We start from the raw sequence: 72,089 nt of genomic DNA on the forward strand, positions 1-72,089 counted from the left end.
TGGCCATTTCATAGGATTCAACTTCATACGTGTAAAAGGTTGATAAACGTTAGCTCTTATTGGAAAGTTCGGCTTTCTCTTTCCAAAAGGTTTATAAATAACTTTCCCTAAAACCACAAGATGCCTTCCTCTTCTGTTTCAGCTTCTCCATTCTTTTCCGAGCGCCTGAAGGAGGCCCATGTCAGGTTGTACCCATCCAGCCGCTGCACTTCCCAGTATTTGTTTAACAGGACTGTCACCAAAAACATGCTGTGTGCCGGAGACACACGAAGCGGTGGGGACCAAGCAAACCTGCATGACGCCTGCCAGGTAAACACGAGCGTCTCTCCTCCCCTGAGCCTCCCCCTCCAAGGGCAGAAGTGCTCCTTGGCCGACAGGTTCTTAACCAAGAAAGAAAGTGATAGCCGGAAGGCAGTGATTCATCTCAGTGAGGTGCTGGGGATCTAGATGAGGACCTCAGAGAATAAAGCAACTGGAGCAAGATCAAAGTCACCCAAACTCGGGGCTTCCCTGGTGGCACAGTGGTTGAGAGTCCGCCTGCCGATGCAGGGGACACGGGTTCGTGCCCCGGTCCGGGAAGATCCCACATGCCGCGGAGCGGCTGGGCCCGTGAGCCATGGCCGCTGAGCCTGCGCGTCCGGAGCCTGTGCTCCGCAACGGGAGAGGCCACAACAGTGAGAGGCCCGCGCACTGCAAAAAAAAAAAAAAAAAAAAAAAAGTCTCCCAAACTCAAGAAATTCTAAGCTGCAGGAAATTTCCCCAGTGTCCGCACCGGAACCACCACCTGGTACAGGATTTCCTGTAAGCCCAGGCAATTAAATGACTATCAAAGTGATGGATAAAGCAACACAAATTAAGACATCTTTGACTTCTGTGGGTGCTGGGGAACTGGAGTCCATTGTGTGGAGGGGGAAAGAGGAATGGCAGCTTCCTGGGAAGGAGGACACAGATCATTTGTGAGATAAGTTTTAGGAACTCAAGTTCAGCCCTCAGGTGAGGGGTTTCCCCTGGGAAAGCACACTCTTTTGGGGTCTCTGTGTTAGCATCCCTGTCAGAGCTAGTATGTACTTGTATTTCCTGATAACTGGGTGTAAGACACAGACCAACCTGTGTACTTAGGACCTAAATAGAGCCAGGGAGCCATCCATGCTGGGCTGTTTTCGTGCCCACAGTGTGCCGGGCTCCCCACTGAGGCTGGGGAGCAGGGGATAGAGACAGCAAGGCCGGGCTCTTGCACTAAGGACTGTAGGCTTAGTTCTCATGCGGAGACCACACCAGCTTCTCCCCCTCTTAGCTCCTTGACAGCCTCTGGTCCCTCTTTGAGAGGTTTTTTCAGACACCTCCACCACCTAGCTCGACAGTCACAAAAGGTTGTATGCAAGGTGAAACCGTGATCTATCAGCTAGTGTTACCCACCGGGTGCTTGGCCTCCTTAATCAATGGAAATTGATCAGAGGCCTGACAAGAAATTCAGGCAAGGCTTCACTGGGGACCCTGCAGCTGCAGGGGGGAGCGAGAACCAACAACAGGTTCCCTTGCTCGCTTGCTCGCTGAGGGGGGGAGAGCTGGTCCCTTATAGGAGGAGAGGGTAGCGTCGGGTCCAGGGGTTGGGCAGGAGGGGGCACTTAGGTGGTCTGCCCACCCCTTAGGTGGTGTTTTGTGCAGGGGGGCATGTGTAGTACCCTGCTTTTGCTCCCGGCTCTTCAGAAGTGGCAATTGAGTTTTTTGGTCTTTTGTATCTTTTTGTCTATAATTTGCCCCAACTGTGCATGCACACAGCTATTTTTAGTCCCATACAGTTTCTTTGTATTTTGTTGCTCCAGCAGAGGTGTATCCAGATGCAGGCATTGCAGCAAAAGGTCCCAGGTCCCAGCCTGTCTCACTAGTAGCAAGTTAAAAACGAAACCAGAAATCATTTCGATTCAATAGGACAACAGCTAACAATTACCAGGAGTTTTACTAATGCCACACGTTGTTCTCAGAGCTTTTCAAACTTTCTTTCAATTAATTCCCACAACCTTACAAGGGAGGCAGTATGATTTCTATTTTAGATTATTATTATCCAGTATCATTCAGGTAAGAATACTGAAGCCCAGTTAGCCTGGGGCTGCACAGCTAGTAAGTGGTGGAGTTACAGCCTGGGTGGGGACCTGAAATGTACAAGCAATGATCTCAATTCCGCTTTACCATGTAGCTACAACCTGATTCTGTAAAGGCCCAAGGTCATGGAGATAAAATTTCCCTCCCCGAACTGAGCACTTTGAAGAATACATAGGAGGGGTTAAGAATCCGCCTGCCAATGCAGGAAACACGGGGTCGAGCCCTGGTCCGGGAAGATCCCACATGCCGCGGAGCAGCTAAGCCCATGCGCCACAACTACTGAGCCTGCGCTCTAGAACCCGCGAGGCACAACTACTGAGCCCACGTGCCACAACTATTGAAGCCCGCGCGTCTAGAGCCCGTGCTCTGCAACAAGAGAAGCTACTGCAGTGAGAGGCCCGCGCACCGCAACGAAGAGTAGCCCCCGTTCGCCGCAGCTAGAGAAAGCCCGCGCGCGTGCATCAACAAAGACCCAACGCAGCCAAAATAAGTAAAAATAAAATAAATAAATTTATTTTTAAAAAAAAAGAATACATAGGAACACTACAAACATTCACCCTAACCTCCCCCCAAGGAGTCTGCATTTTTGCAAAGACCTGACCTGTTCTCCCTTCTGCAGGGTGACTCGGGCGGCCCCCTGGTGTGTATGAAGGACAACCACATGACCTTGGTCGGCATCATCAGCTGGGGCCTTGGCTGTGGCCAGAAGGGCATTCCGGGCGTGTACACCAAGGTTACTAATTACCTGGACTGGGTTCGGGACAACACACGACCATGACCAGGGGCACCGGTTCCCTGCATCACGGAGACCCTGCTTCCTTCACCTCCCAGGATGCACTGCGGCGGGGGCGAGTTCTTCACGCAGCACAAGCCGGGGAGGATGGATTTCCATAGGTACTTTCCGTTTTGGAAGTTTTCAGGGCTTCAGGTCTGAAACGTACTCTGTCAGACGGGAAGAGGGGTACACGCCAGCCCCTCCTGGAATCCCAGTCCCCGGGGCAGAAGCCCACCTCCTCTGTCCACACGAGCAGCTTTAGAAACGGGACTGCAAAGGTGAAAGCGTGTCTCAGTAGGCAAAGATAACTCGATCCTTCAAGAAGGAAGGGTTAGAAATATTCTATTAGGAATAGAATGTCTATTTCTAGTCACAAGGAAGCCCAGCAGGAGCCTCCTAATAAGGGATGGGCTGGCTGGCCACATCATGTTCCTCAAATCCAGCCTTCAAATCAAGGGTCGGGTTTTCCCTTTCTCCGGCTGTAGTTCTTGGAAGGAATCCTGTTGTGTAGGGTGTAATTTTTCTTCTTTATAAATTTCATCATAGGACAGGAGACATGTATCATTTTAATAACTAATAAACTAGGCTCTAGCATATTTATATCAGTTCATTTTTGTTTACACTCTGTTGGCACACCTGTATGATACTGTACTGGAATAATAAATTGATATATTTTTCACATATTTTCTCCGAATCAGAGTGGAATCGTCCTGTTACATGCAGTATCCGACAGCTTTTATTCATGTTACTTGTGTCCACGTTCTTTGACTCGTTGGAAATATTTCCTTTCATTCATTCAGAATAGCTGCGGCATACAAGGCCCTGTGCCGGGTGATGTAATGGTACAAAGGGGGAAGAAAGGAGCTCTTGGTTTGACAGGAAGATAGGGATTTAGAGAAATAAGAAGGCTGAATGGAGATGGACCACAAAATAGCAGACAGAAAGTTTTACTGAAATTCATTTGCAGGAAGGATTCAAGAACCTTTGAATTCTTGAGACGCAAGAGGGAGGAGATTATATGTATATGTACAGCTGATTCACTTTGTTATAAAGTAAAAAAAGAAAAAATTTTAAAAAAATCTTAAGGAAAAAATAGAATTAGGTAGGCTTTTCAAAAACTAGGCAAGATTTGGGCTGGTGGAGAGGGGTGGGAAAGGCATTCTTTTTAAAATTTTTTTTGAAATTCTATTTTATTGAAGTACAGTTGATTTACAATGTTGTTAATTTCTACTGCACAGCAAAGGGATTCAGTTATACATATATACACATTCTTTTTCATACTCTTTTCCATTGTGGTTTGTCATAGGATATTGAATATAGTTCCCGAGGCAAGGAATATCACTGCATGAAAATCTAAAGATCTGGAGGGCAAAACAGGCAGGGGGAGTCTGGGGAGGAATTGAGTTATAGTTTATCCAAAGTGAAGTTCATGAGGAAGCATGTAGGCTGGAATTTAATTACGGCGCTTTGAATGCCAAGCCGAGCTTTGGACTGAATTCTGTTGGCAACAGGGAACCACAGAGGCTTGGGCTAGGGGAGTGATGGACCAAGCGAGGCTCGGGGAAGTTAGCCCTGCGAGCAGACTAGATAGGGAGACGCCCTGGGTGGGATCCAAGTATAAAGGAGGAATGAGGGGTAAGAAGATGCTAAGCATGACCTTGTGGACACAGCGACATCCCAATTGTTAGTCCAGACTAGGAGCTAGTATTAGGGCCATTTTTTCCCAGTCCATTTTGCTTTTCTGCTCATTAGAAAGAATTCACTCCCAGACCAGTCCACACAAGTATGTTACTTAAGTAATGCTGCTTTCTGCCTCTCTTAGACTTTCTTAACTACATTAGAAAGAATTCACTCCCAGACCAGTCCACACAAGTATGTTACCTAAGTAATGATGCTTTCTGCCTTAGACTTTAACTACTCTTGAGATGCAACCCATACTCCTGGCTGCTGCCTGACAGTTTTTGTTATCACTGACACCCCAGATACAAGCATAAATATGATGCCATTCTTGCTGTTGGGTAAGTGCCGACTGTTCCTTGGAGCAAACGTGGTCATAGCTGTCTCAAGATCTTGAGAGGCTGTCAAAACTGCTCAGCTTAGAGGTTCTTAGAAGAAAAGTAGTTTCAACTCACAAAGGAAAGAGACTCTCTAAAGCCCAAGAGCTTGGTTCAGGGGGGAAAAACACCAATTTCCCTGAAATGCTAAAGTCCCTGGACCAGTTCCATAAACGTGGGTCACAGGAATGTAAGTCACAGATTTCCTGACTTCAGCCTGATGGCTTACAAGTTCCCCTGTGAAAGTGGCAGGTTTTGTCTTAGACAGATGTGCATCTTAGCCATTTCGGAAAAACACTGCTGGAGGACAGCAGGAAGGAAGACCCCGAGCATCTCTGGCCAGAGTTGAGCTGGTTTCACCCCCTCCCTCCTTGCAGGACAAGCTTTTCTTTGGGTAGTTGGGTTAATGAAATGAACTGAAGCAGTGAGGGCCCCTTTGATAGAAATGCAAAGTTAAAAGGCCCCAACATTCCTCTGAGTGAAGTCCTGGAAACCAAAGGCTGCATAAAGACAGGTGCTCAGCAGAGGCCAGTGACTGAGCTCCAGGCAGAGTCCCAGCCCTGCAGGACTGATTCATGTGGATGAGGCTAAAACACACTCAAAGCGCAACACATCATTACCCGGTGTGGGTGAGAAAAGTCAGGGTAAACTGTCTGGGACTTGTCGGGGGAAGGAAATGGGTATAAGGGGAAATTAAGTAGTATTTCTTTACTATCCCCAGCTGGTTCATACTGATAAAACAGATAGATGCTAATAGACCCAAAGAACAAAAAAGATTCTCAGATAATTGTGCAAATTGTTTTAATGGGTAAAGGCCTAGAGGAACTCAAATGATTGAAACTCTGACCCCCCTGGAGCCCCAATCTTAAGTCAGGTTGTCAAAAGAGTGTCACAAACTTTGGTTCCACATTTAACTCTGAAAGCCAAAGACCCAAAGTCCCCAGTACTTGGGGTCTTGGGGGAAAGTTTAAGCTTTTCAAATTCAATTCCCTTTTAAAAATTCTAACCATTAGAAAAATTAATGTCATCGCTGGCACTGAGTCACCACCTACTGGCCACAGAGGAGAGTACAAACGTTATAAAATGTCCCCGGTCACGCGACAAGGTTAGGGAAGCAGCCCGACCAAAGGAAGAGACGCGAACGACTGAAACAGATAGGTTGGGGTAGTAATAAACACTCAACAACACTTGTGGTTAGAAAACAGAAAGAAGTCTTAGTCTCCCCCAGGCCACGAGGGACCTAGAGAAGGAAATCAGGACAGACGTAGGAGAAGGACCCTTGTCTACACTTCACAGGAGCCTCCGGGAAATCTCCACTACAATTAGGATGACTGGGACCTCAGAGCCCTGTTTCACGCCCTAATTAATCAACCCAGGAAGATCGAGAGAAAGGGAAAAGCACTAGAATAGACGCCAGCAGTTTGGATGGTTTTGTCTTTCACACGCTAGGCGGGACATAACTTGATGGCTCTGGACCTTTGTTCTCACAACCTTCAAAATGACATATGGCTTCAGGTCTGCTGGTTGGAAAGTGCAGAAGCAGTGAGATCACCATGAACTGGTTTCTTTCTTCCTGCTTCCACTGGGGTGTGTGTGCACGGCATCACCGCTGGTCCTAGTAACAAGACCCTCAGGACATGAAGGACTGTTAACACTCAACTTTATTAAACATTTAAACACAGCAGATGCTTCTGCACGTTAAACACATATGGAACCGTATGGAACCGAGCGGCTCAGCAGAGGCGCCCGGCCCCGCCTATGCTAACACACCACCGGCTGGAGGGGGTGGCCAGGGGTCTGCAGCCCAGGGGTGCCTCCCATGCAAAGGCCTGTGGGTCCCACAGCCCCGGTGCTTTATTTCTCCTTAAGTTCTTCCCTTGAAATTAGGATGAGCTGCCCTGGAGGGACAGCTGGACTTATAAACCTAAGAATATTCAGGGACCAATATTGGTTGTTTCCTATGACCGAGGAAACCCTGAAATCCACCAGAGCCCTCGGGAGAAGCAGCTCCGGTATTCTGGAATCCACAGGCAGAGGCGTCTCCCTTCCATGGCAGGTGTGTATGGGACCTGGGAATCCAGGACAAATTCTGGAGTGATGGTGTATGAGACACATGTGCTGGTTGTCCACAGCACAACTGACCCCAGAGGAAAACCATAAAGCAACGGTATTCTGCAGCAAAAACAAGTCCAGGAAGTAGGAAGAGAAGAAAACTAGAACAGAAAAATTGCTGAAGTATCTGGAAACAAGGTTTTAGAGAAAAATTGTAGGGTTTGGAGAGTACAAGGTCTTCATTTTCCTCCCTGCACGAAGCCGGGTGCAGTATCGCTCCTAAAGGGATAATCTTAAAAACCTGTCTTTTCTATAAATATTTCAATGGGTAATGGGCATATTAAACTAGAGTAAAAATTCCCTGCTGGGAACACCTGAGGTCTGCCTTCAGTTGCCCGTGTTTCTTAAACCAGGCTACACAGGATCAACACAGCCCATCTTCCTACAACATCAGTTTTATTCAACGATTCAGGAGATTTTTTTGTCTTAAAACAAAAACCGACTGGTCGATATACATTGTTAATACATATATAGTGGAGACTCCGAGGAAATCACCTTCCTGGGCAGCTCCCAGGACTGGCCGTGCCCTCAGCGGTCAGCATCCTTTTCACTTAGGGTCACCACTGGAAAAGCTGCAGATGGGAAGGTTGGACTGCAGCACCAGGGCGGCGCTGACAGACATGAACAAGGAACCACTGGGTCACAGAGGTGGCACGAGGGGGCCATCTACACTCTGATACCATGACACACAACCTGCTGCCCTGGGGGTGATGGGATTGGCTTCTCTGGAGCGCTCCTCAGGGAGCAGGAATTCTGTAGAGTGAAGTGAGTGGAGCCGTTGGGGGGTTAGGGAAAGAGGCATTTCAGGCAACACCCCCTGGAAGAGGGCAGCTCATCCTCGCTGAAGATGCCAGGCCACGTGCTGGAGGCATGCAGTGGTCAGTATTGGAAAACTGGTCGGAGAGCACCGTAGTCTTTAAGGGAAAATCGGATTCTCCTGGGGCTTCCGAGTCAACAGTGCACTCGAATTTAAGAAGTTTCCAGTGCATTTCCAGAAGTACGAATTTTTATGTTTGTATGAAAGCAGATGGGTCAAAAAGAAAGTCACTCAACTCTGTTCCTCCCAGCCGCCCTGCAGGTGGAGCTGGACAGCTCCTCCCGCCTTCCTCACTTCAGTGTGCGGTGCGCACGTGTGCTTCATGCTGCCCCGAGAACAGAGCCTTCCCTGGCCCTTCCTTGGCTAACGGTCCTTTTCTTCCAAGCTTGCTCTTTCTAATCTTTCTTCCCAGCTTGAAATACAAAAACAGGACTTCCCTGGTGATGCGGTGGTTAAGAGTCCGCCTGCCAATGCAGGGGACACGGGTTCAAGTGCTGGTCCCGGAAGATCCCACATGACACGGAGCAACTAAGCCCGTGCGCCACAACTACTGAGCCTGCGCTCTAGAGCCCGCGAGCCACAACTACTGAAGCCCGCGTGCCACAACTACTGAAGCCTGCGTGTGCCTAGAGCTCGTGCACCACAAGAGAAGCGCTGCAGTGAGAAGCCAGTGCACTGTAATGAAGAGTAGCCCCTGCTCGCCTCAACTAGAGAAAGCCCGTGCGCAGCAACAAAGACCCAACGCAGCCAAAAATAACTAAAAATAAATAAATTTAAAAAAAAAAAACTAAAGACGTCTTTCCTTGGCTTAAGATAATTAAAGCCAAGCGAGTTAACAAATGCTGGTCTCTTCCTGTGGTAACCATGTCACAAGTAGTTACATACGGCATCAAGTACCTCCCCCTGCGTCGCACGCCTCTGCTTTGAGAACTGACTTGGTGCTGCTGGTGTGTGGGTTCTGCGCAGGCCTCCCTGGCGGCCTGGCCTCCCTTCGTTAGCTCCGGGGCACTGAAGCTACGGGAATAGAGGAGCAGGTGGTCCAGAGTGGGCAGTGACCTAGGAGAGGGCTGACAGTTTTTACTTTTAGACAAGTAAGCAATGAAAAAGTGTTTGTGGCTGTTCCCTTTGCAGAACTCTCCCTTCAGGTTCGAACTTGGAACTTGCCAGCTTTGGTCATGTATTTTATGCCCTTAAAGGGTTTGTACTTCTCTCCATACATATCCAGACGATTCACTTTGAGTCCTGGAAGGAAGGAAGAACAAGACATAAGCATTATTCAAAAGAAGCAGGTAGAAGAACTGTTTAGGTTCGTTTCAACTCAAAGAGATCTGTGGGCTAGAAAAAGCTGCAACAGTGAACTGGAAAATACCTGCCCTTACTTATATCACTTAAACGCAGCCGACAGATACTTCACTCTTGGTATACAGGCTGAAAATAAAACCCTGCCCCAATGAAAAGCTAGCCTATTCGGAGACCTATTCCTGAAGTGGAAAGGGCAGAAAGTTACACGCAGGCTGAAATGAGGGTAAGGGAAAATGAAGACCGCTCCAGATTTTTCTCAAGTTATGGGGTTGAACATATGAATTAATAATAACAAAATTAACAAATTCATAATCAAATAAAGGTATAACTAAATGAATAAATTAATGATGAAAAGTGATGAATTAATACATGGTGCTTGCTAAATATTCTCACTATACTAAGAAAGGAACATTTTATACTGTGTAGAGCTTTAAAGTTTATTAAGTATTTTAAGATGAAAGAGCTTATCATTTAAATGAATTCTAATCACTTAAACTAGACAAGGCCCGTTGGTAAAAAAAAAACAGGAACTTCATATAAAGCTGAAGTCATCTCCTATCCATCTGAAAGGGTTGGTCTAAGGACTAAATCAGAAAATAGATGAAAAGAGCTTAAACGAGTGCCTGGCACATAGTAAACGTCCGCTAAGGGGTAACCTGCGGGGTGTAGACTATAGTCAATGACTCGGATTGGCCCGAGGGTTCCCAATGATAACAGCACCTGTGAAATCTTCTGAAACTGGGGGAAAGGAATTCTTCTTTCAGTCACCAGCTGAGAATGCGGACACATCCCTCTACTGAAAGCCCTGGGACCCCAATCAGCAGGCCCAGGGTGACTCAGCCTCGTCCTGTGAACGCTTCTGTCTCCGATACCGTTTCCTTCTCACATGTGTCTCAGACGCTTTTATTCACGTCACTTAAGCCAACTTTGAGGTGAGGATTACAGACTTTCTCCAGAAATGTGCTAGGAAAGATCTGCCTAAAGATCACGTATCTGGTAACGAAACACAACTCTGCAGACAGGGAGGCTTTGTGATGTCGCTCGCTGCCTTGGCCACTTGCCCGCCCCACAACCTTGGGCTGGGTGTCACTCACCAGAAATGGCCAGCTGCTGGATCTTAAACTGCAGGTTAATCGTGGGGTTCTCATCGGGTTTGGAAGCTCCAGCCTGAAGACTCATGGTCCCCTTCAAACTGGGGAGCTTTTGGGGATTTATTTTTCCTACATCCCAAGACAGCATCTCCAAAGAAACAGGAAAGAAGTTAACAGTGGAACCTTCATCTGAGGCGCCGGAGCTCAGGGTGTCTGTTCACAGTTTTCCTAGCGGCCTCCAGGGTGTTTCCCAGCAGAGAATACTATTTGTTACCATAAATTATCTCAGTGTCCTAAACCACGTCCCTCTGATCCATCTCCCCTTGCCACAAGATATAAAGGGATCCTGCAGAGTTCCTGCTATTTATAACAAGGGCAGCTCAAGCCTCCCGCTTACTCTCCTACCTTGGTGACCGGATCAAACGTGTGCGTGCCCTGAGACGGCGTGAGGCTCATGTTCAGGACGCCTCTGGGCATCTGGCTGCTGACCGTCACCCCCTCGATGGTCTTCCCCATAGTCTGTTTAGGGCCCACCGTTATTTCAAAGCGGCCGAGAGAACTACTGTCCCGGAAGCTGATGTTATGTTTGACATAAACTGGAATCGCCACCAGGCTGGAAAAGAGAGAGACAAAAAGCCCGTGTCGTTAATGTACCGGAAAAATGGCCACACTTCCCTTTTTTTTGCCCCGCTGGCAGCCTTTCCTCCCTCACCTTACAAAGTAAGCACAGAAAAACCCTCTAGACATCTTTAATTATTTTCTTTTTGTAAAGCTAAGATGCTGACTAGTAAGTAAACTAATCCTTCTAATGACTCTTTTTTTTTTTTGCGGTACGTGGGCCCCTCACTCTTGTGGCCTCTCCCGTTGCGGAACACAGGCTCCGGACGCGCAGGCTCAGCGGCCATGGCTCACGGGCCCAGCCGCTCCGCGGCATGTGGGATCTTCCCGGACCGGGGCACGAACCCGTGTCCCCTGCATCGGCAGGCGGACCCTCAACCACTGCGCCACCAGGGAAGCCCTCTAATGACTCTTTGAATGATATCAACAAAACCAAGGCGCAGACCCTGCAGACTATGAGAAAAAGGCGGGGCAAACAAAAACCACGTTTCTGTGTTTTACTTTGTGACATGTGACCAATAATTATTTGTACTTGGGAGGGTAATATTCATACCTCACGGAGCTTTTACAATTTCTAGAGAGTGCTTTTACCTGACTTTGATCCTTAAAAAACCCTAAGGGGTAGGGTTGTCATCTGACAGAAGAGGAAACACAGAAGCTACAGGATGATACTAAAGTTGTAGCCATCCTTAGCATCTGTGGAGCGCCTCCTAGGGCCAGCGCTACTCTAAAGGTTTTCTCTCTATTAGTTCATTTAATCCTCCCTGTAAGTATGAAGCAGGCACTGCCTCTGTCCCGATGTCATGAATACTGACATCCTCATACGTAAGTGAGGTTAACTAACTTGCCATGGTCATATATCATAAGCACTACGGGTGGGGCTTAAGTGTGGGCAGTCTGATTCCAGAGCCTCTGCCCTCAGGCGCTCAGACATTTCCCTAAATTATTCATTCCGAATCCCACAGGAAGGCTTCAGTGGCTGTGAGGTCCCACAGCTCTCTTCAGTCTGCATACCTTCTACTATACACCTTCCCCTAAAAGCCCTCAGACTCCATAGTAAAGAGAATGTGCAAGACCAAAAAATCACTGGATTTTATGGTTTTTCATAGCACCATTCATGGCTTTTTTGAGTGGAGGGGATTGAATACAGGTGTTCTCAGATTCCAATCTGAGAAAAGAAAAAGTTCCCATATATATATGTAATATATATAATATATATATATATAATATATATAATAACAACAATATAATATAATATATATTATATATATAATAACAACAATAAAAGTTACAACAGTAAACCTAACGAGCACTTACTTTGTGTGAAGCACTATTTAGAGTCTCTTCTTTAACCCACATAACAAGGTACTTTTATGATTTTCAACTTACTTATCACTGCATTACTTATTACTTCAACTTTCTTAGGTAAGAAAACAGACACGGAAAGGATAAGCAAGTCGCCTGAGGTTACCCAATTAGTTACCCGGAGCCCAGGGAACTCCAGAGCCTGAGTTCTTCATCACCATGGACACTGTTTCCAAATACACACGCACACGCACGCACACGCACGCACACGCACACTCCACCCTGTGGTTTGATGGCTGCTTACTTCTGTGCACTGACGTGGTACGAGAGCAGGCGGAAGTTGCCGTCGGGCGGGATGAAGGAGAGGATGCGCTCGGACTCCCAGCGCTTGAAGCGGACGCAGGGGTGGAAGCTGACGTCATCCAGCAGCCTGGGGTTCTGGGTGACAGGCAAGGGAAAGCAACAAGCGGGAATTAAACACCGCACTTCTTTCAGGAAAGTAACTCAGATGCTGTTCTCACTGAAACACACACACACAGATTCTGTCATTACTTTTAGGAAATTCAAGCCCAACATGAGCTTTGTGGTTGTCCTTGATCACTTCTTCGGGTCCCATCCCCTTCCCACCACTCTGTCATTCCAGAAGCATCTCATTTCCCAAAAACTAAATCTCTGGCCCAGGATTTTACCATGAAGGAAAGTGTAAGGTCGGGCATCCCGGTCAGCTTGACGCAGGCATCGATAACCCCCTGGATCTCGGCAGTGATTGTGGACCCTGAGACAGAATAAGACAGAAAGAAGGTAAAACCCTCTCTGTCCCTCCCAACCAACATCCCTCCTCCCTCCTCCTTCTTTAACTTTCTCTTTTTTCTCCCATCCTATTTCCTCCCTTCCTTCTTCCTCCCCTCCCCCACTCTTTCTTCTTTCCTTCCGTCCATCCGTCCATCCATCCATCCATCCATCCATCCATCCATCCAAATCATCTACCCAGTCCATCTGTCCTCCTTCTAAACCTTCATCGACTGCATAACAAGCGCAAGACACTAATGAAGCAGTGGGGATAAAAGATTGGTGAGACAGTTACTAGCCTAACAGAGTCTTCAATCTAGTGCCAGAATCAAACAGAACACCGCTACCTTAACCAATGGCTCAGAACACTAAATTCATACCAGAAACTGCTCTCCCTAAGGGCACCAAGGAGCTTTGCCACCAGATGGAATGGATACTTTTGGTCTTCACCCTGCAGGCTCTCCCCGCTGCAGGGCCCTGTGCCCACTTCCTTCTTTCAAGTGTTCCTTTCTCCTAACCGCTCCTATTTCCTGTTTTTCTAGCTCTTCTCTCTCGTGCCTTCCGCAGGTTTCTTTGGACATCCTTTACATGTCCACATCTTATCACAGTTCTGAACTTCTCTTTTCTTGAACTTGACACGGTCTCCTTGGGTTACTTTACCTCCTTCCTAAGGCTTCGATTTCCACTGATGGCCAATTATTTCCTAATCCTTTTTCCAGTTCAGCCTCACTCCTGCCAACGGGACTGCTCCACCTGCACAGGACTGAGGCACTTCAAGCTCCACGTGTCAAAAAGTGAGTCCCTTATCTTCAGTCCTGGATCTGCAACTTCGCTTTTCCTTTAGCTTCATGATAAAACCATCTATCCTGTTGCCTAAGCCAGAAACACGGATGCGTCCTTGATGACTTCCGCCCCCTTGGCGTCCATATCCCGCCAACGCTCCATCCCCTCTTTCCGTGACTTCTCCACTCCTCTCCATCCTCACTACTATCACGGAATCTGTACCTTGGCCTGGACTCCACCACAGCCTCCCGCCTCCCTGCCCCCAGACTCCCCCCAACTCCACGCCACACTGCACGCAGCAGCCTGTTGGACAGTTCTCAACGACAAACCTTGCCAAATTATTCCCAGCTTAAAACTCTTCAATTGCTCCAAATGGTCCTCCTTAAAATGGCATACAAGATTCTTCACCATCTGGCCACCTAGAGCTTTTTGGGTTTGGTTTTTTTACTTTTTTATTGAGAGTAAACTTGGAGTAAAATGCAAACATCTTAAATGTCCAGCCCAGGGCTTCCCTGGTGGTTCAGGGGTTAAGAATCCGCCTGCTGATACAGGGGACACGGGTTCGAGCCCTGGTCCTGGAAGATCCCACATGCTGTGGAGCAACTAAACCCGTGCGCCACAACTACCGAGCCTGTGCTCTAGAGCCTGCGAGCCACAACTACTGACCCCACGTGCCATAACTACTGAAGCCCACGTGCCTAGAGCCCATGCTCCGCAACAAGAGAAGCCACTGCAATGAGAAGCCCGCGCACCGCAACAAAGAGTAGCCCTGCTCACTGCAACCAGAGAAAGCCCGCACACAGCAACGAAGACCCAACACAGCCAAAAATTAAAAAAAAAAAAATGTCCAGCCCAGTGAATTTTTAAATATGTTCACACCTATGCAGATACCACCCGCGTCAATTTGTGGACCCTCACGGCATCCCTGCACACTCCTGTTGCCCATCCCAGTTCACCCAAGTCCCTAAAATCCTGACTTTTATTACCTTAGATTAAGCTGCACGTTTTCAAACGTCATATAAATGTATACGATCTTACGCATCTGACTTTGCTGCTCAATACCGTTGAGATTCATTCATGCTGTCAGGTGTACCTGCCGTTCTTTTTCTTTACTGTAGAGTATTCCATGGTGTGGTCATATCGAAATTTCTTTATCTTTTGTATTACTGATGGACATTTGGGTCCTTTCCAGCTTGGGGCTAATATGAAAAGCTGCTGTGCCTACTTCGTTTTAAAGCCCCATCACTTACTTTTCTTTTTTGAACACCTCTCAATCCAATCACACTACTTTATTTCCCCACAATATTTTACTCATCTTATAGTGTTTGCACTGCTTTGCTCCCAAATCCACGTAGGTGTTACTAACTCCTACTCATTCTCCTGACAAAGCGTTGGTTAGCTTTACCATTTGCCCTGGGTGGGAGGGGACCTCTCTTATGCTCCATCTTTTTCCCTTTCTCTCTCCCTCGCTAGACTTTCAGGAAGCTTCCTGCAGCCACAGACCCTGTCTTAGTCACCATCACATGCCCATGACCCGGCACTCAGGTACAGTACCACTGGTTCTCCGTAAGCACTTTCTGGATGACTGAGTTCACTCATGTGAAGAGAACTTTCTCTAAATTTCTAAGCTCCAAGGACTTGTCGTCACATCAACCTATCCCAGTGGATAGAAAAGAAGGTTCTCTGAATTTTAGTGATTACAACTGTAGTTCTGCCATGAGAATTGAGAGTCAAATACCTCCAAAAGGAAATCTGATCAACAGGAGATCAGGTTGTTACTTTTCTTTTTCACTCGAGAGGATAAAACCAGTGAAAGTGTAAGCTGAGCACTGGTCTGCATCACGTTTTTCTTATTGCTTTTCTTTCAGCTTTGTTGAGGTATAATCAACAAATAAAAAGTGTATATGTTTAAGGTGTACGACTTGATGTTTTGATACACATATACCCTGTGAAGTGACCACCACAATGAAGCTCATTAACATATCCATCACCTCACACAGTTAGTTGGATTTTCTTGGTGGTGAGGGCCCGTAAGCCCTGCACTCTTAGCAAATTTCAAGTAGAGGATACACATGTGAGGTGATGAAGGGAATCCTTTCACAGTGTGTATGTATATCAAATCACCATAATGTACATGCTAAGTATCTTACAGTTTTGTCAATTACAGGTTTTTTGTCAGTTACACCTCAATAACACTGGAAAAAAAAAGTACTCAACTGTAGTCACTGTGCCATATACTAAATCTCCAGAACTTTTTCATCTGTGTAAGTGAAACTTTGTACCCTTTCACCAACATCTCCCCACTTCCCTCTCCCCCAGTCCCTGGTAACCACCATTCCAGTCTCTGCTTCCATGAGGTTGACTACTGCAGATTCCACATATAAGTGAGATCATGCGATATTTGCCTTTCTGTGCCTGGCTTATTTCACTTAGCATCATGTCCTCCAGGTCCATCCACGTTGTCACAAACGGCAGGATTTCCTTCATTTTATGGCTGAATAACATTCCTGCGTGTGAGTCTATCTCACATCTTCTTTATCCATTCATCCATCAACAGACACTTAGCTTGTTTCCATATCTTGCCTATTGTGAATAATGCTGCAGTGAACACGGGGGTGCAGATTATCTCTTTAAGACACTAATGTCACTTCCTTTGGATCTATACTCAGAAGTGGGATTGCTGGATCATAAGGGAGTTTTAATTTTTTGAGGCACCTCCGTACTGTTTCCATAGTGGCTGCACCAACTTACATCCCCCCCAGCAGCGTACAGGGTTCCCTTTTCTCCACATCATTGTCAACACGTGTCATCTTTTGTCTTTTTGATGTGAGGTGTGAGGTGGTATCTCACTGTGGTTTTAACTTGCTTTTCCCTGATGGCTGGTGACACTGAACACCTTTTCATATGCCTGTTGGTCATTCGTATGTCTTTTTTTGAAATATGTCTCTTCAGATCCTTTGCGCCCACTTTTTTGTTAGATTATCTGGGTTTTTTTGCCATTAAATTGTATGAGTTCCTCGTGTATTCTGGATATTAACCCCTTATCAGATACATGGTTTTCAGATATTTTCTCTCATTTGTAGGTTGTCTTTTCCATTCTGTTGATTGGTTCCTTTGTTGTACAGACGCTTTTTAGCTTGATGCAATCCCATCTATCTATTTTTCCTTTTGTTGCCTTTGCTTTTAGTGTCATATCCAAAAAATCACTGCCCAGGCCAGTGTGAAGAAGCTTCTTCCCTATGTTTTCTGCTAGTAGTTTTATGGTTCCAGATCTTATGTTTAGGTCTTGTATCCGTTTTGTATGTGGTGTGAGATAAGGGTAACTTTATTCTTCGACATGTGAGTACCCAGTTTTCCCAACACCACTTACTGCAGAGACTAGCCTTTCCCCATTGCACGTTCTTGGCACTCTTGTTGAAGTCCAGCTGGCTGTAAACACATGGATTTATTGCTGAGCTATCTATGCTGTTTCACTGGGATACATGTCTGTTTTTATGACACTACCATACATTTTGGTTTCTGTAGTTTTGTAATATATTTTGAAATATAGAATTGTGAAGCTTCCAGCTTTGTTCTTGCTCAAGACTGCTTTGGCTATTTGAGGTCTTTTGTGGTTCCATATGAATTTTAGGATTGTTTTTTCTATTTCTATAAAGAATGCCATTGAGATACTTCTGTGGATAGCATTTGGGATTTTGATGGGGATAGACTGCTTTGGGTATTACGAACATCTTAACAATATTAATTCTTCCAATCCATGAACAAAGCATGTCTTTCCATTTATCTGCTCTTCTTCAATTTCCTTGATCAGTGCTTTGTAATTTTCAGTGTATAAGTCTCTTTGGTTAAGTTTATTCCTAAGTATTTTATTCTTTTTGTTGTTATTGTAAATGGGATTGTTTTCTTAGTTCCCTTTTTGGATAGTTCATTGTCTGTGTATAGAAACACCACCGATTTTTGCGTGTTGATTTCGTATCCTGCAACCTTATTGAATTTATTAGTTCTAACAGTGTTTGGTTGGAGTCTTTAGAAGTTTCTATATGTATGATCATGTCATCTACATCATAACACTTCAGTCCAGTCCTAATACACAATGCTTGACACAAAATAGCCACTAAGTTAAAATGAATGACCTTGAATGGGGGGTAATTCTGGTACTAGCTAGCACTATCTAAAAGGGGCCTCTTTCTATTTTCATAGTTCTGTGAACAGGCCGAAAGCACTTACCTGATTTATCAATGATGGCATCAATCTCTTCAATCACATCAAAATAGGCCTCATTGTTGGTATATTTCACCCCAGTTCGTCGCCAAGGCACCACAGACAGCTGCCCGGTGGGAAGCTGGTCACCCACATTGGTGCTTCCTGAGACAATGAATATTTGATAATTAGATGTAACCAATTATCCAACAACCAGAGAACACTTCCCCAAAAGTTTCTATACATCCGCTATCCATGCACTTAATTGAAGAATTTTTCCAAGAAAAAGATTATAGCTTTCCCAACTTCTATCTTGGTAACCTAATCTATTTTAAAAACTTTTCACCAGTTGGTCTGCCTCCTCAAGCAGAATAAAGGTTAACAAGTTACCTGAGAAACAGATATCATATTTTGGTTTTGAAAGTAACCTGAACTTGGTCTCTCAAATTGCACAATAGCTTGCAGCTTAAATAATGCATTGTCTTTCGGTAGGGATGGTAATCTACATACTGATATAAAATTTTCATGGGTAAAAACAGTATTCTAGTTTGAAGCAGGTTTTTAGATACATTTATGCCAGGTATTAAAATGTATACATAAACATAATCTCTCTTATACCAATACTGGAACTTAGGAAAAGAATATAAATCAGATCGTTCCCTGTCTATAAGAATTGTAAGTTGATTCCTTGATTTGTTTTTTTCCCCACAGGTATTAAATTTTTTTCTTAATTCAAAGGTTCTATACTGAAATTCTGAAATAGAACTAATTTAAAATCTATTTTCTTCTAATGTAACCTGGATCTTTTTAATATAAAGAAGGAAACATTAAACACACATATAGTCAGCAGCTTTACAAAACAATTCAACTAAGAGAGCTGGTTCTCAGTTATCTTTTCTAGATTTAAGCGAGATTCAGGAAAATGACTTCACAGTATTTATAAGTGATTCAGTCACTAACAAAGCTTTTAAAGTTTTAAATGAGCCCAGAATATTGAAAAACCTGACAATGTGTTTTCTTAAAAAGAGGCACTATGTATTAAAACATATCAACAAGCTATAATAATTAAAACAGTATGGTTATAAGGCAGGAAAGCCTAAAAACAGACCAAAAATCCAATAATGACTTAGTGCAAGATAAAAATATCATTTTAAAACGAGGAGGGCTTCCCTGGTGGTGCAGTGGTTAAGAATCCACCTGCCAATGCAGGGGGCACGGGTTCCAGCCCTGGTCCAGGAAGATCCCACATGCCATGGAGCAACTAAGCCTGTGGACCACAACTACTGAGTCTGCTCTCTAGAGCCCTCAAGCCACAACTACTGAGCCCACGTGCCACAGCTACTGAAGCACGCAGGCCTAGAGCCCGTGCTCCGCAACAAGAGAAGCCACCACAGTGAGAAGCCCGTGCACCACAACGAAGAGCAGCCCCTGCTTGCCACAGCTAGAGAAAGCCTGCGTGCAGCAACAAAGACCCAACACAGCCAAAAGTAAATAAATAAAATAAAAATAAATAAACAAAATGGATGCATGCATACTTAAAAAAAAACGAGGAAAAGGGGTAAAGTATTCAATAAATAGTGCTAGGGAAACTGACAGTTTTGGAGAAAAAAACACAGAGCCTTACTTCACCAAGACAATTTCCAAATGGATTAAAGAATTAAATCTAAAAATAAAACCATTAAAAGAACTAGAAGAAAATGTATTTTTTTAAAAGAAAGACTTTCCCTTCTTCGAGATCAAAAAGACATTTTCCAATATTTCCTTCTAACAATTATAAAGTTTCTTTGTATTTAACTCTTGATCCAGCTAAAATTTATTTTGTATATACAGTGAGTAGGGGAACTTCATTTCTTTTCTGTATCAAAGTTGACTGCCCTGATACAATATATTTAACAACTGGCCCGCAGTCCATGGATTTGATATATGAGCACATTTATCTATACCAAATTCCTATAAAAGGATCTGTTTCTGGACTTTCTATTTTATCCCAATCATCTATTTGTCTATTAATGGGCTAATACTATATCTTAAAAATTACCTAAACTTCATAATATATCTTGATTCTGATAGGACACATTTTTTCTCTTGCTCTTTTTAAAAAAATATTTTCCCCCAAACTGTCTTGGCTCTTAAAGTATATCTATTCTATGAGTTTTTGTCTAACGTACCAAGTGAACTTAAATATGTCTTGATATTTGACAGGGCAAATTCTTCCAACCCCTCTGTAATTACTTTTTAAAATGTATTTTTCATTCAGTTTGTCAAATTCCATGAAAACTCTTGTTTATATATTAAGCAAGACCCAAAATGTAAAACCTTAATGAAGCAGAATGATTATTTTGACTACATCAAAAAACTTTAAAGGTGGCTAAACAAACACCACCTTGAACAATGTTAACTGACCAGGGGGAGGATGTGAGAAAACATCTACAACAGAGCATTCAAAATACACAGAGACTCCTGAAAACTAGCATGTGTATTTACAGTATATATGATAGTTTAATATCCTTAAATGAAAGGAATACTTTTCAATTAGTAGGAAAAAATAAAAACATTTCAACAACAACAACAAAAAAACAGGCAAAGGACATGAAAAAGTAAATCACAATAGAGGAAAAACAGTCAATGAACACTTGAACAGGTTTTAACTTCCTTAGTAATAAAAAACAAGTTTGGAAATAACAAGATATCACCAAACTATCCAATTGCCAAAGTTGTAAAATAATTAATAACGATAATAATAGAGTTGGCCAGGATGCATAATTGCTACTGAAAGTATAAACTGACGTAACTTCTCTGGGGGGCTATATGGCACAATGCATTAAAGTCCTTAAGACACGCACACCTTCTGATCTGGCACTTCCATTCCTAGTACTGAAAAGGTATCATTCTAGATGTGCACAAAGATTTAGGCATAAGAATGCCAATTCCTTGCCATTTAAAAGAACAAAAAATGAGAGACATCATAAACAGGGACACAGTAAATGACCTGGGATCTATTCCATATGGCAGAAAATTGTAAAGTCACCAAAAATGATGTAGATGAATATTTATCATATGGGAACATGTTCACAAAACAATGATGAAAAGTTAAGTTTAAAAATATACAACAGGGCTTCCCTGGTGGCACAGTGGTTGAGAGTCCGCCTGCCGATGCAGGGGACACGGGTTCATGCCCCAGTCCGGGAAGATCCCACATGCCGCGGAGCAGCTGGGCCCGTGAGCCATGGCCGCTGAGCCTGCGCGTCCGGAGCCTGTGCTCCTCAAAGGGAGAGGCCGCAGCAGTGAGAGGCCCGTGTACCGCAAAAAAAAAAAAAAAAAAAAAAATATATATATATATATACACAACAGTTGTTTTAAAAAATTCCACCTGTCCATCTATTATCCTGATGTCTAGAAAAGATAAAAGATATACACCATATGTTAAAAGTGTGGTGGGATTATGAGAAATTTTCATGTTTTTTGTGCTTTTCTGTTTCTGACATTCCTACAATAATCATGTGCTACTTCTGTAATCAGGCAAATTATTTTTAAAAGAGAACAGCTCATTCTATCATTGAAGTCAGAATATTTTCTATATAACAAAAATATATTTGTTATATTCAAAGACTGTAAAGAATAAAATTAAAGCACCTGGACATTTGAGATCCCCAAAGACAAGCACTCAAAACAATGCACAACAGCAGGCTAAGCCACACCCAGGATGGTGGCAGCCTTCCCTGGGGCCCCCCTCGTACCTGTGATGGTGTTGACAACGGTTCGAAGGATAGTGGGCGGCTTTATCAGTTCTTTGAGGATGTTCGACTCGGTAGCCAATGGAAACCCGTTGTCAAGCATCTCTTCCAACACCTCATAAACCACAACCACATTGTCTTTTATCACTGGCTCTGAACAGACTCCAAAATAATCCTGATGAAAATACAATACGTGTATACATTTGTCACTCAGAGACTGTGATGAGTGAAGGAATGCTCCCAGAGAACAAGGATCGAGCCCTGCCCACATGTGTTTACTCTGTGTTTCTGGCATCTTCTAAAATAAGTGAATGAAGCATAACCATGGTTCTCTTAGGCAGGCCCAGTTTGGTGGAAAGAACACCGGACTGGATTTTTCCACAAGTGTCATTAATAACTTCTTTCATAAACTCGAGTAAGTCATTTACTCTCTTTGGGTTAGTTTCTTCAACTAATAAAATATGAAGAATACAAAACTGAATCTAGACTATTATATGTGTTTATGAACATGAATTTGAAAGAAATATGCAAAGTGATAATACCTGGTATGACATACATTGGACCTGAAAATCTTTTTAACCCTTACTGTTGTGCTATTCCTTAACACTCATGCAGCAAGTAAGAATTGAGAGGGCTTCCCTGGTGGCGCAGTGGTTGAGAGTCCGCCTGCCGATGCAGGGGACACGGGTTCGTGCCCCGGTCCGGGAGGATCCCACATGCCGCAGAGCGGCTGGGCCCGTGAGCCATGGCCGCTGAGCCTGCGCGTCCGGAGCCTGTGCTCCGCAACGGGAGAGGCCACAACAGTGAGAGGCCCACGTACCACAAAAAAAAAAAAGAATTGAGAGAGAAACAAAATGAAATGAGGGGGTGAGCTAGTACATCTGGAAATCTCTTTGGATCCCTTTTTACTCTAAGAGGCTAGGATTCTAGTAACACTTTGTCCTTTTATTAACAAAGGTCAAACTTAGATACTAAATTGTCTGGGTTGTGGAAAAAGCACTGGATTCCAAATCAGAAGGCCTGGGTAATAATCTTAATTGTCACCTACTAGATTAAGTCATGCTGACTAATTTGGGTCTTGATTTCTCTCATAGTATAATCAGGATAATAACATGGGATGCACAGGGTTGTAAAAACTCAGCCTGGTGGATGAACTGAGAACATGTATGAACATGCTTTGTAAGCTACAAAGCACCATGTAAACTGTGGTGCGCGGCAATGAAATGATGCAGAGAGAAACGCTGTGGCCTCTTGGCGTGCCCCTCCTGGCAGTGCCAGCACATCTGCTGCTGGGCCTCTCAGACAGCCCTCTAGGGCTTCATCCACTGAGGGAAATTCACCCCTTTTGAGAAAGCCCATTTCATTCACGGGTGGCACTGACTGTTAGAAAGTTCCTTCTTTTGCTAAACTGAAATTTGCTTCCTAGGTCTGCCTTACAGAACAGGTTTACATAACAGCCCCACAGTGATCTAGTGATCTGAAGACCAGGACAAGATTTGACTTGCATTTTTCTTCACAGGGCCGAGCTCCCTGATTGGTCCTCCCACTGTTCGTGCTACAGTAAGGTTTCTAGATTCTTTCACTGTCTTGCCATTTCTTTGAATTTGCTCTAGTTTTCCAATAGTCTCCTCAAATTATGACATCCAAAACGGAACACAGACTCCAGATATGACCTAAATTACATCAGATGATGTCAACTGTCAGAGACATTCCAATATCCAAGAGCAGTTAGGAGTCAGGACTGTGTTTCTAAAACAAAGAGATTTCTTCTTTAAAAAAATGAGGATTGTAGGGGGGGAAAAGTTATACATTTCCTTCTCAAGAATGATTTTATTTTGAAAAATAAATAAAACACCTCCCTCAAGAAAAGGGAACTCTCCTACATTGTCAGTGGGAATGTAAACTGGTGCAGCCACTATGGAACAGTACGGAGGGGCCTTAAAAAACTAAAAATAGAGCTACCATATGGTCCAGCAATCCCCTCCTGGCATATGTCCAGACAAAACTATAATTCAAAAAGGTAAATGCACCCCTATGTTCATAGCAGCACGATTCACAACAGCCAAGACATGCAGCAACCTAAGTGTCCACTGATGTATAAATGGATAAAGAAGATGTGGTATATATACATACAATGGAATACTACTCAGCCATAAAAAAGAATGAAATAATGCCATTTGCAGCAACATGGATGGACCTAGAGATCATTGTACTAAGTGAAGTAAGTCAGACTGAGAAAGACAAATACCATATGATATCACTTACATGTGGAATCTAAAATATGACACAAAGGAACTTATCTATGAAACAGAAACAGACTCACAGACATAGAGAATGGACTTGTGCTTGCCAAGGGGGAGGGAAAGTGGGGGAGGGATGGACTGGGAGTTTGGGGTTAGCAGATGCAAACTCTTATATAGAGAATAGATGGACCACAAGGTCCTACTGTGTAACACAGGGAACTATATTCACTATCCTGTGATAAAACATAATGGACAGGAATAAGAAAAAATGTATATATGTATATATATAACCGAATCACTTTGCTGCACAGCAGAAATCACCACAACATTGTAAAACTATACTTCAATAAAATAAACTTTAAAAAACACCTCCCTCGATTTTCTAATCAGGCAGAATGTAATTTTCTCAATCAGCAGCTGGAAGAGACTGGTGAGCAAGGCACAGCACCACAGCAAAGTGCGTGCACTTCCATAGCGGGAGCTCTTTCCACTATGAGGGAAAGAACGCAGCCAGAGAACACACATCAGGTAAGACATTAAAATCAGGATGCGCCCGTTTACTTTTAACAAATGCTTCCAAAATGGCAAGCTCTGAAGTCCCAGCCTTCCAAAGTAGCCACTTGATGTTTTCTCCAATTCCTCTGTGGTTTCAACTAGATTAAGCAACATTTCTCACTTCCTGCCTTGTAATAAGTTACATCATATCACTACGGAGATAGGGAGCAGACTGTTAACGGGGTAAAGCATCCCTGTGGAAATCCTAACAAGGCCCAGCTCAAGCGGCTGAAGATCAAAACTGCTGGGCTCTTCTAGTTCTTCCACGTACTGGGGTTTATCATTCTCAGGTTTTCACTGTGTGATGGAACAAGTATGCCACTGGAATCCCAGAGTAGAACTACCAGAAAAGAATTTGGGGAAAAAAATATAAATATATGTATATTCTTTGGGGATGAAACTGTTCTAAACGTGTGATCTATAGCTGAGGGCAAATGAAAGGACTCTTTGACTTGCTTTTTAATTTTTATCGTAATGTCTGGGTGTTTGTTCTCTTCTTCTCCAATCCCACAATTTCTGTATTCATGTGACCAATTCCAGGCCTCACATGACACAGAAGTTAACCCAAAGGGCCCTTGATTCTCATGGATCGTTGAGTTATGCAAACAACCACAACCGTTAGAAGTTGAGCAATCCTTTTAGGGAGAGAATGTCTGAATCCAGAGTCTGGGCAGCCTAAAATCCTGTGCCATAAAGGGTGTTGACATCCTGGTATGACATACCTCCCCACGCCCCAAGATCTCCAAATCTATTCCTGAAGGAAAAACTCGAAATGAAAACTGTATCTTGGAAAATGTGTCACTTAAGTTTTTACAGGTACAGAAGATTTTCCAATGTTAAGTTTGCAAAACAGCCCGTCACTGGTACTCATATGCTGTGGATGAGCACCCCAAATTCAAGCTGAAGAATGGGTTCCCAAATTATCCCTGCCAGGGTGAGTGAATCACTTTTTGATGCAACTCAAAGCAATGTCGTTAACGATGGTTAACATCAAGTCTACCATAAATAAAAAATCGAAACTCCTCAGCTTTGTGAACAAAATGTAAGACAATTCCAATCTCTAGAACTGAAATGACTGTATACCATCATACCAAGTAGGGTGGCTTTCCCAGGCAATGGGTTCAAAAGTATACAACCTGTCATTCTAGATGCAGCCCGTTCAATAAATAGAAAGAAGCGTCTTACCAGATGGGAGAGGAAGTGAGCAATGTCAGAGTTTTAATTTCTTTTTTAAGTTCCTTCACTGAGGCTGAAAACAATGGAAACAGAACTATAAAGACACTTTGTAAGGATGAACTTCCTCACATTCACGCACCTGAAACGTGTCCACTACTCGGTGAAGGAACTCAATGACAAACAGAGGTGGCACCTCCGTCTGGATCACAGCCACAAAAAAGATCTTGTGACGGTAAACACTTAGGAGATAGTGGTGAGGGGTGGAGATAACTGGAGGCACATTTTCAGCCTCAGTTGCTCGCTCTTGTGCCTCGAAAAAGTAATCGCAAACAGAACGGCTGACCACACTCTTCCAGTGCTTCTCCAGGAAAATATCTCCAGAGGAGTTGATCAAGAAAAGGCTGTGAATCATGGTGGAGACTGTCAGTGAGAGAGGAAAGTCTTTTTCCGTCCGACAGCCTCTGCAAATGCTCAACTCTAAAAACAAGAGAAGCTATGATCAGTTCCAGTCAACCAAAACCCCCTCCCCATCTGTCCAGCAGCCCAAGCCTTCTTACCCACCTTTCAAGACGAGACTCAAGTCTTCCGCTACTGCAGGAGCCCGAAGTATCCCTCCCTAGAATTCCCAAGGGTAATTATCAGCCATCTCATTTGTCAGCTAATCATATACTGTCATCTCTACTACTGCCTGAATCATATCCATTTAAAATTCCACTTAATTTTTGAGTGTCTATTTTCTCAACTGGACTGGGAGCTCCTTGAGAAAAAAAGCCCGTCTCATGTTTTTTGTTGCCTCCTTGTAACAAGAGGGCTTCAAAGAACACTGATGAGTTTCATGTATTTGGCAACAACACACACTTATTAGAAATGGTTATGGTTGTGTAGTCTCATACAGTAGCTAGCCATAGGACAAATGGGGCCACTGAGCACTTCAAATGTGGCTGGTCCAAACTGAGATGTGCTGTGAATGTAAGACACGCACCGGATTCTGAAGGCTTTGTATGGAAAAAAAAAGAATATAAGATAGCTTACCAATAATTTAATATCAATTAATTAAGTCAATTAATAATATTAACTTAATATGGATTATACTGAATATTGATATTTTGGATATACTGGGTAGATAAAAGATATAAAAATTAATTAACTGGTTTATTTTTTAAATGTGCTTACTAAAACATGTAAAATTACATAGTATGTGGATCGCTGCCTATTTCTACTGGATAGCGATGGTCCACGGAATAGAGCTGTCGTTGTGGTCTTGATTTATCCAGTCAGAACCCATTCTCTAAGTACATGTTATGCACAAGGCTCTACATTGGATGCCTTTTAAAAAATCTCTCTGGGGGATCCCCCAGGTCCCCCAGGCGGCGTCATCTCTACGGTGCCAGTCCCCAGAAACGAGGCGGCCGCGCGGGACCCCAGCTGTGGCCACTCCGCGAACTGGTCCAGGTGGCCAAATCGCGAAGGCCTGTTGTACCAAGTGCCGCAGGGTGAGCTTAATCCCTCTGCCGGCGACGAGACTGCGGGAGAGAGAGGGGGTCGGGGAGCCACGCTGTGGCGGCGCAGAGTCGGCTGCCAACAAGGGTTATTTCTGCGCTGGTCGCAGGGAGGATGGAGGCCGCTTGGGGCGAGGTAGACGCGGGCGGATTAAGGTGTGCGCACGATCCGGGGCTGAAAAGGGTCGCACTTCTGCGCACCTGCGTCGCCATGACAACAGTGTCCCCTCCTCCCCAGCCCTCCGGCCGGAGCAGACCACCTCCCCAGACCGGGACTCAGCCCCTCACCTCTCCCTGCCGCATCACGTAGCTCGGAGGGTCGGTCCGGCGGCACCCCGTGGCCCCGCCCCTGCCCCGCGCGCCCCCGCCCAGACCCCCGCGCGCCCAGCCCCACCCAGGACCCGGGTCATCAGCCCTCCTTACCCCACTTGCTCTTCGCAGCGCCCACCGTTCGGCCGCGCGGACAGGCCCCGCCCCCAGGCGCCCCACCCCGCGCCCGCCGGCCGCCGCTCGCCAGCTGATTGGCCGGCCAGCGGGACTCTCGCCAGCACCGCCCGCGACCGAGGTCTGAAGGCCGCTCATTGGGCATCGACGATCCATTGCTCCCCTCTGATTGATCACGGTCCGCCGCTCACCCTGTTCTGGAGCCCGCAATTGGCCCTTGTTCAGGCTCCTCTAATCTCTGATTGGTGCAGCTCTGGGGCTCTGAGCCCTGATTGGCTGTCATGAACAGTCGGCGGACCGCCCGGCTCCTAGCCACCCAGTCACAAAAGGCCCGGGCGTCTCCCCTGCCACCTGCGTAACCGCGGAGTGCGCGTCGAAACGGATGCAAAAAGTGTGACTTCCAGAGCACGATTTATCGATTTATCATGGATGATAAATCCTGAGCAGTAATAACTACTGTCCATTAAATAAGTGCATTTAAAAAGGGACGTGATGCTTTTTCATTTACGTGCACTGAGTAAAGGTAATTGGCTGTAACGGCGTCCTGTCAAGAGCTCTGAACTTGGGTTCAGGAGGCCTCTTTCAGCTCCAGCTGGACCACCACCTGCTCGACCTTGGGCAAGGCACTTAACCTTTCAGAGTCTCAGTTCCCAGATCTGAAAATGAGGGGGTTGGGCAGGTCTCTCTCCAAATTGCAGTGGAGCTCTGATGACTATTTTAAGTTTGAGTCAAGCCACTGTGACCCAGAAAAGCGTGCAGTAGAAGTCAAAAGACAAGGTTAAACCTAGTTGTTAAGTGGGATGGGGGTGTGGAAGGGGTTTGCCGCGGTGCTTGGACTTTGAATGTGTTCAATAAAGTGGTAAGCTGTGGTGATGATGGTAACGATGCCCCAGACAAGGAGCGCGTCTCCCTGCCTGTGCTGTGGTTTTCACTTGGAGCAGCAGCTCCTCCTGGCACAGGACCATGATAGGTGTTTATTGAAGGTGGCATGGATTGTTCTTTGCCATACTTGCTAAGGGCAGATAGTTGGCTAATTTTGAACGAAGTCCGAGAGACAACCGCAAATCAGACTGGCTGAGTCATGAGGCATCCTCCCGTAGGGTTAGGGGCTCTGGTGCCAGACCCCCGGGTTTGAATCCTGCTCCAACACTTTACCAGCTGTGTCATTGAGAAAGTATCTTAACTTCCCTAAATGTCAAGTTCCTTACTTTCAAATAAGGACACTAATAGTACCTACTTCAGTACCTACTTCGGAAAGTTGTTGTGAGGATTGAGTTAGAAAAGTGTCAGCGATTGTTACTGCCTAAGAAGCAGCACAAGATACAATTACACACGGTTACTAAGCAATGTGTGTCTAAGGCGCAGACATGCTATCACTGCTGCGGGCATTTCTCACTCATTCACTGAATTAACCTTTGCTTGAGAGCCTCCTGTGTATGAAGCCCTGTGCCGGGCATACTGCAATGACCAACATCACAGGTAGAGTCTCTTGTCAGAGAGCCTGGCTGAGAAGACAAACGAGAAGCAATTACAAAACGGTGTGATGAGCAAGGAGCACGTGGGGGAGCGGGGCGTTGCTGGTGGAAGGGGCAGACTTAGAGTCAGGGAAGTCCATCTAAACTGAAACCTGAAAGAGATTCCAGATTCCACTGGGGAAAGGACAGAGAAGAGTACACGTGGAAAGCTCTAGAGATGAGAGAGGAAACTAGAGCTGAGCTAGAACAGGAGAAAGAATGAAGACTTTCTTCTTTTTTTTTTTTTTTTCCTAAACTGAGATTGGGGGGGTAAGTAGGAGCCAGGTGGTCGTGAGCTTTGTAATGATTGTTGTTTTTTTTTAAAATTTATTTTATTGAAGTATAGTCGATTTACAGTGCTGTCTTCATTTCCACTGTACTGCAAAGTGATTCAGTTATACACATGTAGACATTCTTTTTCATTTTCTTTTCCATTACGGTTTATCACAGAATATTGAATATAGTTCCCTGTGCTGTACAGTAGGAACTTATTGTTTACCCATTCTGTATACAACAGTTTGCGTGTAATAATTGTGAATTGTTATAAAACACTGCACCTCTCGTAGGCATCCAAGTGGAGATGTTGGGAAGGCAGCCATATACATGAGTTCAGGGTCTGGGAGAGAGGTCTGAACTAGAGAGACATAAATTTGGAGTTATCAATATATATGGATATTTAGTCATGGGACTAGTTGAGATGACTAAGAGAGTGACCACAGAGAGAGGAGAGGCCCAGAGTCGGGGGACTCCAAAGTTAAGGGTTCATAGAAGAGGGGAAGACCCAGGTGCATTTCATCCCCCCAACTACCCTAAAATGAATCATTGCTATGACCCCCTTTTTACAGATGAGAAAACTGCAGGGAGTGCTTAAGTAACTTACTGAAGGTCAAGCAAGTAGGTGAGTGGCAGAGATGGAATTCAAGCACACAGGGAGGTCTAAGCAGTGCTTCTCGAAGTGCCACCTCCTGCCTCTCTCAGAAGGCTGAAAGCCCCCTAAGAGATGTTAAGTGGGAGAGTGAAATGCCTTCAAGGCTGACATTTCAGAGACACCATGTGTATGGGATGGATTAGGGAAGGCCGAGCGTGGGGGCAGGGAGAGCATTTAGACTACTGCAGTAATCCACATGATAGATGCTTGTGACTGCAGCCAAGATGGGGGATTGGAAAGAAGTGGACAAATTCCAATGATAGGTAGAAGGATAGAGATCAGGGACTAATTGAAAGTGAGTGGTGAGAGAGACTAGGAATCAAAGTTGATTCATAGGTTTCTGATTTGGGCAACCATGTGGATGGAAGTGTCATATGTTGAGATGGGGATCCCAGGAAGAGAGGCATGTTGAGGGCAAGGAGAGGTGGCATGAATTCAGTCATAGAGATGCCCAGGGTCACTAACAAGTCGACACGCAAATATTTTTTGAGTTGAACCAAACAATATAGAACTTGGGAGCTCGAATAGTACATTCCCATGGTTTTAAGAGAGACCACAGGAAATCCTGGACAAATGGTGAGTCTATTTCAGGCATGAAAATCTCCAGAAGGAAATTCCCTGGTGGTTCAGTGGTTAGGACTCTGTGCTTTCAGTGCTGAGGGTTTTGGTTTGGTCCCTAGTCGGGGAGCTAGGATCCTGTAAGCCACCGTGCGGTGTGACCAAAAAAAAAAAAAAAAAAGGAAGGAAGGAAAGGAGGGAGGGAGGGAGGAAGGAACAAAGGAAGGAAAGAGAAAGGAAGGAAGAAAGGGAAAGAAAGAAACAAAGAAAGAAAGAAAATCTCCAGGAAAAGATTTTCTAAAGCTGCCACAGATGAACCATCCTAGCATTTAACAGCTCTTGCTGCTGCGAAGTTTTCTACCATAAAAAGCCAATCCCAACCCTCCTACACTGTTGGTGGGAATGTAAATTTGTACAGCCATTATGGGGAACAGTACAGAGGTTCCTTAAAAAACAATATAGGGATTCCCTGGTGGCTCAGTGGTTGAGAATCCACCTGCCAATGCGGGGGACACAGGTTCGAGCCCTGGTCCGGGAAGATCCCACATGCTGGGGAGCAACCGAGCCTGTGCACCGCAACTACTGAGCCTGTGCTCTAGAGCCCGCGAGCCACAGCTACTGAAGCCTGCACGCCTAGAGCCCATGCTCCGCAGCGAGAGAAGCCACCGCACGGAGAGGGCCGTGCACCACAATGAAGAGTAGCCCCTGCTCACTGCAACTAGAGAAAGCCCATGCACAGCGACAAAGACCCAACACAGACAAAAATAAATAAATAAAATAAATTTAAAAAACTAAATATAGAACTACCATATAATCCAGCAATTCCACTCCTGGGCATATACCCAGAGAAAACCATAATTCAAAAAGACACATGCACCCCATGTTCATTGCAGCACTATTTACAATAGCCAAGACATGGAAGCAACCTAAATGCCCATCGACAGATAAATGGATAAAGAAGATGTGCTGCATATACAATGGAATATTACTCAGCCATAAAAAAGAATGAAATAATGCCATTTGCAGCAACATGAATGGACCTGGAGATTATCATATTAAGTGAAGTAAATCAGACAGAGAAAGACAAATACTGTAGGTTATCACTTATATGTGGAATCTAACAAAAAATGATACAAATGAACTTATTTGCAAAACAGAAACACACTCGCAGATCTCAAAATCAAACTATGGTTACCAAAAGAGAAACGTGAAGGGAAGTGATAAATTAGGAGATTGGGATTAACACCTACACACTACTATATATAAGATAGATAACTAACAGGGACCTACTGATTAGCACAAGGAACTCTACTCAATATTATGTAATAACCTATATGGGAAAAGAACCTGAAAAAGAATATATATATATATATATATATATATATATATATGTATGTATGTATAGTGCTATCACTTTTCTGTACACCTGAAACTAACACAACATTGTAAATCAGTTATACTCCAATAAAAAAATTTTTTTAACAAAATTAAAAAAAAAGCCAGTGCCAGCTCTCAGGGGTTCCTGGTAATGATTAATTAATTAATTAATTTGGAGATCTGAGATGAGAGAGGTCTTGCTCACTGAGAATGACATTTGCAAGGGCTTCTCAGTGGGGCCCCAACACTCATCTCTGGCTTGACACTTCCACCTCCTGTCCACACACGCTACCCTTGCACTGGTCACCCCCTGAAGAAATGGGATGCCTCCCCGCCATGTCTTTGTTCCCACTGATCCTCTGCTTGACATGTCTTACTCATCCTTTTTGTGGAAATTCTCTCCAGCCCTCGAGCCCAGCCATATGTTCTCTCCTCCACGAAGTCTGCCCCCAGCTTGATGCCCCTACACTGGAAGTAGTTCCTCTGTGATCAAATAACATTTCACAGCTCTGTCAGGTAACCTACAGCGCTCTTGTCTCTCTGCCATATGTCGTGTACAAATCTGGTCCCCATCACTGAACTGTGAACTCTTTGAGGATCACAGGGTACATAGCTCAATGCTTTATATACATTCATTCACCTATGAAACTAACAGTTATGGAGGGCCTATTACCACCTGGACACCGAGGAGCAAAGACAATTAAAGCGTGGTTTCATGGACCTTACAATCAAACGTGGGGAAAAAAACTCTAAAGAAAAGACCAGATTCCGCTAAAAAAAATCAAAACAGGTTTCTTTAAGCCTGGCTGTAGAATGAGCCTGTCCCTGTGGAGAGGAGAGCTTGAACTTGACACCCCTGCTCTGGAACAAGAGACCCATTTCTGTCTTAGGGACCTCCCACTGCTGGCTGCTGCCCCCACCATGCTGAGCTTGGGAGGCTCTGTGTCCCCAACTCTTCAACACCAGGGTAGACACACTAGTTTTTGTTTAATTTCCCATAGCAGAGCTGAAACTAGATGGACACAGACAAAGCATGTCTAAAGATTTCGGGATAATAATGGGGAATGAGCAGAAAGAGCAACAGGCAAACAATAATGCAGCTCACAAGATGTGACATCATCGGGGTATCTCGGGATGCACACCTGCTTCCAGGGGGCAGAGGTTATCTGTCACTCCTTGTACTTGGGAGCCCCAGCAAAGCCCTCTTGAGTTACTGAGACCCAAACAATGTGTGACAAGGAGACAAGCATTCCTCTCCTGGCAGCCCCAGGAGCCCACTGACTTGCATCTCCTGGGGGAAGGAATCATCGCAACAAATGGCCCCTTCCCTACGTAAGTAACCCCAGGAACACCCAACTGTGAGGCCCCACTTGCACCTCTGGGGTCCGGGCCTTCTTCTATGGCTTCTTACAAGACCCTCCTCCATTCTCTGCCTACCTGTCTAGATGACCTCATGAGGGTAAGTCCACTTTGAATGATGTACTCATTTTTTAAAAAATAAATGTATTTATTTATTTATTTTTGGCTGTGTTGAGTCTTCATTGCTGTGCACAAGCTTTTTCTAGTTGTGCCGAGCGGGGGCTACTCTTCATTGCAGTGTACGGGCTTCTCATTGCGGTGGCTTCTCTTGTTGCGGAGCATGGCCTCTAGGCATGCGGGCTCCAATAGTTGCGGCTCGCAGGGTCAGTAGTTGTGGCACACGGGCTTATTTGCTCTGCTGCATGTGGGATCTTCCGGACCAGGGCTCGAACCCATGTCCCCTGCATTGCCAGGCAGATTCTTTTTTTTCACATCTTTATTGGAGTATAATTGTTTTACAATGGTGTGTTAGTTTCTGCTTTATAACAAAGTGCATCAGCTACACATATACATATATCCCCATATCTCCTCCTCTCTTGTGTCTCCCTCCCACCCTCCCGGCAGGCAGATTCTTAACCACTGAGCCACCAGGGAAGTCCCTGAATGATGTACTCTTGATTTTATGCATCCAATCTCAAACTTTTGACAGACCTCCAGACGCACATATCCAATTGCCCACTTGACTTCTCCACTTAGGAGCCTGCCTTACAGACATCTTAATAGGGCAAAAAGGAACTCTTGAGTTTCCCTCCCAAATCTGTTCCTTCCTCCAGCCCTACTCCAGCTCCAGTTTTCCCCATCTTAGTAAACAACAGCACTATCCATTTAACTACTCAAACCGATACACTAAGTCCCCTACATACGAGTGAGTTCTGTTCCGAGAGTGTGATCGCAAGTCCAATTTGTTCGTAAGTCCAACGAAGTTAGCTTAGGGACCCAACTAACACAATCGGCTATATAGTGCTGCACTGAAATAGGTTTATAATAGTTTTTACACAAATAATACATAAAAAACAAACACAAAAAATAAAGAAAACGTTTTTAATCTTACAGTATAGTACCTTGAAAAGTGCAGTAGTACCAGCTACATTACTGCTGCTTTTACGCTTGCTTCCAGACATCTTGGGCTTGAAATAAAGATACTGTACTACTGTACTCTATACAGTCCTGTACAGTAAAGTACACAAAGGCACAACCACTTGTAGAGGATGCACGCATGTGACAATGTGCGCCAGACACGTGAACTAACTTCGGTGATTGGACATGCGAACACACGTTCGCATCTTTGAAAGTTCACAACCTGAAGGTTCAGTTGAAGGGGACCTACTGTACCCATGATCATCCTTAACTTCTCCATTACCCTCTTGCCCCAACAGATCCAGAAGCAAGCCATGTGGATTCTATCTCTAAAGTATATCAGGAATCTTTCTTCTCTCAACTCCACCCTAGTCCATGCCACCATGGCCTGAACGACTCTAAACCAACTCCAGACTGGTCTCCCAGTTCCACACTCACCCCTTGAATCCATTTTTTTTCTTTTTTACAGCAGCGAAAGTGAGCTCTTCAAGCTGTAAGTCGTTACCTGCAGCTCAGATGCCTTCAATGCCTTCCCGCGGCATTCAATCCAAATGCATTTACCACCGTGCTATAGGCTAAAGGTTTGCGTCCCCTCAAAACGTGTGTGTGAAATCCAAATGCCCAATGAGACAGTGGGAGGTAGGGTCTTTGGGAGGTGGTTAGGACGTGAGTGTGCAGCCCTCATGAGTGGATCGCTTAGAAAAGAGACTCCAGAGACCAACTTGGCCCCTTCCGCCACGTGAGGACACAGAGAAAAGACAGCCGTCTTCTGAAACAGGAAGCAGGTCCTCACCAGACACCAAATCTGCTGGCACCTTGACCCTGGACTTCCCAGGCTGAAGAATGGTGGGAAATAAATGTCTGTTGTTTAAGCTGCTGAGCCTGTGGTATTTTTGTTATAGCAGCAGAAATGGACTAAGGTACATCTCTGTTATCTTACCTCCTCCTGGGTCTCCAGCTGAATCTCTTGCCATTCCTCATCCCCGACACACCCTGCTTTCTAGGCCCTAGACTATGTTGTTTCCTCTGCTTGGAAAGCTCTTCCCCTGGTCTTCTGTAGCTTGCTCCTTTTCTTCCTTGAGGTCTTCCTGGATCGCCTTCTCAGAATCTTCCATTATCGCCTTATGTAAATCCACCCCCATCTCCCTCTTCCTCTGCTACCCTAGGCTATTCTCTGTCTATTCTTTATAATACCTATCGCAGCCCGTGATGACTGCATTCATTTTTCTGTTGCCTTTTTCTTTGTCAGTCTTCCTCACTAGAGTATGTGTGTCTTGCTGTATCCGTCTTGTTTACCCTTATAGCCCTAGTCTAGCACAGTACCTGGCACCCAAGAAGTCTCGATAAATGTTTGTTGAAGAAATGGACTGTTCTGAGCACCTCCTGTTCACCCTGCCCTTAATAGTATGAGATGGCCAAACACATGACTCGCAACACTGGGCAGATGACCCTGACAGCAGTTTATGAGTGACAAAGGCTCACAGCCTGGAGAAAGGGGACATCTCACAGCACGCAGGGCCACATGGGGGCCGCACCCTGGAATAGAGTGAAGTGACAGGGGCAGTGGGATGCAACCTTGTAGTGACAAGAGGGTGGGATGACCCTTGGTTCCTGCAGTGCTACGTGATTGGCTTGCTTGAATAATTTTGAGAACCGACAAGGAGGCAAAATCCAGTAATTTGAGGCCTGCATGGAGTGCAGGTCCAGCTGTAGGGGAACTCGTCAGGCAGGGAGAATTTCCTGCTGGTGGGGACATATCTGGTGAGGACTTTGGGCCCTGTGATGCTCAAAGACGTCAAGGCAGCCCTTGAAATTTTAGGTCTTACAACACATGGACCTAGCTTCTGGACAAGAGACACGCACGTGTGTAGCCAGGGGTAGGGAATACAGGGAGGAGATTGTTTCATTATATGAGTAAGTGAATGAATTATTATTATCCTGTACGCCCTGTGATGGTGTATGTAAGTTCTATATGAGCAACTAGTAAGTGTTCAAAAAAGGATCATTCAGTAAAACTGAATTCTTACGTTGTTCTTATCCTAAATGGGAGCCAGTGGAGATTATGTCAGCTTCATGTAAAAGAAAACCCAAATAACATTAACTTAAATAAGATAGGGATTTATTTTTCTCTCCCGTTATGAGAAGTCAAGAAGTAGGAGACCCAGGGCTGGAATGGCAGCTTCACATCAGGCTTCTCTTAGCTTGCCCCATTCCACCATTTCTAGGGTGGAGCTTTCACCCTCATGCTCACAATATTGTTGCTGTTGCTCCAGTCATCAAGCTACATTCCAGGCAGAAAGAAGGAGAAAAGACAAAGAGCAAATGGGCATGAGTCACTGGAGCCACTTGCCTTTAATGAGCTTTTCCTGAAGTCCCACTTGTGCTCTATTGCTCAGAAGTGAGCTAAAAGAAGTCCTGGGGATGTTTCGTTTTGTTTTGTTTTGTTTGCTTTTTACTTTGTGTGTTATTGTTACTGTTTTTAGGGGTTTTTTGTGGTTTTTAAAAATTGAAGTATAGCTGATTTACAATGTTTCAGGTGTAAAGTGTTTCAGATATATACGTTCATGTATATATATGTTCTTTTTCAGATTCTTTTCCATTATAGGTTATTACAAGATATTGAATATAGTTCCCTATATTGCTATAGTGCTATACAGTAGGTCTCATTGTTTACTTATTTGATCTATAGTAGTGTATCTGTTAATCCTAAACTCCTAATTTATCCTTCCCGCCCCCCTAACCCAGTCCCAGGAATGTTTTTACCTGGGTACATTACTACGTCCACCCCCAAAATGGTACTGTTTATAAGGAAGACAGGAGAATGGATATGGGATAGACAACTAACAGCCTGTCCACAGCCAGTGGGAGTGAATGGCAGCTACAATCAATGAATAGACTGGATATTTTAAATAAACTCTGGAATTGAAGGCCTTAGGCAAGGCAGACTAGAAAACAGGAAAGCTCCACAAGATAGCTTTTATTTAATCTCTACAAGATTAAGATAAGACCAAAAAACACGTCCATAGTAACAAGAAGGTTCAGTAAGTGACAGCCAGGGAAGGGGTAATGTGGCCAGCTCTGGTCTGAAAGGGTTGTAGGAAAGGCAAATGGTCACAGGGTCATAAATAGCCACAAACAGATGGCTTTATCTTGGGCAGGTTATCTAGATGAACTCCTTGGATCTCAAGGTCCTTATCTGTAAAATGAGAGGATTGGACTAAATTATCTCCAAGATCTTTTCAACTCTAAATTTCTTTTGTAACAGTGGTCTTTTTTTCTTTCTTTTCAGGCAGTGAAATCTTTCAGACAAATGAAAGCTTATGTAGAAAATTAATAAAACAGAGCTGCTGTGAATGACCAGGGATTGGAACCCTGGAGTTCTGTCCGCTTGGCCTCAGTTTTAATCCCCACGATGGCCCCTGAACTCCAAAGAGCACATTTCTACATAGTTCCATGTGTTACTTTAATAAAATCAAATGATGTACTTATTGGTATAAATCAGATGACAGATATAACCATGGGAAAATTGCTTTTACTTGTTACTAACAATCTTAAAGACTTTCTAAAACCCATGAAATTAAATAACTAGAGTTTCAAATTGTGACACTTTATTATGACTCTCATTTGAAAGCACTGGGGAAATATTCATAAAATCTCACAGAAAACTCGACAGAATTTCCAGCAAAATTTATTCAGCAGTGATGGGGGGGAAAGGAGCTTGGATTATAAACAAAAGTTTTCAGAGTAACATACTTATTATTTTCTAGGTAGTTATTTAGATAAAAATGATTCTCAGAGAAAACAAAACAAAACAGACCCTTGTTTTGCAAATACTTGTTTCCTGTGTGCCAGGCGTGGCTGCTTCCTGTTTACCAAAAGTAATTGTTGGCAACTGGAAGCAAAGACCAGAAAAACGCACCTCTTGTCAGTCACCTGCTGAACTTCCTTTCCCTTACACTTGTCATACTTTTAACATTCCCAAAGTGTTTCAAATGTCCTTCCAAATCTTCAATGTATTCAAAAAAAACAACAGTAGAAAGACTTAATGAGATCTGGAACCGTTATCCTCACATTTCTCCCTCTACAGCGTCTACACTTTGAGTATCAGATAAAATTTTATGACTACTCTGATTATTTTTTCTACCCACGCAGAATCCTTAAGCGTGTTTTTATCTCCATAATAGTTCAATACACACAGTTTTGCTCTCTCTTTCTTCCTGTCCACACTGGCAATCTCCACCCAGCTTCTGCATTTTTCTCCTCACAATATCCCGCCTCCTTGATCCTGCTTTTCCTCTCATCACTGTAATCTTTTTTCTTTGCAGATAGGTCTGGAAAACACCATCTGTTCCAATTTTAAGGTCTCTGGGGAAGATTAGAGGTCCGGGAGCAATACTCTTCCAACTCGAAATCCCAGACGCACCGTCAGCCAAAGATTTTTTTCTCATTTTTAAATTTAATTTTTATAAAGTTCCTCCAGAGGCAAAATAAAGGAAATCATATTTAGGTATTCATGAAAAGTCATACAAAACTTAAAAAATGGTTTAATAATCCATTTAAATTAGAATTCTGATCACAGTACAGGTCATATTGTTACCGCGTGGGCTCTTCTTTGGCCAGAAGGCGTCCAGCAGTTTGAGGTCCAGATCCCCGAGACAGTTAACCAACTAGCCCTATTGCCACGAACAGACTCAACTCCCAACCTTGGCGCCGAGAGCATCCGCGCAGCCGGGGCGGACCCGGTAATGAGCTCTCGGCTACGGAAGGTGGTGCTGGCGGGCTGGCGCCGGGAACCCGGGACCAGAGTTGGAGAAAGCACCCGGGATGCCTAAAGTGAGTTGCCTCAGTTTGGACACCACTCGAGAGTGGGACTTCTGGGGACTCGAAGAGTTCGAGATAAAGGCAGGAATGCTCTGGGAAGAGCCAATCCGAGAGGAAATTTAGACCCAAGCTATGGGAGGGGACCGGGGGCACCTTCTGGGGCCGGGGCGCGGGGAGCGGGGTCGACGGAGAGAAAGGGGGGGCGATGGAAACCAAATGTCTTTCATGCCCTGGAGACAAAGAGGTGCCTTCTCTGGACAACAGCTGCCAGTGCCACACACACCATACGGCGGGGCGCGGGGGAGGGGCGCCGGGGAGCGTCGGAGGCCGGGACAGCTCCGACTTCCCACAATGGTGGTTGTCATGGTGACGGGCCATCCATCTAAGGGGAGGCTGAAAGGACCCATTGTTCCGGAGGCGGGCTGCCCGGGCTGCGCCTGTTTCTGGGAGACACCTTTAAACACCTCCCGGCTTCGGGAGGGCTGGGGACCGTGGCTGCGGCGTCCGCGGGAGTCTCAGGCCGGGACCGCAGACCGCGGGTCGCGACGCAGCCGGGACTCGGCTCGCGCCCGCACCGACCCCTCCCACGCGGGAGTGCGGCGATCAGCGGGGGACACGTGTGCGCGCGCGCGCGCGCGCACACACACACACACACACGGAGATGGGGTTGGTAACACAGCCGGCACGGTCACACACACACACACACACACAGATGGGATTGGTTAACACAGCCAACACACACACACACACAGATGGGGTTGGTAACAGCTGGCACACGCACGCACGCGCACACACAGGGTTGGCAACACAGTCGGCGCGCGCGCGCACACACACACACGGAGGCGTTGGTAACACAGCCGGCGTGGGCGCACACACACACACACACGTTTGGTAACACAGCTGGCACGCGCGCGCACGCGCCCACACACACGGGGTTGCTAACACAACCGGCGCGCGCACTCGCGCGCGCTCACACACACACAGAGGGGTTGGTAACACAGCCGGCACACACACACACACAGATGGGGTGGGTAACACAGGCGGCGCGCGTGCGCACACATCCCGGGGCGTGGGCCGGCAGGTGCACGGGAGGCTAGTGGGGAAGGCCTGGGAACCCCACCAGTACTAGCTGAGGTCTGGGGCCAGGGGCCTCGGGAAAGCCCCACAGAATCACTTCGCAGTCATGCTGGAAGAAAAAGGAGAACAAAATCACGGTGTAAAGAAGGTTAAAAGTTCCAAGGAAGCATGGCACGTTTCCTTATTAACAGCAAACAATTGGACAACCTAAAAGTCCGTCCCTGGGGGCTGGTTAAATAATGTGGGACACATCCCTCTGATGAAATATTAAGCTGCCATTTAAAAATCAAGGGCAGCTCCATATTCAGAGCTTATGGGACTGTCCCGTATGTTTCAAGTAATAAAGCAAGTGCAGAACAGCGTGAGTGTTACATGTACCTCTCTCTCTCTTTTTTTATTTTTATTTTTTTGACTGAATTGGATCTTCCTTCCGGCGCGTGGGCTTTCTCTAGTTGCCCCGAGCAGGGGCTACTCCTTGTGGCAGCTCTTGGGCTTCTCATTGCCATGGCTTCTCATTGCAGAGCACCGTTTCTAGGCGCTCTGGCTTCAGTAGTTACAGCATACGGGCTCAGTAGTCGTGGCTCGCGGGTTCTAGAGTGCAGGCTCAGTAGTTGTAGCGCACGCGCTCAATTGCTCCGCGGCCTGTGGGATCTTTCCGGACCAGCGCTCGAACCCATGTCCCCTGCATTGGCAGGCAGATTCTTAACCACTGCGCCACCAGGGAAATCCTGCATCTTCTTAGGAGAGCACTGTGGAACTAGAGCATGTAGTGGGGAAATGAAAACTTCCTTCTCACTATATAGTCTTTGGTACCTTTTGGATTTTGTCCTATGTACCATGTATTATCCAAAAACAGAAAAAACGTTTACAAATCCCTTTAAAATTGCATTTGAACACCATCTAATGAGATTTGGAGCTCTCCATAAGGTGCCTGAGCTCTTTTAAAAAATGTTTTAATAAATATTAGTTTAAATAGTATACGTGGACAACAAGTATCATTAACTCACAGATTTGGAAAGGTAGTCAGAGTGTCAAAACATCTAAATACACACCTCGGGGAGCTCACTGTATAATTGATCTGTTATATCAAATTAATCACAGGGCTTCCCAATTAAACAAATATGACATGACATTAGGGCACTTTTCCTAATTACAAAATGGTATATAGTCACTGAAATGAACTATTGAATCCCAATGACATGGATGATTTTTCCACACGGATACAAATAAAAATGGTTACTTATTAATGACTCACCAAATAATGATAATGAGTTAACATCTATTGAGCACTTACTGAACACCGTGTTGAGGGTTTGATATGCATTATTTCTTTTAATCTTCTAAACCACCCCTTTGCCTGTTACACAAGTGAAGAAACATGGAGAAGTGTTCTTCCATTTACCTGATATCACACAGCTAAGAAAGCTGCAGAGGCTGGATTTGAATTCACATGTGACTGACTCTAAAACCTATGCTTGTGGGCTTCCCTGGTGGCGCAGTGGTTGAGAGTTTGCCTGCTGATGCAGGGGACACGGGTTCATGCCCTGGTCCAGGAAGATCCCACATGCCGTGGAGCGGCTGGGCCCGTGAACCATGGCCACTGAGCCTGCGCATCCGGAGCCTGTGCTCCACAACGGGAGAGGCCACAACAGTGAAAGGCCCGCATAAGGCAAATAAATAAATAAATAAATAAAACCTTTGTTTGTAACCTTTACACATCACTTTTCAAATTATGGTGAAAATATAGGCTCAGTATGAATCTCTAATCCTGAGGCTTCACAGATTTTTAAATTGAACTATGTTGCTTTACAACATTGTGTTACTTTCAGTTATACATATATATTCAGTCATACGTATATATATTTCTTTTTCAAGTTCTTTTCCCTTATAGGTTATTACAAAATATTGAGTATAGTTCTCTGTGCTATACAGTAGGTACCTGTTGGATGTGGCTTCACAGATTGAATCAAAAGTTTCTAACCATTAAGAATTAGACTGTATTTGAGGAAACATCCATTGTAAACAGTGTAGTGGACCTATGAAATTTTAGCTCATGTTGTAGTTTGGTTGTGCAGAGTAAATATGAGGTCTGTGTTTTGTGAATAACTAATGTAGCCTTTATTTAGATGTCCATAAATAAAGTTGAATTGGAATCAAACATGCTCATTCCTCTATGTATTGTCTGGCTGCTTTTGCACTACCATGGCAGAGTTGCATACTTGTAAGATCGACTGTATGGCCCACAAAGACTAAAATATTTGCTGTTTGAGCCAAGACTTGGAAATAACCTAAATGTCCATTGATAGATGAATGGATAAAGAAGATGTGCTATATATCTACAATGGAATACTACTCAGCCATAAAAAGGAATGAAATAATGCCGTTTGCAGCAACAGGGATGGACCTAGAGATTATCCTACTTAAGTGAAGTAAATCAGAAAGAGAAAGACAAATACCATATGATATCACTTATATGTGAAATCTAAAATACGACACAAATGAACTTATCTATGAAACAGAAACAGACTCACAGACATATAGAACAGACTTGTGGTTGCCAAGCGGGGTGTGGGGGATGGATTGATTGGGGGTTTGGGATTAGCAGATGCAAACTATTACATAGATAATGGATAAACAACAAGGTCCTAATGTATAGCACAGGGAACTATATTCAATATCCTGTGATGAACCATAATGAAAAAGAATAAAAAGTATAACTGAATCACTTTCCTGAACAGCAGAAAGTAACACAACATTGTAAATCAGCTATATTGCAATATAATAAAATTTTAAAAAATATTTCCTATTTGGCTCCTACAGAAAATATTTGCTGATCATTGATCGAGAGTTAAGGTCATGCACTCAGAAAGGCAAAAGAGGGAGGGACTTTTATTATTTAAAAATTCTAGCCCCATTCTAAAAGTATTATTTTAATATTCACCCAAGTATTCCACTTGTGTTCAAAGCTGTGCATTCAGGGCTGTCCCCAGGAGCTTCAGCAATGAGAAATATACTTCACTTCTTACAGGATAAGAACGGTAGATGTACTGACATAGGTTTTCCTCAGCCACAATGCTATTTTTCTTCTGTGAAAAGCAGCTCACTGATGAGCACCCATCTTTTTGCTTTGGCAGCTGTTCTTAACTGAAGAACTTCCAGAGAAAGAAAGAAGCCAAAGATACATGATGATTTGCCAAAATGCAGCAATTACTATGATTGAAATATATAGCTTGTGATATCACATACAGTAGTTGGAACTCACTGAGAGAGATGATTGGCACTGTTTTCCTTCAATTTCAAAGAATTGTGTTCTCTTTTTTCTTTAAAAGCTTTTGTGGCTCTGGAAACCCTGGAGAAGGTTGTGTGAATTTGTAAAAAATAGTACGTTGGGGAGAGCAGTGTGCCATCTGCAGGGACAGTTACCACTAATCTTAGGGTAAAACTTCTAGGAAAATCAATGTTGGGGATTTTTATCCCTGTTACCCCTCCTCTTCATTGCTATTTGTGTCACCTTCTAGCCCAGAGCAATGGCTGTTGCTCCCTTGTTGTGCAACCAGAAAGTCCTAGGTTATGCCTGCCCATGGACAACACCTCCTCGTAAGAGCCAAAATCTGTAGATGTCTTAGGCAGCAAGCCAGATGACTTTTTGAGTGTGAAGTTTTGTTTCTTTAAGCTGGGGAGAACTCTCTGGAAGCTCCTCCACCCAGCTAACAGCTGACCTGTGTTGGCTTGTTTAAAGCATTCATGAAATTGGCCACAGTACAGAGCTCTTATGAAACACTGGCTTTACCAGGAGGCACAGAATACTTTCTATGTAATTATGGTAGAGCTATCACTTCATTCAACATCACTCAGTGGCTTAGGCAAATATGAATTCAAGCCAGTAAAAATTAAATTCTGACTGTAACCTAATTTGTGGGTATATGGTGTTCATTGTTCAATTCTTTCCAATTTTCTGTATGTTTGAAATTTTTTCTGATCAGATGTTGAGGGAAAATTAGATTCTTATCTGAAAGCTCCATTTTCTCCAAGTTTCTGAGGAACAAAACAAGACTGATATTTGAGAAAACATTAGAACTTTTCATTTAAAATCATATCCCCCCTCTGTAAGAACAAAAGAAAACAAAACAAAAACACCTCCATTAAGATCATAAGGATACTATGCACTATGAATAATAAAAAACAGATAGGGATCGACGAATGGATAAAGAAGATGTGATGTGAGATACATATATACATATATATATGCACAATGGAATATTACTCAGCCATAAAAAGAATGAAATAATGCCATTTGCAGCAACATGGTTGGACTTAGAGATTATCATACTAAGTGAAGTAAGTCAGAGAAAGACAAATACCATATGTATCACTTATATGTGGAATCTAAAATATGACACAAATGAACTTATCTATGAAACAGAAACAGACTTACAGATATAAAGAACAGATGTGTGGTTGCTAAGGGGGAGGGGGGTCAGGAGGGATGGATTGGGAGTTTGGGGTTAGCAGATGCAAACTATTATATAGAGAATGGATAAACAGCAAAGTCCTACTCTATAGCACAGGGAACTATATTCAATATCCTGTGATAAACCGTAATGGAAAAGAATATGAAAAGCTATATATATATATGTGTGTGAATCATTTTGCTGTACAGCAGAAATTAACAAAACATTGTAAATCAACTATACTTCAATAAAATAAAATTTTAAAAACTCAGAGGATAGGGTTCAGAGGCTAAAATAATTTCAGTGGTCTCTTCCTAAGCTTGAAAACACTTTCAGGAAAATATCTGGACATTTTCTAATAAAATAATTCCCAGTACTATTCTTAAATTATCAAGGAATGGTAATAACACTGACTGTGTATGTAAGTGAAATGCTCCTTTTCCCCTCCATATTCAATTTTAAGTTGTCATTACTTGTTTCAGACTCCCAGATTGCCCTCTTAGTAGGTTTTCATCTATCAGAAGTTCTGAAAGGGCCACAACCTAATGCAGATGTCAAAGTCTTCTCTTTTCTCTTCTCTCATCTCTGGAATAAGCATCCATGGGCATTTCTTCCCACAGCTGCCAAACTACCCACTAGCTTCTATTCAATCCATCTCTTACTCCTTTCAGCACACATACAGTTAAATAGGAAAGAATATGAAGGGACTAATGAACATTTGCATTTGGTCAATTAGGCAATGAATTTTCTCAGCTTACTGTCTAGTATTTTTTCATGTTACTATACTAATATAGCAACCTAATGCCAATCCCCAACTCTATAAGAAGCCCCTCGGGCTTCTCTGGTGGTGCAGTGGTTGAGAATCTGCCTGCCAATGCAGGGGACATGGGTTCGAGCCCTGGTCTGGGAAGATCACACATGCCACGGAGCAACTAGGCCCGTGCGCCACAAAAATTACTGAGCCTGCGCATCTGGAGCCTGTGCTCTGCAACAAGAGAGGCCGCAATAGTGAGAGGCCCGCACGCTGCAATGAAGAGTGGACACCGTTTGCCTCAACTAGAGAAAGCCCTCGCACAGAAACAAAGACCCAACACAGCCAAAAATAAAATAAATAAATAAAATTTAAAACAAACAAACAAGAAACCAGACAATGCTATACACTCTTAAACTTTTTTGCCAAACTATAACTTAAAAAAAAAGAAGTCTCTTGATTAAGTATGTAAGGAGTTAAGTATTTATCTTACTAAATTAGAAAAAAGGGAAAAATTATGAAGAGAAAATGAATATACAGTAATAATTGAAATTAATTACATTGAAAACTGATCAAGGAAAAAAAGAAAGTAAAAATGGAAAAGAATAAGAAAGATGTAACCATGGGTATAAAAGAGAGTTTTTAAAAAGTTTTCTTCATGGAATTATGAACTATGTGGCATCAAATTGGATGATCTAGATGAAATGTATAATTTCCACGTAGAATTTAAATGACAAAAATGACCCAAGAAAAAGTAGAAAATATGAATGGTCTTTTATCATAGAAGAAATTGGAAAGGTAATTAAGCATCTTCCATTAGAAGAGGAAAACAAAAACTATTATTAGTATCTTCAGAGAGGTAAAGGGGATGCAAGGAATGAGAAAAGGACAATATGAAAAAGGATCAATAGAGAACAAAGACCAAGAAAGAACTCAGAAATTTTAAGTATGGCCATCTTAACTTAAAAGTTCAATAAAACGTCTGGGAGAGTAAGTCTAGAAATATCCCAGAAAGTATAGGGAAAAAAAGTAAAGAAAATATTGAAATATTAGTAGACCAACGCAGGAAGTCTAATATCTTTTTTGTTTGTTTGTTTTGGTTGCACTGGGTCTTAGTTGTAGCATGCGAACTCTTAGTTGCAGCATGCATGTGGGATCTGGTTCCCTGGCCAGGGATCAAACCTGGGCCCCCTGCATTGGGAGTACGGAGTCTTAACCACTGTGCCACCAGGGAAGTCTAATATCTTACTAGCCAGAATGCTATAGAGAATGGAGAAAATGGAGAGAAGGAAAAAATTTTAATCTAGTAAATTTCCCAGTACTGAAGGGCCTGAGGATCTAAACTGAAAGGCCTCACTGAGTACCCAAGTCAAAGAATGAAAACCAACTTACAGTAAGAAAAGAAAATATCTAAAACCTATGTGGACTCAAAGAGAGGGAGAGAGAAGAAAGAAAGAAAGAAAGAAAGAAAGAAAAAGAAAAGAAAGAAAGAAAGAAGGAGGGGAGGGGAGAGGGAGGGAGGGAGGGAGTGGGAAGGGAGGAAGGAAGGAAAGAAGGAAGAAAGTAAGAAAGAAGGTGGAGGAGGAAGAAGAAGAGGAGGATTGACAGGTTACCTGGTGCATTTGAAGGGTGGGAAAGAATGGAGAGGGGCTATACAGTTCTATTGGAGAGTGAAAGAGGAAGGATTTGGGTACATAGAAACCTGAGCAAGCCAACAAACAAGAAGTAAGTGTTAATTTCAGGAAAAACAAAGTTGTACAAGAAAGAAAATATCACCACAGTATATTACTCGGCTTATCAGTGATGAGTTGATATCCAGAATATATAAAGAACTTCTACAACTCAATAGCAACAAAACAACCTAAATAAAAAATGGACAAAAGACTTGAATGGACAATTTCTCCAGAGATGGAATACAAATGGTCAAGAAGGGGCTTCCTTGGTGGCACAGTGGTTAAGAATTCGCCTGCCGATGCAGGGGACACGGGTTCGAGCCCTGGTCCGGGAAGATCCCACATGCCGCGGAGCAACTAACCCCATGCGCCACAACTACTGAGCCTGTGCTCTAAAACCCACAAGCCACAACTACTGAGCCCACGTGCCGCATCTACTGAAGCCCACGTGCTCTAGAGCCCGTGCTCCACAAGAGAAGCCCGCACCCCGCAACGAAGACAACACAGCCAAAAAAAAACAAAAACAAAAACAAAAATCCCCCAAATGGCCAGGAAGCATATGAAAGATGCTCAACATCACTAATCATCGGGTAAATGCAAATCAAAATCACAATGAGATATCACCTCACGCTCATTAAGACAGCTATTATAAATAAAATAACAAGTGTTGGTAAGGCTGTGGAGAAATTGGAATCCTTTTTTTTGCACAACTGGTGGGAATATAAAGTGGTGTGGCCACTGTAGAAAAGAGTATGGCGGTTCCTCAAAAAATTAAATATAGAAATGCCTTATGATTCATCAATCCCACTTCTCAGAATATATTTAAAAGAATTGAAGTCAAGGACTTGAAGAAGTATTTGCACACCCATGCTCATAGCAGCACTTTTCACACAATAGCCAAAAGGTGGAAGCAACCTAAGTGTCCATCAATGGATGAATGGATGAACAAAACGTGGTCCCTATACATAATGCACAATTATTCAGCTTTAAAAAAGAAGGAAACTCTGACATATGCAACAACATGGATGAACATGTAAGACATTATTCTAAGTGAAATAAGCCAGTCACAAGAAGACAAATTATTATATGATTCCATTTATGCCAGGCATCTAGCAGAGTCAAATTCATAGAGGCAGAAAATAGAATGGCAGTTTCCAGAGGCTGGGGGAAGAGGGAAATGGGGAGTTGTTGTTGTTATTTAATGGGCATAAAGTTTCAGTTTTGCAAGAGGACAAAGTACTGGAGATTGATTGCACAACAATGTGAATATACTTGACAGTACTGAACTGTACGCTTAAAAATGGTTAAGAGGGCACATTCTATGTGTATTTTGCTACAATTAAAAATTTTAAATAACTTCAAAATAGATCAAAGATCTTAACGTAAGAGCTAAAACTATCACTCTTAGAAGGAAACAGGTATAAATCTGCATGACCTGGAATTAGCAATTGTTTCTTAGGTATGACACCAAAAGTACAAACAACTGAAGCAAAAATAGATATTGGACTTCATCCAGGTTCAAAAGACACGATCAAGAAAGTTAAAAGGTAACTGAAAACATGGGAGAAAATATTTGCAAATCTTGTATCAGATGAGGCTCTAGTATCTAGAATATAAAGAACACTTACAATTCAACAAGTAAAATCAAACACCCAACTTTAAAATGTGCAAAGGATTTGTATAGACAGTTCTCCAAAGAAAATGCACAAATGGCCAAGAAGCACATGAGAAGATGCTTGAGATTATTAGTCAACAGGAAAATGCCAATCAAAAGCACAATGAGATACCACTTCACAGCCACTAAGAAGACTATAATAAAAAACCAAACGTTAACAAGGGTTAGTGAGGATGCGGAGAAATGAGACTCTGCTGCTGTTGATGGTGGGAATGTAAAATGGTACATCTGCTGTGGAAAACGGGATGGTGGTGCCTCACTAGGTGAAACATGGAGTTACCATGTGACTCAGCAACTCCACTCTTGGGTAGTCACCCAAGAGAACTGAAAACATATGTTCACACAAGAGCTGGTAAACGAATTTTAATAGCAGCATTATTCATAAAAACCAAAAAGTGTAAACAACCCAAATACCCATCAACTGATGAATAGATAAGAAGGCAAGTACTGATACATACTACAACAGGATGAACCTTGAAAGCACTAGGCTAAGTGAGAGAAGCCAGTGACCAAAGATCACATATTATACGATTCCATTTATGTGAACTATCCAGAAGAGGTAAATTCTAGGGACAGGGCTTCCCTGGTAGTGCAATGGTTAAGAATCCGCCTGCCAATGCAGGGGACATGGGCTCGAGCCCTGGTCCAGGAAGATCCCACATGCCGCGGAGCAACCACGCCAGCGTGCCACAACTACTGAGCCCATGCACCACAACTACTGAACCCACGTGCCACAACTACTGAAGCCCATGTGCCTAGAGCTCTGCAACAAGAGAAGCCACCGCAATGAGAGGCCCGTGCACCTCAACAAAGAGTAGCCCCCACTTGCCGCAACTAGAGAAAACCCACGTGCAGCAATGAAGACCCAACACAGCTAAAAATAAATAAAATAAAATAAATAAATTTATTTAAAAAAATTCTAGGGACAGAGAGTAGATTCACCTGGAGTAGGAGCAAGGCTGAGTGGAAGTGAGAAGGGACAGCTGATATGGAGTTTCTCTGGGGGGAGGTGAAAAAAATCTAAAATTAGATTGTGGTGATGGTCGCACAACTTTGTGAATATACTGAAAACCATTGAACCATATACTTTATTTTTAAAAAATATTTATTTATTTATTTGGCTGCATTAGGTCTTAGCAGCCGCGCATGGGTTTCTCTCTAGTTGTGGTGTGCTGGCTCCAGAGCGCATGGGCTTAGCTGCCCCGAGGCGTGTGGGATCTCAATTCCCCGATAAGGGATCGAACCCGCATCCCCTGCACCGGAAGGCGGATGCTCAACCACTGGACCACCAGGGAAGTCCCAGAACCATATACTTTAAATGAGCAGGTTTAATGATATGTGAGGTCTATCTCAATAAAGCTCCAAAAAAGAATGCTAGTAAAGGGGGGAACCATTATCTCCTCCCCATTACGGCATCTTCTCATTGTTACTGGACCACTTGCATTTTTTTCATCTTCCAAGTTCTTGGGCTGCTTTATAAACATTCTGTTTCCTCTAATACAGAGAGAGTGTCTTTCTACTCGGTCCCTCCTTCCTCCACGTGTGAGGACTGGACGCTTGGTGTTTCCCCCTCTCTTTTATCACCTGGGAGTGGCAGGAAGACAGGGAGCTGAAAGCAGGGATTCCAGGTAAAAACCTACTGCGATAATGAAGGTGAGAAATGACCAGGGTAGCCTCGGTAGAGAGAGTGGAAGTAGTTGGACTCTCTATATAATTGAAGGTAGGGCCAAGAAGATTTGCCAGAAGACTGGGTGTGAAGTGTGAGAGAGAAGAGTCAGGAATGACTTTAATGGATAAACAAGGTCCTACTGTAGAGCACAGAGAACTATATTCAATATCCTGGGATAAACCATAATGGAAAAGAATTTTTTTTAAAAAAGAATGTAGGGGCTTCCCTGGTGGTGCAGTGGTTAAGAATCTGCCTGCCAATGCAGGTGACACGGGTTCGAGCCCTGGTCTGGGAAGATCCTACATATCGTGGAGCAACTAAGCCCGTGCACCACAACTACTGAGCCTGCGTGCCACAGCTACTAAAGCCTGCACGCCTAGATAAGTAATATAAATAATATAATAAATAAGTAAATAAGTATAAATAAGTAAAATAAATTTATAAGTAAGTAATTTATAAGTTATAAATTTTATAAGTTTATAAATTTTATAAGTTTATAAGTTATAAGTTTATAAGTAAATTTATAAGTAAATAAGTATAAATAAGTAAAATAAATTTATGCTAATGAGGTGACTCATGGTGGCCCCTAGATGGCCTCAGGATGGGGGCTGGTCACCAGAAAGATGGACCACGTGATTAGAGGGTTGGAACTTTGGGCCAGCCTGACCTCAGGGGAAGGGAGGGTGGCTGGAGATTGAGTGTAGTGACTTGGGCAACGAGAGTTGATCGATCACGCTTACAAAATGAAACCCAGTGAAAACTCTGGACATGGAGGCTTGGAGGAGTCTCCTGGTTGATGGGCACGGTGATGTGTCAGGAGGGTTATGCACCCTGATTCCATGAGGAGAGGGTATAGAAGCTCTGCACTCCCCCCAAGGTCCCAACTATGTGTATCCTTTATAATAAAACTAATCGTAAGCATAGTACTTTCAGTGCGTTCTGTGAGTCCTTCGAAAGGAATTACTGAATCTGAGTGCGTCCTGGGAATCCGCATATTTGTAGCCAGTCAGGCTGAAGTGTGGTGGCCTGGAGACACCGGTGAATATCATCAGAATTGAGTCGTATTGCAGTATACCCTGTTGGTGTCAGACTAAGGGGCGTGGAGATGGAGTAAGTAGGTAGCTTGATATTCCACTTGGGAGATTCAGGGAAGAAGTCAGGTCTGGAGGGAGAACACTGTGAGCTATGAGCATACGGATAGTGTTTATAAAGGCCCAAGAGTGGATGAAGTTATGTAGGGAGTGGGTGTGAGTAGAAAAGAGAAGACATCCAAAGCCAAGCCAACATTAGAAGTGAGGAAGATGGGGAGGGACCAGAAAAGGAGGCTGAGAACTGGTCAGAGAGGAAAGCCAGGTGAGGGTGGTCCTGAAGGAAAGAAAGTGTATCTAACATTGCTGATAAGTCAAGTAAGACTGAGACAGAGAATTTGTCATTAGATTCAACAATGTGGAGGTTTTGGGAGAACAAGGCCAGAGAAGTTTCAATGGAGTGATGGGGTTCGAGAAAGAATGGGAGGTGAGAAGTGAGAGCAACTCATTTAAACAATTTTGTTCTATTATTTGGAAAGCAGAAATAGAGACACAGACGTAGAGAACAAATGTTATGGATACCAAGGGGGGAAGGCGGGGCCGGATGAATTGGGAGATTGGGATTGACATATATACACTACTGTGTATAAAAGAGATAACTAGTGAGAACCTACTGTATAGCACAGGGAACTCTACTCAATGCTCTGTGGTGACCTAAATGAGAAGGAAGTCCAAAAAAGAGGGGATATATGTATATGTATAGCTGATCCACTTTGCTGTACAGTAGAACTAACACAACACGGTAAAGCAACTATACTCCAATGAAAATTAATTAAAAACTAAATAAAAGAACAAAAGAATTTTTGTTCTAAAGAGCGGAAGAGAAATGAGGCAAAGGCTGGAAGAGGTAGGAGGGCCAAAGAGGGCATTGGTTTGCTTCTTCAGTGGGAGAAGTCGCAGTAGGTTTATATGCTAATGGAAATGATCCAGTAGAACAAGGAAAAGGTACACAGAAGAGCAATCGCAAGATGGGGCAAGCTGGTTGAGTGACAGGTGAGCTGGGACAGGACCTAGTACACAAATGGAGAGGATCATCCAGTGTGCAGTTCACCCCTTGTCACAGGAGGAAAGGCACAGAGCACAGACGGAAATAAGTCTGAAGGTTTGGTGTTAGGAGCTACAGAAAGTCTTCCCTGATTGCTGCTGTCCAAGGTTGGATGCTCCAGGAGCAGACACTGAAACAAAGATGTTTATGAGGGATCACCAGCTACAACAGGAGGTGAGTGACAGGATTAGGCAGAGAAGGAACGTGAACTGTGAGTTAGGCGCAACAAAACCCTGGCCAAGCCAGTGGGGAGCTATGGAGGAAGTGTGGCCCACCAGAGCTACCCTGCCCTGAGCTGTCCTCTGGACACCAACTTCCCCAGCCCACTCTACAGCCTGGGTTGTGGTAGGATTCTCCTGGTTCTCCCAGTAAAAGGCTGTCACACAGGTGGGGTCTTGCTCAATGGGGCTGTGAGTCCCCAGGTGCGCTCTGAGACTATGCCTCCTCTAGTCCACTTGGTATTGTCACTGGCCTCCAGAAACTGTGAGTCCGGGACAGCTTGTAATTGTACATATTGTCCAGTATCTCTGCTCTGTGGGAGGGAGGAGGGATATGTGGTGTGCAGAGTGGGGCTGTGGCAGCCGATGTGTGGGAAGAGCCAGAGGGAAATTGAGAAGATGAATGGAAGGTAGGCCAAATGGGGTTGACCAATGCAAATATTGAGAACAAGCTCCAGAATCCATGCTCTGGCCAAGACTAGACCCTTCCCAGTTCTCCACTGAAATGACCTCCTCTGGTGTGAATTTGGCTAACTGTCCAGAGCCATGAACTTCTCATTTGGTCATCCTGGGGGGCCTCTGATACGGGGAATAATGCCTCTGTGCTGCGTATTTTCTGTTTGCCCCCAGAAACACTCTCCACTCCTCTCTGCCCTGATTCCTGCCCTGGGAGGCTGACCTGTATAATTCAGCCTCCTCCCTCCCTCTTCTGGTTGGGTTCAGTCACTAGGGAGAACCATCAGGAAACCCGAAGTAAGGGGGAGAATGAAGCCAGAGTATTTGTCCCCCTGGTTCCCTACAACGTCACCTTGGGCTGTCTGTGTCACTGGTTCTCTCAGGGAAGCTTAATCTACACGATTGTGCTCCAGGTTGCAGGCCAACTTTACCCCCGCTCATTCTCTTGGGCTACAGGGTCCAGGTTCTTGTCTAGTGTTTTGTGAGGGTCCCTTATACCTTACTCACATTTGGGGGAATGAGTACCTTTGTAACTAAACCCTTCTCAAATACTGTATTTCTCATCCTTAGCTGCCCCACCCTCTAAGTCCTGGTCTGCTGCGGGGGTAGCTGGGAATGGAGGATGCGGAGAACTGGGCACAGAAACAGCATCAGAGGAAGAGTACATAGCAGGGAGGACCTTTCAGCTGCAGTGGTCAAACCAACGGAGCTAACCAAGGTGGAAAGAGAAACCATTGGCTTGTGTAACCAGAGCCCAGAGGCAACCTCTCTTTAGGCATAACTCATCCGAGGACTTAAATTTGTCCTCGAGACTCCATGTCTTGCTTCATCTCCTGCTTTTGCTTTCCTCAGTGTTGGTTTCGATCATGGCCATGCTCTTTCCTTGTGGAAGCAAAGATGGCTAAAGGCAATACTGTGTTTATATCATCCTTTAGCTAGTGATCTCATAGAAAAGAAAACACTTTTTCCTGATAGCACCAGCAAAAGTCCCAGGTCTTTTGCTGGTTGGCCTGATTTGGATCACATGCTCTTTCCTGAACCACCATTATGACCAGGGGATGGTCCGATAGAATTATCCAAACCTGATTCATCTGCCCAGCTCTGTGGTGGGAGATGGGGTCCTGACCCCATTTGAGACACATAGTATGAATTCCCTATGAGAAGTAAGAGCTCTATAACCAGCGCTGGGGAAGAAAACGTCTGGGAAGAAGTTACAGCTACCACGGTGGAGCACCAGTGAATCCAGAGTGGAGGAATGCATGGCAGCCTTTGAGAATTCTGCTGGAAGAAGTGGCTGAACCCGTCTGCTGCTGACGGAAGTGGTATCACAGCACCCTTTCCACACTTGATGGTCAGCCTGACAGGTGGTCAGGTTGGGGGAGGTGGGCAGTGGAGGTTGCAGATTGCTTTGAAATGTGACCATGTCTCCTGAGATGGGGAATGACCTGGAGCCTCCACCACGTCTCTTTGGACAGCTCATGAGCAATGCCATGGACAGTGGGGGTTCTGAGAGCCACGCGAGAGAGGAACCAAGCGCACCTTCAGCCCAGCAAGCAGAGCCACAGCCCAGGAACTGTGGGAGCTAGCAGGCAGATGGGTGTGGGTGCTCAGCCACTGCCAGCCTCCACCAGGCTTCTTTGCCCTCTTTGGGGCCTAAACAGTTTCATCGTGCAGGGCACCATTAGGCATTTTTGGAACTCTGTGCCTTGATTTTTGGCTCTCCTTCAAGGATTTGACTTAGACCTACCTCACTGGTTTAATTTTGGATGTACCAGTTCAAGTAAGAAACCCTGCCCAGGGGACTTCCCTGGGGGTCCAGTGGGTAAGACTCCGCGTTCCCAATGCAGAAGGCCCGGGTTCAATCCCCAGTCAGGGAACTAGATCCCACATGCGTGTCGCAACTAAGAGTTCTCATTCCACAGCTAAGGAGCCTGCCTGCTGGCACCTACGGAGCCTGCCTGCTGCAACTAAGACCCAGTGCAACCAAATAAATAAATAAATATTTTAAAAAAAGAAAAGAAAAAAAGAAACCCTGTCCAGTTAAGCAATCCTTAGCACAACCGTGCTAACGCCCACCATGCTGGCTCTACTATGGAGAGTGGACTGCCCACCTCTTGGCTGGTTCTTCTGGGACAGGTCCAGAACTTCTGGCTGTTACAGCCACCTTGTGAAGAGGAGAGGGCTCTTTATGGCTCTAAGGTAGTTCCTTCCTTCCATATGTTCTCAAACTGTCCTGTTAAATATGCATCCTTGCAGAGCTGTGAAGGGTACAGTTCTCCCATTCTGTCTCCCACTTGCTCCATCAAATTCTCAATTTCCCCTCCCAAGGTAGCTATGAAGTGAAGGGATGCCAGGGTCTGTGGGCCAGGAGTTCATGGGCCATCTGACCCTCTAGGAGCCAGAGTAGCATCCAGAGGCTCAGGCTCACTTGGCCTGTACATGGGGGCTGTCAGCAGGAAAATGGCCTGGGCCAAGCAGAAGGTCATCTCCCCTGTTGGTCAGACCGGCTGGGCCAGAAGGGGATAAGCAATAAGGCAAGGACTAGCCATGAGACTGGAGGCTGTGGACATGAATATCCAGAAATGAACAGGCACAGGGGCTCGGTCACAGAGAAGGCAAAGATGTTATGAAGTGCAGACATGGACTAAGATCAGGCAATTAATACTATGGACACCAAGCTTTTGGCAAAGCAAGGTCTTTTTTATATTTAGCTGTCATGTCCCCATCAGGTAGGGAGTAGGTCTTAAAGGGGCAGGCGCCACCAGACCCAGGATTCCCTGTAGGTCCCTAAAAGTGATGATCCCACCTGACCAGCTTAGACTAGAACCAAGAGTTCTAGAACCGTGTCAGTTGCCTTTGGGGCCAAGTTGCAAAGCCCAGGGGGTCAGATGTGTGGCGTCTGTTGGCCTCCGTCAGGAGAGTGAACAAGCAGTCAGGAGGGGAACGTGTGGGAGGGGGTAGGTGGATAACAAGTAAATTGAGACACTGGAGAATTGGTTAAGGTGAGGTCCTGAAGTTAGAGGGGTCCCTGGAAGCACACAGGAAGCTAGGAGGATAGAGAGGTGGAACTGATTATCAACAGGGGGCAGAATTTGTAGTTCCTGGATAAGACACTATCCTAAGATAAGATATGACAGGGCGTAGATGCCTGGTCCTAGCCTCAGCAGGTTTTCTTCCCAAGGCCTTTGGGTAGTCCCAGGGCCCAAAGCAGAGTGTTAGAGCAGCAGCCTCTTTCCACATATTCAAAGAATATAAAAGTATTCGGGGTAGGGATTAGGAGTGGGGAATTGTTGGAGAGGGGGTCTCCAGGGAGAGAACTAGCGTCAAGCAGGACATCAGTGATTAGGAACTCTGCAAATAGATCAGTTAAATTCTGCAGGACTCACTTTATACCCTTCACCCACTGCAGAAAAGAATGAAGAAGAGAGAAAGAAAGAAAAGAAAGAAAGAAAGAAAGAAAGAAAGAAAGAAAGAAAGAAAGAAAGAAAGAAAGAAAGAAAGAAAGGAAGAAAGGAAGGAAGAGAGAGACATAGCAGGTAAGCAAATGGGCCTGACCAGGTCAGTTTCTGAGACCAGGCATGAGAATCCATGCTCCGGGCAGGACAGGGGTCATTCCCAGTCCTCCAATGAAATAGCCTCTGGTATGCATTTGGTGTGTTGGCCACAGCCATGAAACACTCCTGGGCCAATCATGGTCACCTGGGGGCACTCTGGAATGACTCAAAGGCCAGATTTTGGAGGGCCCAGGTGCTATAGTCTGTCAGTCCTTCCCCAAACCTTCCATGCCCTGCAGATGTGGTCACCCACCTCTCACCAGCTCAGCTTTGCTCAGGCCCTGTGTTGATTCTATTTTCTAACGATGGCTGCCATAATGACTTTCATCCCATTTCCTTTTTTTAATAGCAGTTTTATTGAGATGTAATTCACCTGCCATATAATCTACCTCTTTAACATGTTCAATTCAATGGCTTTAATATATTCAGAGTTGTGCAACCATCACCATAATCAAGTTTGGAACATTTTATCACCCCCTCCCAAAAGCCACCACTTATCCAGGAATCATCTTTCCTTCTCCCCAGCCCTAAGCAACCAAAAAATCTAATTTCTCTCTCTATAGATTTGCCTCTTCTGGACACTTCATATAAATGGAATCACAATATGTGGTTTTCTATGACTGGCTTCTTTCACCTAGCATGATATTTTCTTTTTCTTTTTAACTTTTTATTTTATACTGGAGTATAGTTGATTAACAATGTTGTGATAGTTTCAGGTGTACAGCAAAGTGATTCAGTTATACATACACATGTATCTATACTTTTTCAAACTCTTTTCCAATTTAGGTTGTTACATAATATTGAGTAGAGTTCCCTGTGCTACACAGTAGGTCTTTGTTGAGTATCCTTGTTTTTTTGGCTGCATTGGGTCTTCATTGCTGTGACCAGGCTTTCTCTAGTTATGGCGAGCGGGGGCTACTCTTCGTTGTGGTGTGCAGGCTTCTCATTGCGGTGGCTTCTCTTGATGTGGAGCATGGGCTCTAGGCATGTGGCCTTCAGTAGTTGCAGCACTGGGCTCAGTAGCTGCAGCACACCAGCCCTAGAGTAAGTGGGCTTCAGTAGTTGCGGCTCACGAGCTCTAGAGCGCAGGCTCAGTAGTTGTGGCGCAGGGCTTAGTTGCCCCGTGGCATGTGGGATCTTCCTGGGCCAGGGCTTGAACCCATGTCCCCTGCATTGGCAGGCAGATTCTTAACCACTGTGCCACCAGGGAAGCCCTAGATATACAGTTTTCATAACACCATTTGTTGAAAAGACTATTCTGTTTTTTTCCTATTGAATATCTTGGCACCCTTGTCAAAACCCAAAATGTATTGACCATAAATGTATAGGTTTATTTCTATACTATCAATTTTATTTCAATCATCTATATGTTTAGTATTATGCCAGTATTACACTGTCTTGATTACTGTAGCTTTACAGTAAGTTTTGAAATTGGAAAACATGAGTCTTCCAAATTTGTTCTTCCTTTTCAAGATTGTTTTTGCTATTCTGGGTCCCTTGCAATTCCATATGAATTTAGGATCAGTTTGTCAATTTCTACAAAGAAGCCAGCTGAAGTTTTTGTAGGGATTGCATTGAATTTGTAGATCAGTTTGGGGAGTATTGTCATTTTAAAATATGCAGTCTTCTGTTCCATGAACATGGTCTATCTTTCCATTTATTTAGGTCTTTTTTAATGTCTTTCAGCAATGCTTTGTTGTTTTCAGAGTGTAGTTTCACACTTTTGTTAAATCTGTTTCCAACTATTTTGTTTTATTTTCTCAATTTTATTTTCGGATTGTTCATTGCAAGTATATAGAAATACAAGTGATTTTGTATATACTGATTTTGTATCCTACAACCTGTTGAAGTTGTTTATTAGTTCTAATAGTTTTCTTAATGAATTCTTTGGGACTTTTTTATACACAAGATTGTGCCATCTGCAAGTAAAGATAGTTTTATTTCTTTTTTTCTAAACTGGATGCTTTTTATTTCATTTTATTGCCTAATTGTCAACTTCTAGAAGTGGTGAGAGGGGTGCTCTCTGTCTTATTCCTGATCTCAGAGGTGAAATATTCATTCTTTCACCCTTATGTATAAAGTGAGTTGTGGGTTTTTTGTAGATGTTCTTTATTAACTTGAGGACCCGTATGCTTTTCTGCAATGTGATGTGTCCCTATCTCATTGGGAGAAGTAGAGTCTAATTCCCCTCCCCTTGAATGTGGGCTGAGTTCCTTGACTCACTTGTGGCCTGTGACAGTCTAAAAGCTAAGCCAACCTTTGAGTTTTCCCAGCCCAGGCACCAGACATGTAAGTGAATAAATGATTCCACCCCTCAACCATACGAGTTACTGTCAACTGTTTCAGTCCTCCCACTGTGGTCCCAGATATGGTGGAGTACTGCATCTTGTCAGAATACCTGGCCATGCAATCTATAAGCATGATAAAACGGTTATTATTTTACACCATAAATTTGGGTGTAAATTATAAATTATACAGCAATAGGTTTCTAGAATAGGTCTCAAACTTTCAAAAGCAAGCTTATTCAGAATGCTCTTCCCATCAGTGGATGTGGGCTGGGTGTCTAAGCCTGCAGTAGGAGTGGGCAGGGGATGGGGTAGGGGAGGACATGAGATTACACGTTGCTCTGAACCTGTCTGTAGGCGGCCCATCTGCAGCACCAGCCTTCAGTGCAGGTGGCCTCCTGGGGGTGGAGCCCAGACTTGAACCTCAGGCCAGCTGATGGCTCTTGCCAGTCTCTAGTTCCAAGACTGGACCCTGTTCTCCCCCAAGTTCTACTTGATTCCTGCATCATCCTGGACTGTCCTCAATTGAGGTAATATCCAGGGCCTTGTTGCAGCCCTGAAACATCATAACATTTAATACTAATATGTGTTTTATAAATGCATGATACATTTTATTAAAATGAATATAAAATGAACAAATTTTATAAAAACCTCTGACTCTGAGGCTGAGGATAGCTATATGCTTTCTGGCCCAGATCCCTTGGACAACAGGGCTTGAGTCTTCTGTCACCCCTTGAACTTTGTGATTTGAATAGCTCTTTCTGTAGAATTTCTTCTTCTCCGGCAAACCTCAGTTTTTGCTCTTAACACCTTCAATTGATTGGATGAAGCTCCTCCACATTATTGAGGATAATCCCCTTTACTTAAAGTCAATTAATTGATTGTGGATGGCAACCATATCTATAAAATGCCCTCATAGCAGAACCTAGATTCGTGTTTGATTAAATAACTGGGTATATAGCCCAACCAAGTGGACACATAAAACCAACCATCACAAATGTGGATATCTTTGGGGGGGGGCATTACTCTGCCCCCAACAGCTGAGAATAGTGAGAATGACCATCCTCTCCTCTGAGAGTCTGAAGCAGGCCCTTAGCCAGGGCGGGTATTCCACAAACGGCTAAAACACCCAGAAGAGACTATTCCAGAGACGGAAATGTCTCATATGAGGCAAGGCACTGTTCAGCTTACATTCTGGGGTTGGACAAGGGGTTTCCAAGAAGCACTCATAAGAGCTGTCAGTTGCAAGAGGGTAGTAGGATAGCAGGAACCACCCTTGGGAACCCTCCTACACTGTTGGTGGGAATGTAAATTGGTGCAGCCACTATGGAGAACAGTATGGAGGTTCCTCAAAAAACTAAAAATAGTGTTGCCATATGAACCACCAATCCCACTCCTGGGCCCTAGGTCTGGACAAAACTCTGATTTGAAAAGACACATGCACCCCAATGTTCATGGCAGCACTATTCACAAGAGCCAAGACATGGAGACAACCTAAGGGTCCATTGACAAAGGAATGAGTAAAGAAGATGTGGCCCATATGTACAATGGAATATTATTCAGCCATAAAAAAGAATGAGAGGGCTTCCCTGGTGGCGCAGTGGTTGAGAGTCCACCTGCCAATGCAGGGGACACGGGTTCGTGCCTCGGTCCGGGAAGATCCCACATGCCACAGAGCGGCTGGGCACGTGAGCCATGGCTGCTGAGCCTGCGCGTCCGGAGCCTGTGCTCCGCAACGGGAGAGGCCACAGCAGTGAGAGGTCCGCATACCGCAAAAAAAAAAAAAAAAAAAAAAAAAAGAATGAGAGATTTCCCTGGTGGCGCAGTGGCTAAGAATCCTCCTGCCAAGGCAGGGGGAACAGGTTCGTGCCCTGGTCTGGTCTGGTCTGGGAAGATCCCACGTGCTGTGGAGCAACTTAACCCGTGTGCCACCACTACTGAGCCTGTGCTCTAGAGCCTGTGAGCCACAGGTACTGAGCCCATGTGCCACAACTACTGAAGCCCGTGTGCCTAGAGCCCATGCTCTGCAATAAGAGAAGCCACCGCAATGAAAACCCCGCCCGCCACAATGAAGAGTAAGCCCCGCTCGCTGCAACTAGAGAAAGCCTGCGCCCAGCAAATGAAGACCCAATGCAGCCAAACATAAATAAATAAAAATAAATCTATATTAAAAATGTTAATTTCTTAAAATAAAAAAAAGAATGAAATAATGCCATTTGCAGCAACACGGATGGACCCAGAGATGATCATACTAAGTTAGTCAGAAAGAGAAAGACAAATACCATATGATATCACTTATATGTGGAATCTAAAATATGACACAAATGAACTTATTTACGAAACAGAAACAAACTTACAGACATAGAGAAGACTTGTGGTTGCTAAGAGGTGGAGGAGAGGGAGAGATGGACGGGGAGTTTGGGTTTAGCAGATGCAAACTATTATATAGAGAATGGATGGACAACAAGGCCCTACTGTAGAGAACAGGGAACTATATTCAATATCCTATTATAAACCATAATGGAAAAGAATATGAAAAAGAATATATATATATATATATATATATATATAACTGAATCACTTTGCTGTACAGCAGAAATTAACACAACATTGTAGATCAACTATACTGCAATAAAAGAAAAGAACAGAACTACCCCTGGAATTAACGTAGTGGGGTGAAGCCTTAGCCAGCTCCAAAGTTTCTCAGGTGAGTTAGATCAGGAGCCACTAATTAACAAATTTCCAACTTTCTTAACATCTCCATGTTTCCTCCACAACAAATAGAAGTTAAGCCCCAAAGTCTTATGTGCTCCTTTGTGGGGAACAGCTCTGAAATTAAGAGTGAGTAGCCTTGTGGCTCACTGGTCAGCAGGCTTAGGGAGAGGGGAGGACAGCTCTAGAGTGGAGGTGGCAGCTGCTGAAAGGGGGAAAGAAGACAGAGTTTTCAGGTCTGTGGCCACAAGGGAATGAACAGCTTCCTGGTTTGTGCTGAAGAAGAGGTCTTAGTGCTGAGCAGTTGACAGGCACATACATAATCCTTGAACACTTGGTGAGCTCTGGGGAGCATGGGATGTCCTTGGCTCCCACCACTGACCTTGCTTAGAAGCCTGGATCTCATGCCCAATCAGCATGTCCCCAGCAGAGCCTGGGATCGTGAAACACATGTATTCCAAGCTTTGCTGGTAAGTGGGTGATGGGGGTAGGGGGGCTGGATCAGCTGCTCTGGAACCATCTGAATGGACTGATCATAGACATGGATTTGGACACTGTCCCCTAAAGACGGACTGGGAACCCATGTGCCATTCATCACTTCGTAGACCCTCACCTGATGGAAGGGTGTCAGCAGCCAGCCTCTGTATGAACCCAGGCTCCCTAAAGCAGGTCTAGAAGACTGGGGAGCACCCGCAGCAAAGGGAGCAAAGTCCAACATAAACAGAGGTCCCAGGACATCTTACCCAGTAAGGGTAAGATGTGTGCCTTACATCTTACCCAGTAAGATGGTAGCCCTCGCAGGTGAGGTGAATAAGCAGACAAAACCATGCTGTAGACTTTTTCCTCAAGAAGCACTTATACGGTTTGTGCCCTTGGCTGATAAAGAAATTGTACCCCAGGAATTAGGGGGTGACGGAACTCAGAATGAGCAAATTAAAGTTATCACGAGATGGTCCAGCTGGGTTCCCTAAAGGTAGGAGTTGAACAGCTCACTGCCAAGCCCAGCTAGAAGGAGGGCCTGTGGAAGGAGAGGGGACTTCGGGTAGAATAAAAAGAGAATTCCCAACAGCTTCCAAGAGCAACGCATAGCGTGGATCCTACAAACGCTTGGAGGTTTGAACGTAGCAGTGACCGCAACTCAAGGTTTCACGTAGCCATTTAGAAAAAGAAATAGAATCAATGAATTTTTTTCACACGGAGGCTATCTGTGTCCAAGTGTAGCCACTTAACATCAGGTGTGTGTGTCATAAAGTCTTTTCCATTAACTAAATCTATCTGTGGCCACTTGGTCCAATGATCCCACATGGGATGTTAAGAAAGATTGCGTGGATTGAAGTGCCATGTAAGTACTGAAATAAATGCACTTGGGGGAAGTTCAGGGTCTTCAAAAGGGACTTGCCGGTGGTAGCCCAACAAGGCTGAAAGGAAACCATGAAGGTGGCCATCGGTGGACTGAAAGCTATGTGGCCACGGTCACCATGCATCACACATGGGAGTTTCAAATGCGTCCGTATCTGTGAACGTCAGCTTTCTCTAGGTAAGGAGGGACCACACCTCTTGGAACCTGATTGCACTGGTTGAGTTGCTTTCGTGGAGTCCCGTGAGGTTTGCGGTGGTTCCCCTCAAAACATTTCCATCTAAGCCGACAGAGGATCTGGCCTTGCGTGTACCTGCAGACTCACCCACCTTCCCGCCTTGTGCTAAGGAGCATAGCTTGAGCCACATCTGAAGGAATTCACCCTTCATGAAGGTTATTAGCTGGATGAGAAATCCTAAATTTCATGGGATCTCCAACCGTTACAATGGAAACCCAAGAAGGCAGAGCAGGGACCTGATTAAGATGGGGAGATCAATTGTCAGGTTCTTACACCGCTTAGTTTTCTGTCCACACAGCAGAATTCACTGCCAGGACAGGGGAGAGGGTTGCAGCGACCTCATCTGTGACCTTGCTCACACGTGGGTGCTGTGCAGGAGGACCAAGTTGCATCTGATGCCGAGTGATGGAATCCGGAGCCTGGTCAGGAGGATCAAGTATGTCTGCTCCCCAGAAGGCAGCACAGGGGTGGGCGTGGAGGGCTTCCAGGGTGCCAGAGAGAATATTATGCCTTTTCCCTGGTTTCCTCTCCCTCATCATGTGACCCAGGCAGGTCAACGAACTCCTAAAGGATTCTTGTATCTGTCCCTTCCTCCCCATTTCCACCACCAAAGCCTTAGTCATTTCTCTCCTGCTCTGTTGCAAACATCCCCTTGCCCGACTCCTCTGCCTCATCCATGCCCCCCTCCAGTTAACGCCCCACGGTGCCCTCAGCCTTGGTCAATTCACTCCACTACCTGCAGTCCTTCAACGAAACCCCATTGGATCTCCACGGCAAAATCCAAACTTTTGCTTTGGACCAAGAAAAAAATTTTTAATCAAGAGAATGTTCCCCATTATATGCTTATTATAAAAACTGGGCAATGTAAGGAATTCCCTGGTGGGTCAGTGGTTAGGACTTGGTGCCTTCACTGCCGGAGCCCGGGTTCAATCTCTGGTCAGGGAACTAAGATCCCACAAGCTGGCCCGTGCAGCCAAAACAAACAAACCAACCAACAAAAAACCTGGGCAATACAGATAAGTACAAAGAAAAAGCTGAAATTCACCTGTAATGATACCATCCGAAGATAACAACTGCAAATATTTTGTTATGTAATAGGAATGTTCTCTGGGAACAATTGAGATCGCTACGGTGACCGCCTAAATTACAGTGGTTCTGAGATTGCATCTCACAACTGAGTGTCCTGAATCCTTCCCTCCAAAGGCTCCCTCAGCTATTTCTGAGTCTGGGATGAGTCCCACGTGTGCTCAGGAACAAGTCAGCCCTTGACTGACTTGTCAAGAAACCCCTTTAGTTTCCTCGTGGAGATTCTGCTACGTTCCGGCCCTTCAGGAAGGTGCATCAGCTACAGGTGTCACCATGGGGACACTGGTTTCCGGTCCCTCCACTGGACACTACTGGCCCCTGTGAGCTGACACAGTGGAAGGAATGCTCTTCCTCCATCCTCTGGGGTGACTGGGTCCCTGGGTTTCCCTCCTTCATTCTCTAAGCTCCTCCCAGACATTCAGGCACCCAGAACACAAACAAACAGGAATGGAAACCCCAGTAACCACAACAAAACATCTTCCTCTTTCAGGAACCCAAACTGCACAAAATCTCCCCGCTATATAATAGCAAACACTTCATGTGCTTTCTGCATGCCAGGCTCTGTTCTAAGCATTTTCCATATATTAGTTCCTTTAGTCCACAACAATCCTATAAAACAGGTATTATTGTACCTTCATTTTACAGGTGAGAAAATTAAAGCATAGAGAAGTTACGTGACTTACCCAAGGGCTCACAGCTAGTAAGTCTCAGAGCTGAGACTTGAACCCACACAGACTGGCTTAAGTGTCCACAATCTCAGGGTTCATGTCCACTACTTCTGAAGACAGCAATCCAGGTTGAAGTTTACTGGGGTACCATGTTACAGGTGTGTTTCCTTCTACCTTTTTCTCAATGCTTCTGTTCACATCCATAAGCCCAAACTTCTCAGCATTGCACCCAAGGCTGAGATGTCTCCAACTTCTACACAGCCTCTTTTGCCCAGCTCTCCACCACCCACCCCGAGGAATATTCGCTCTGAACCATGGGCCCTCCCCCAGCCCTCATGCTCACCCAGGCCTCTCTGCCTTTGCACGTAACTACTCACCTTGACCCTGATGTCTGTGTTGCTGGTGGGCCGGGCTCTTCTTCGCAGTCCCAGTCCGGGGGCTCTGGGGTCTCAGGCCTTCCCTGACTTCTCCAGAAGTTGGCTGCTTCCTCCTTCCCACGCCCATGCCCTAACTCTGCTAAAGGCCCAACCCATGGTATCAGAGTTCTTGTGTGTGTGTTTGATTCCCCTTGGAACTGTGAGCTCCTGGTGGGCAGGAACTCTGCTTTATTTACCATTTCCCTAGGGCCTACCATAGCATTAATGAACTCATCTTAATAAACTCATTAACTTTACAAATGAACATTGATTGTATTTTTCAACAGATTCTAGGAAAGGTGATTCCATTGCTTTTCTTAGTGGTCAATTCTAGCCTCCACACCTTCCACTTAGACCTTTTTTCCTAGTTAACCTGTACATTCTCCTTTTTCTCTCCACAATAGTTACCACAAACCTTGCTTCTTCTCCTGTGGAGAATTGTGCAAAATGGATTATGGAATAAACCCCAGATGACAGAATGTCATAAACAGCCCTGGAAACACAAGTGCCAAGACACGCTGATTGAGAAGCAGCACCCAACCCCACCCCACCCTCTGGGAGGAGAAACAAGTTCTGTCTTTTATGGGGAACATTAAAGCTAATTTTGTTTGTTTGTTGTTTGTTTTGCGGTACACGGGCCTCTCACTGTTGTGGCCTCTCCCATTGCGGAGCACAGGCTCCGGACGCGCAGGCTCCGCAGCCATGGCTCACGGGTCCAGCCGCTCCGCAGCATGTGGGATCCTCCCGGACCGGGGCACGAACCCGCGTCCGCTGCATCGGCAGGCGGACTCTCAACCACTGTGCCACTAGGGAAGCCCCTAAAGCTAATTTTCAATCTTCACTGGTTCCAGTGAAGCCTCTGGATCTGCAGTATCTTTTATGTCCTACCGCTTAAGAGACAACATGGAAACACTTCTGATTTGAGTCAAAGAAGAATTATGTCAAAATCCAATCTCTGAAGTTCTCGTCACAAGAAAAAAAATTGTTTTCCGTTTGTTTATGTCTATATGAGACGATGGATGTTCACCAAACTTGTGCTAATCACTTGATGATGTATGTAAATCAAATCATGATCTGTACATTTTAATTTAATTTTGGCTGCGTTGGGTCTTCGTTGCTGCGCGCAGGCTTTCTCTAGTTGCGGCGAGCGGGGGCTACTGTTCGTTGCAGTGCACGGGCCTCTCATTGCGGTGGCTTCTCTTGTTGCAGAGCATGGGCTCTAGGCACATGGGCTTCAGTAGTTGTGGCTAGCGGGCTTAGTTGCTCCACGGCATGTGGGATCTTCCCGGACTTGAACCCGTGTCCCCTGCGTTGGCAGGCGGATTCTTAACCCCTGCACCATCAGGGAAGTCCCGATCTGTACGCTTGAAACTTACACAGAGCTGTGTGTCAACGAGATCTCAAAAAAACTGGAAGAGGGGCTTCCCTGGTGGCGCAGTGGCTAAGAACGCGCCTGCCAATGCAGGCAACACGGGTTCCAGCCCTGGTCCGGGAAGATCCCACATGCCCCAGAGCAACTAAGCCCATGTGCCACCGCTTGCCGCAACTAGAGAGAAGCCCGCGCACAGCAACGAAGACCCAATGCAGCCAAAAATAAAATAATAAAAAAAAAAAAACTGGAAGAAAAAACAATCCAGTCTCTGAGACTTTGGTTAAGAGATGTGCCTTTTCTTTACAGTCGTCCTTTATTTGCCTAGTTGTTTGAATGGGAGGGAGGTTATTGCCTTAAGTATTTTATCATTAAATAATTCCAGTTCCTTTAACCTTTTTGGAACCATCTATTTTTCCTGTGTTGTTTTCTGCGTCTACTTTAGGCTGTGGGTGTGTCGCATGGCCCCTGCTGTTGGATTCTGGGGAAATGCCCCAGGGAGTTTACCCGTACTGAACTTTTATTTGTGTTAGCCAGAGCACCTCACTCTTAAATATCCCTCATGAAGCCACAACATAAAGAGCAGTGTTCACTTGGGAAACCAAGGGCAGTGTAGGCTGGCTTGGACACAGTGCGATCTAATGAGTAACTCCTTTAATCAGAGGTTACGCTTGATGATGGGACGGCTGCACGTGCTCTGGTCACGTGGGCTGCGAGTCACAGCTGCAATATTCTCTGCTGCAGGGTAATGACCAAAGTTCTTTGGCACAGGTCAGCTTTGTACTGAAGCTCCACGCAGTGTGGGGCAAATCATCCTAACATCCTCACTTCTCCTGTACCTCCTTCGTGCACCTTTGCATCTGCCAGACCCAGGGAGAGACATGGCCTGGCGTCTCCTGCTATTGCCCACCTTGGAGTTTCGCTCCTACCCTCCCAGCTCTCTGGAACCTCCTCCTCCTTCAGGGCATACCCAGTTTCTTCTTAAAAGTCATTTGTTGTCTGAATTAATGGATACTTTCTGCTCTGATGTCTTTGCCCCTCTTTTTCTTTCCCTGTTCAACCAAAATAGTAAAAACCTGCCCAGGTTACACCCCTCACCAATGTGCTAACAGCTATCATTTGCTGAGTGTTTATCTCATGTCAGGCACTGTGGGAATACACACAATCTACAACAAAAAGCCCTGAAAGGTTTTTAAGTAAATATGTATTTTACATTTGAGGAAACTGAGAGTCAGATCCAACGATTCCTCAGGGTCACAAAATTAGTAAATGTTAGAGCTGAAATTGGATCCCAGGACTAACCCAAAGCCCACACTTTCTTTTTCTAGTATTGTTATATGTGACAAGTTAATGTCTATAAAATACAGTTTTTCAAATGTAGAAATGTAGTGCTTGTTGACATGCTTGTTTTGTCCTTGTGACTTGCAAAGATTGAAGCCATTCTTCAAAGAAAAGTTACTCAAATTACCAAGCGATAGCTGGATCTGAGGTTTCTCCTCTATGGACATGTGACTTCTTTGACCTTTAGTAGGAAGAATCTTCATGATATTGGGGTGAGGCTGCTCCCAGATCCTGTCAGTGGACACACATAGATATGTGTATGTGCATACATATATGCATACATATATATATATTCCCTATGTCTATTCCCATATATATGTATACACACACACACATATATATCCGTATCTAAATTCATTTTATTATCCAGCTCTTTATACTGAGCCTGAATTCTCACCAATACCTCTAGTCCATCCAATTTTCTTCCTTCCCATCTTTCTTCCTTCCCATATTCCTCCTTCCTTCCTTCCTCCCTCCCTCCCTTTCTTTCTTTTCTTTCTTTCTTTCTTTCTTTTCTTTCTTTCTTTCTTTCTTTCTTTCTTACTTTCTATCCTTTTTTCCTTCTCCCTTCCCATTTCGTAATGCCAGAATTTATCTTCCTGATAACAGACACAGCTAGAAAACACTTCACTCCAACAGACTAACATTCTCATCTTGCCTGGCTCATCTGGCAGGAACAAAAATGCCTGCATGCTGTGGCGGAGACGGTGGACAGAGTTTCTCCCTCCTTGTTTCAGGCTCCTTCTAGGGTGTTTCTTGTTCCTTGTACCTCAAAAACAGCAGGGCTGAGCACGGCCTTCCCCACGCTCCCTTGCAGCTTAGGGGATGGTATGATTTGGGTTCCACCGATCAGATGCCTTCGGTGCAAGAAATGAATGTGAAACTGAATAAGTGGGAAGAGGAGCCCAGGCTTTGACTGGTCTGGATCTCAGTGGGGGGCCTGACTGGTCCAGTGGTGCTGTGGACTCACAGATCACGGCCCAGGCAGCGTGTACCTGGAAATAACAGTGTAGCAGCAGCTTCCTGAGCCCCTGACTGAGGTTAGACTGCCGTGTGCTAGAGCCATGGTTGTCGACAAGGGACCATCCTGCACCCAGGGCATTTAGCAGTCCGGAGACCTTTTTGATTGTCACGACTGAGGACGTGCTATCAGCATCCAGCGGGCAGAAGCCGGGGATGCTGTGAGACCTTGCTCAAGGCACAGGACAGCCGTGCAACAAAGAATCGTCTTGTTCCAAATGCCAACAGAGCCTGTCCTGAGCCTGGATTTCAGATGGTGGTGTCCTGATTCCTGAAGTTGTCCATCAAGGCAAAAGAGTCACTCCCTCATAGGGTCACTTTTTTTTTTTTTGCTTGTACTTTAATTTTGTTCTGGATTTATTCCTGAGCCGTTAAGTGTTTGTTTCTTCCGTTTCTCCTGGGATATCTTTTTCTTCGGCGCAACAACCTCTTCGGGTTCAGGAACAATTTGTTCTTTCTCAGTAAGGACCACGGCAATGTGGCAGGAGGAGTTGGTACAGGGGCTGATCCCACCCTGAGCTCTGTAAATCCAGAGGCCTCTTCAGGACTCCTTCACCGGGATGAGCTCAGTGCTCAGAGAACTGACATCTAAATCCTTAAGCATTACTGTCTGCATTTTTAAGTACGTACAACAAAATTTCAGGGCTCTTTTTGGGCCACCAATGTTGGATCCAGGGCCAGGCACCTGCCAGCTCTACCATCATAACCGTGAATGCCGTGCGGCGCTTCAGTAAAGGGACATCTTTCTGAGATGCGGGGGCCTTTCGGATATGCACACGCTCGAAGGCCCGTGCAAGTTCACGGGTGTCCTTGAAGTGAACATGAAGATTTGAACCTCTTGAATTGCACGGTTTTGTGGGGGTTTCTGGGTTAAGTGAGCAGCAAACCACTTTCAGAGATCATCCCGGACCGCTCTGGGAAGAAGACAGGGTCACTTCTGCAGAATCATTCTGAGACTCATTCCTCAAGTTTCAACCTAAAGCCTGCTTTTCTAACCCCTCACACAATTTCGTAAGCACCTAATTCCTTGGATTAAATTCCCTTTCTGTGTAAGGTACCCACAGCAGTTTTTAATCTGCCACTGAACTCTGATACGCATACCATTGCCTGAACTGATCCCCAGATGATCTCTCCATTGAAAAACTGCATCAAAGGTAATTTTGTGCTAATAAACCATGAGGAATATTAAGCTCTTGCCTATTTGTTTGTCTCTCTCCTTTTCTTTTACCCACAGAGACGTCTGTTGATCTATCTGCAGAATCACATGTCACATGCTTGCTCCAAGGATTTTTAAGATACAACAAAGTGAAGATATGTGGAAGAAGAGGGTGGAACGGGCCTTTCCTGCTTTATCAGGATATAAAACCAGCAAGACATTTTTAAATATAACCCCCCACCCCCCACAAAAAAAACAGGAATTCACTATGGGCTGGAGTGGGCATAAAAGGCTTTAATGGAGGCAGCATGGCATGGGGTTGAGAGCATGGACTCTGGTCCAGAGCAGGTGTTTGGGCTCAAATCCTGATACACACTACTGTATATAAAAGAGATAATCAACAAGGACCTACTGTATAGCACAGGGAACTCTACTTAATATCTTGCAATAACCCAAGTGGGAAAAGAATCTGAAAAAGAATGGATATATGTATATGTATAACTGAATCACTTAGCTGTACACCTGAAACTAACACAACATTGTAAATCAACCAGACTCCAATATAAAATAAAAATTAAGTTAAAAAAAATCCTGGCCACATACTCTCAGGAAAATTGGTGAACTTGATCTGTAATTTGGCGATGGATAATAGTCCCTACGTCACGGGGATGCTGTGCAGACTGAGGTCATTAATATGAGGAAAGCAGTTAACAGTCCTTGCGCATAATGATGCTATTAAAGTGTCTGTCAAATAAAATTTAAATGGAGGTAGAATTTCACTTGGGTGGGGTGAGTACTGTTAAGGGAGTGAAGAGCTTTCTGCGGTAGGTATCAGAATAGCCATGCTAGGGAACAGGAAGGAAGTGGTGTGTCTGCTGTACACGCTGGGCGTCGAGGAGTGGTGACAGAAAATGTTGGCCCGGTAGGGTGAGGCCATGGGTGCAGAGTCTTGATCATCTTCCTAAATAGTCTGGGCTTTCACCTGTCAAACACTAGGAAGCTCCAGAAGGATGGTCAGCCAGCAGGTGACGTGGAGAAGCGTGACATTTTAGGGAGAGCACTCTGAGGGCATCCTACACCTTTACACCCACCTGACACACCCATGAGCTACTTGTCAACTGGCCCATCAAAGGACCCTTTCCACACCTACAAGTATTCATGGCAACCAGCTGGCCCTTCTCAACTCTGAGATTTGTCTTGCCCTAGACAGCTTCTGTAGCCTCTGCAGTTGGGGGAGGGAAGCTTGGAAAGTCATTAACTTTAATAAACTTTAATTTTCTGGTCTTAAAAAATAGCATAGGGCTTCCCTGGTGGCGCAGTGGTTGAGAGTCCGCCTGCCGATGCAGGGGACACTGGTTCGTGCCCCGATCCGGGAAGATCCCACATGCCGCGGAGCGGCTGGGCCCGTGAGCCATGGCCGCTGAGCCTGTGCGTCCGGAGCCCGTACTCCGCAAGGGGAGAGGTCACAACCGTGAAGAGGCCCGCGTAACGCAAAAAAAAAAAAAAAAAAAAAAAAAGCATAGTTATATGAAATTCTATTTCAGTTAAAAATT

At 44.6% G+C, this 72,089-nt stretch overlaps 2 protein-coding genes across 3 annotated transcripts in view; one reads left to right on the forward strand and one right to left on the reverse strand.

The window, feature by feature from the left end:
• The window catches only part of PLAT (plasminogen activator, tissue type), a 23,137-nt gene extending 19,579 nt beyond the window's left edge, over positions 1-3,558 (forward strand). The window contains exons 13-14 of the mRNA XM_082608722.1: positions 143-309; positions 2,720-3,558. Of these exons, the coding sequence (XP_082464848.1) occupies positions 143-309; positions 2,720-2,878 (326 nt within the window). The 3' untranslated portion in view covers positions 2,879-3,558. The remainder of the gene's footprint in view (positions 1-142; positions 310-2,719) is intronic.
• A 3,862-nt stretch (positions 3,559-7,420) lies between these two features.
• On the reverse strand, positions 7,421-27,633 carry AP3M2 (adaptor related protein complex 3 subunit mu 2). 2 transcript variants are annotated; one of them, XM_082608619.1, is made up of 9 exons: positions 27,577-27,633; positions 25,794-26,131; positions 21,684-21,855; positions 17,974-18,111; positions 12,864-12,949; positions 12,479-12,612; positions 10,657-10,864; positions 10,255-10,399; positions 7,421-9,100 (listed from the first exon to the last, which is right to left on the reverse strand). In XM_082608619.1, exons 2-9 carry the CDS (start codon positions 26,064-26,066, stop codon positions 9,000-9,002), a joined length of 1,257 nt encoding a protein of 418 aa, XP_082464745.1. In that variant the 5' UTR covers positions 26,067-26,131; positions 27,577-27,633; the 3' UTR covers positions 7,421-8,999. The 2 variants fall into 2 exon arrangements, with proteins under 2 accessions (XP_082464745.1, XP_082464746.1); XM_082608620.1 differs by lacking the exon at positions 27,577-27,633 and adding an exon at positions 26,216-26,235.
• Between the last annotated feature and the right edge of the window lie 44,456 nt (positions 27,634-72,089).

This window comes from Mesoplodon mirus, assembly GCF_964341445.2.
Source record: "Mesoplodon mirus genome assembly, chromosome: 20".
NCBI lineage: Eukaryota > Metazoa > Chordata > Mammalia > Artiodactyla > Ziphiidae > Mesoplodon > Mesoplodon mirus.

Excerpts from the sequence above, each read along its gene's own strand:
- AP3M2 (XM_082608619.1), bottom strand. The coding sequence starts at position 26,066 with ATGATTCACAGCCTTTTCTTGATCAACTCCTCTGGAGATATTTTCCTG. Across the intron at positions 10,865-12,478 it reads TACCACGTCAGTGCACAGAA|CCTGGTGGCGATTCCAGTTT; the intron begins GTAAGCAGCCAT and ends TCTCTTTTCCAG. Across the intron at positions 10,400-10,656 it reads CGTTTGATCCGGTCACCAAG|ATGCTGTCTTGGGATGTAGG; the intron begins GTAGGAGAGTAA and ends GTTTCTTTGGAG.